The sequence below is a fragment of the Theropithecus gelada genome, chromosome 13, assembly GCF_003255815.1.
Source record: "Theropithecus gelada isolate Dixy chromosome 13, Tgel_1.0, whole genome shotgun sequence".
Classification (NCBI taxonomy): Eukaryota; Metazoa; Chordata; class Mammalia; order Primates; family Cercopithecidae; genus Theropithecus; species Theropithecus gelada.
Window position 1 is genome coordinate 3,759,328 of NC_037681.1, and position 72,089 is coordinate 3,831,416.

The 72,089-nt window shown below is 41.6% G+C and overlaps 1 pseudogene and 1 gene segment (V, D, J or C); both read left to right on the forward strand.

Annotated features, from left to right (window-relative positions):
* Window positions 1-8,852: 8,852 nt before the first annotated feature.
* LOC112605316 lies at window positions 8,853-9,593 on the forward strand (annotated as a pseudogene).
* A 37,231-nt stretch (window positions 9,594-46,824) lies between these two features.
* LOC112636948 lies at window positions 46,825-55,909 on the forward strand. The segment is given in 2 exon segments: window positions 46,825-46,900; window positions 55,601-55,909. Coding segments are annotated over 2 exon segments (318 nt in total).
* Window positions 55,910-72,089: the final 16,180 nt, after the last annotated feature.

The window sequence follows — 72,089 nt, forward strand, 5'->3', positions numbered from 1 at the left end:
AAGATGGCGGTGCAAGAGATACCAGCACTCCACAAAAAGCAAAAATTTGACAGCTATCCAGCTATCCAAGTAGATAAATAGTCCTGTAAGGGCTAAGAGTCCAATTAAAAACGTGCAGCAATACGATGGAGTGAAAAGCTGAGAAGAACCACACAGAGAGAGGATCTCTGGAAGATGGCATACCTGAGAGTGCTGAAAATAAATGCAAAAACCTTTCAGAAGCAATGAAACACATTAGTCTATAGATTAAAAAATCAATAGTACTTATTCAGGATAATCATGATGATACTCATATCATACTATTCTATTCATAATTATAGTAAAAATGCTAAACCAAAGACAAAGACAAAGAGAAAATCTCAAATACATCCAGAAAAAAGTGGTTCACTACAGAAGGACAATAATAAAGTCTTTATCTAACTTTTCCTCAAGACCAATAGAGGCTACAAGACAGTAGAATTACATATTTACATGCTAAAACAAAAGCACTCAACCAAGGATTCAATATCCAGCAGTAGTATGCTTAAAAAATAAAGGCAAAGTAAAAACTCTTCTTGATTAAAGTAAAGATAAATTATTATTTGCAGACATGCTCTACAAAAAATTCAAGAGGAGATTCTTCAGAATCACAGGAAATGACAACAGGCAGTAACTTAGATCCACAGGAAGAAATGAAGGCCTCAAAAACAGCAAAGAAACAAGAAAGAAGCTAGAAACAACCAAACAAAGTGTTTATTTCAATTTACATGAAGCTCTAGTCCAGGGAAAACCAAATTATTGTGATAGATGTCAGAATGCCAGTTACCTTGGTTGGGACAGAGGAGCCACTGATGACTGGGCAGGTTTATGAGAGAAGAATCTGGAGAAGCTGAAATATTCTACCATTGTAGAGGACTACGTGCTCGCAAACGAGACGTTCCCGATAAGTCCTGCTCTTGCAAACGAAGCAGGGCATTCCCGATATGTCTTGCTCTTGCAAATGAAGCAGGGCGTTCCTTCCCTGTAAACAGGGAGGACAAAGGAGCCAGCTGCAAACAGCAGACCCTGGGGGCTTGTTTATGTGTAAACATCTTGAAAATCCAGAAAGTCAGGGAAAGGTCAGAAAAACAACAATGTGTCTTGTGACTTGGCAACATCCCACAAACGACTGTATAAAATAAAGCAGAGCGTGCCATTCGAGGTGGCCGCCATGTTTGTCTTGTCTTGTGTTGTCTGTGTGTTCATTCCTTTGTTTAGGAAACACGCGGACCCCAACATCTAGAGCAGCGAGCAGGGTCCATGGCTACACGAGAGCAAGGAACCAGAGCGGGAACACCCCGGGAAGGTAAATAAAGAAAGGGGGACCCACGGGAAAATTATGGGGAATTCCACCTCTCTGGCCTCTGAATATTTGCCTTTACTCCAGGGACTGTTGATGTCTATAGGAGTAGAAATTAGTTAAGGAACATAAGACTTTGAAGCGATTGTTTGCCCATATTGAACAACATTGTTATTGGTTTCAATATCAAACCAAAGTGCAGTTAAATCTAAAGGAATGGTTACAAGTGGTTAAAGTCCTGTGTCGAGCTCATCAGCGAGGTCAAATGATGCCTCTGACTTTGTGTACTTTGTGTAGTTCCATTACTCAGGCATTAGAATTACTTGAAACTGACTCAGAGCATGGTGATACTGCCACAGGAGGTGAGGCATCTGAAGCTTTAGAGAGGAATGATCCTAGAGAGGAACATATTTATGCCCCAGTTGTTGAGGACAAGGAATTGGAAAAAGAGCTAATGCCTCCTTCATCTGAAGGAAATTCTGATTTGCAGCGTATTTTAGAGATGTTACAACAGTTGTTAAAATTGCAAGGTACCGCTGCTACTGTTTCTCCTATCTCTCCGCCATGAGCCTTCCCTGTTACCTTCCCTTCTGCTCCTTTGGAAAAGGATTTCCCTTTGCCTCCACCTCCAACCTCTTTGCCTATGTCAGGTCAGGTTTTCTCTGTGGCTCTTCCTCCTGTAGGAGAAAAGAAGGAATCAAAGGAAAAGGATGATTTTGAGGAATTAGATTTATTCCCAATAACACGGGCTGCTTTCGGCCCCAATGCTCAGTTCCCAAACGGTGGCCAGAATGTGACTTTTACAGCCCTACAATTTAAATTTTTGAAAGAAATGAAAACTGCAATTTCTAATTATGGGCTTCAGTCACCATTTGTTCTTGGCCTTCTTGATTCCTTCTCTTCAGAACATATGATGATTCCTATTGACTGGGAAACATTGGGACAGGCTGTCCTTAATCGTTCGCAGTGGCTTCAATTAAAAAGTTGGTGGTGGGAGGAAGCAAGAGTACAGGCTAGAAAAAATGCTACCCAAAATCCCCCAGGACCTACTGAGGAGCAGCTTATGGGTTCAGGACAATACGCCACTCTTAATGCTCAGGCAGGCCTAGATGATATTGCTCTCACTCAGATTAAAGCCTTGTTTATAAAAGTGTGGACTAAGGTTGAAATAGCGGGTAAAACTTCTTTATCTTTTGTAAAGATCCTACAAGGAGCCACTGAGCCGTATCCAGATTTAGTAGCCCATCTTCAAGATGCTGTATTAAAGACTGTAGGTTCAGGCCCTGCTGCTAAAATTCTTTTGGATACTCTGGCTTTTGAGAGTGCTAATCCTGAGTGCCAAAAATTGCTGTGTCGTCTAAAAGCTAGTGGAGCTGATTTAGCTGAATACATTCGGGCTTGTGCAAGTGTTGGAGGAGCTATTTACAATGCTCGATTGTTTGCTGGGGCACTTTCTAAGGCTTTAAAAGGCAATTCTAAACAAGGTATATGCTATCAGTGTGGGAAACCCGGTCATTTTAAAAAGGAATGGCAAAAAAATTAGACTCTTCTGCTCTAAAAGAAAAAAGGTTACCATCTGATATGTATAAACGATGTGGCAAGGGTTGACATTGGACCAATGAATGCCATTCAAAAACTGATAAAAGTGAGAATGTATTGCCACCCCTCTCAGGAAACGAGAGCCAGGGCCCGCAGGCTTGGGGCCCCAACAACTAAAATGCAGGCCTACCGCAGTACCCAGTGAGCAGTGGCTTACAACATCAAGGAATGACCTCGAGTCCTCCTTAAAGACATCTTACCCTACCCCAGTTTCTCAGCTTTATGCTGCCACTAAGCAGAGTGCCACTGCTGACCTAGCTATTGTCCAACCTTATACTTTATCTCCTAATGGAGGAATATATAAGTTGGCTACCGGAGTGTGTGGTCCTTTGCCAAAGGGACACGTAGGACTTTTACTAGGTCGAAGCAGCAGTGCTATGTGGGGGTTAATGGTGGTCCCAGGAATTATTGATCCTGATTTTACTGATGAAATCCTTATTATGGTACAAGTCTCACAATTTATGTGCCTAGAGGCAGGGGAACGTATTGCAAAATTGCTTCTATTGCCTTTTTTTCCTTTCTTATCTAGAGATGTGTCTCGTCAAGGAGGTTTTGGTAGCACTGGGAAAACTGTTTTCTGGGAAACTTTAGTTTCTGATCAAAAACCTTTATGTTCATTGCAAATTAATGGGATACCTTTTGAGGGATTAGTCGACACAGGAGCGGATGTATCTATTATATGTTTGGCTCAATGTCCTGATCATTGGAAAAAGAAACAAGTATTGGTTACTCTGTCCAGCCTAGGTACTGCTTCTATAGTCTACCAAAGTGTCAAGCCCCTGAGCTGTGTAGGACCTGAAGGACAACAAGGAAAAGTGTTCTTTTATATTGTTCCCATTAATATTAACCTTTGGGGCTGTAACCTTTTACAACAATTTGTTTGCCTTTTTAAGCATTCCTTATATTTCTTCAGCTGCCAAAAATATGATGTTCAAAATGGGCTACAATCCTTTAAACTCTTAGCCACTGTCCACAAGCCTCAAGCTTTACAATTAAAGTGGAAAACTACAACTCCTGTTTGGGTGGAACAGTGGCCATTATCTAAAGAAAAACTTAAGGCTTTAAAGAATTTAGTTAAGGAATAATTGGCCAAGGGGCATATTGAACCAAGTACTTCTGCATGGAATTCCCCTGTGTTTGTCTCGTCAAAAAAAAAAAAAAAGGAAAATGGCACTTATTAACTGATCTTAGAACTGTAAATACTTGTATTCAACCTATGGGGACTTTATCCCCTGTAGCAAAAGAAAAATTGTCATTTGTAGAAAATAAAATTAGTGAAGCTCACCTTGATTATATTGCACCCAATCTTTCACTTTTGTTGTGTCTTTTTCATACTCCCCATCCGTCAACGGCCGTTTTACACCAAGACAATAATATTCTGGAGTGGCTGTTTCTGGCTAATAAAGCCATTTAAAAAATTCACCCATATATTGATAAATTGGCTAAATTAATTATTAAAGGATGACATCGAGCTCGTCAGTTGCTTGGTGCTGACCCTATAAAAATTATTACCTGATTATCTAATCAATACATTGAATCTCTATTGGAAAATCATAAGGGTTGACAAGTGGCTTGCGCTGAGTATACTGGTTCTTTTTCTCAAAATAAATTATCTGCTTTTCTGCAACAATATTCTTTACTGCCATATAATACTATCTCTTACATCAGTTAAAGGTCCCACCTTTTTTACTGATGCTTCAATCTATGGAAAGGCTGGATACCGGACTTCAGACAATTCAAAAATTTCTCACTATCCATTTGAATCAGTACAAGGAGAACTTTTTGCCATTCTTATGGTTCTACAAGACTGGCCTATATGTAACTAAATATATTTCTCAGACTTCTTTACCATTATTTCCTCAAACTCCTTTACAAAAATTATTTTCTTTATTATTTGTAACTCTTACTTCCTGCACTGTCCCCCTTTTTTATCACTCATATTCGTTCTCATTCAGCTTTGGCAGAACCTTTATCTTTTGGCAATAGTCAGATTGATTCTTTACTTATTGGCAGTGTCCAACGGGCTCAGGATGAGCACCAACTACATCATACTAATAGTTTAGGATTACAACGGCGATTTTCTATAACACGCTGACAAGCCCAAGCTATTGTCAGAGCCTGCCCACTTTGTGCTCCTATTATTGCACCTTTTTTAAGTCCAGGTATTAATCCTCAAGGCATTCAACAAAATCACATTTGGCAAATGGATGTAACTATGTTCCTTCCTTTGGTCATTTAAAATATGTTCATCATACTATTGATATGTGGTCACATTTCCAGTGGGCTATGCCATTACCCTCTGAAAAGGCTGACTCTGTTATTACTCATTTACTTACTTGCTTTGCAGTTGTGGGAGTCCCTGCTGAATTAAAAACTGATAATGCCCCTGCTTATTGCTCTCACAAATTGGCTGCCTTCCTCTCTTTATACCATATTCATCATTCCACTGGTATTCCATTTAACAGTCAAGGTCAAGCAATTATTGAAATAGCCAATGCTACCTTAAAATTACAACTTTTAAAACTAAAAGGGGGAGATGGGCGAGATTCCCCAAAACATCAAATTCTGAAAGCCCTTTTTACTTTAAATTTTCTCAACCATTGGTGCCCGTTACAGCAGTCTGAAGCGGTGAAACATTTTCAACAGCCTTTAGAAAAGCCACAAAACAGTAATCTGTGGGTGTATTATCCTTCATTACAAGGGAAATATTTAAAAGGAAAAGTTTTACAATGGGGCCAAGGCTATGCTCTTGTCCGTACAGGTGCCGGAGACGAGTGGTTTCCATCTCGATGGTTGAAACAGTGCCATGGCAAAGAGGAGCAGATCCAAAGAGTTCCTGAAGGAATTCCAGGAGCTAAATCTGAGTGCTCAGAGAATATTCACCTTTGGAATTCAATGTGCGGAGCCCCCGACATGGGGACAATGGAAAAAGTTAAGAAGCTGAAGGGGTTGTTCAACACGCTGGACAGCCCAAAACCCCACTGACTTTATTCCTGGCTATGCTGGCTGTAGTAAATTGTCAGGTAACAGCTGGAGAATTTACATACTGGGCTTATATTCCTTTTCCACCCTTATATCAAGGTGTGGCCTGGGGAGACAGAGAAGTCCCAGTATTTACTAATGATACTGCTTGGATGCCATCGCCTTTTTTAAACCAGGATCCTGAATTACACACTGGCACAGTAAATAGTTCCTATCAATTTGGGGTTGAAGGGTTACCTATATGTCTTGGGGGTAGTCCACATTGTCTGCATCTTTCTCATGAGGCTTGGGCTGCTCGCTATAACCATAGTCATATCTCTGCCTTTACTATGATTATTGTGGCTCAAAGTTTTAAGTATAATCATACTGCAGTACTTGATGAAACTCTGCCAAGTACATTATCTTTATGCCCTATCCCTGATGTGTCCAGAGGTGTTTCCCAACTAGAGTGGATTAGATGTAGAAGTAGTGGGCCACAATTGTTGTTAGAAGTAAAAGGGAAGAGTCGTAAATACCTTGTTACAGATTGGAGTGTACATGGAGATTTTCAGACTAAATTCAGCCATGTCAACCTGCATTTGCATAAAGGTAATCACAGCATTTCTGCAGATGGCAATGAAACTATTATTTTGCATGATGGTGGTCTATCACCTCCTATGCCACATTTGGCTAATACCTCACAAATACAAGGCCATATTTGGAAGTTGCTAACTGCTGGTAAACCAATGTTCACTTTCACGGGAAACATGTCCTTAAATCTTACTAATATTGCGAACCCTTTCCATATATCTTTGCATCAAAATAGTTCTAGATATGTTATTGCATGTATAAGAAAGCCTTACTTGTTGTTGACAGGAATTTTTAAATGGGATAATAATATAGGGGTAGTTAACTGTACAAACAATTGTACATTCTTAAGTTGTATAAATACTACTTGGTGGAATAAAAATTGGAAAGAGTCTCATTCTGATGTATATATACTAAGAGCCAGAAAAGAAACCTGGCTACCTGTAAACTTAATACGTACTTGGAGTGAATCTACTGGGGTTACTCAAATTTACAAGGTTATGCAAGATCTTGTCCACTGCAGTCGGAGGATGGTTGGAATCGTTGTGACCGCGGTGATGGGACTTGTAGCAATTGCTTCCACCGCCGCTGTTGCTGGATTAGCTCTACACCAGAGTATACAAAATGCAGAATTTGTGCAACAATGGCATGAACAATCACATTTGTTGTGGCAGCAGCAATGAGACATAGATGCTCATTTGACTGAACGAATGGATAATCTGGAGCAAGTGGTTTCTTGGTTGGGAGATCAGCTAACAGTGTTGAATACCCGAGCTTTGTTGAAATGTGATTGGAACACTACCCAATTTTGTATTACTCCTGTTCCTTTTAACAGCACTGTACATAATTGGACTGAGATAAAGAGACTTTTAATTGGTCATAATAATCTTTCCCTAGAAATACAAGAATTAACACAGAACATTTCTGAAACATTTCACAATCAGTTACTGTTGCTGACTGGTGCAGATTTGATGACTGGTATTGCATGAAGTTTGATGCCTTTGAACCCTACAAGCCCTGTAAAAACTTTGCTGACCTCTGTTTCTAGTAATGTATTGATTGTTGTTCTTGCCTTTGTCATTTTCACAGTCTGCTGGAGACGGTGCCAAAGGGCAAACACTGAATCCCAGTGAGCCCAACATGTAATGATGGTTTTAAAAGAAATTCCAACTTGTAAATAAGGAAAGGGGAAATGTAGAGGACTACGTGCTCGCAAACAAGACGTTCCCGATAAGTCCCGCTCTTGCAAACGAAGCAGGGTGTTCCCAATAAGTCCTGCTCTTGCAAACGAAGCAGGGCGTTCCTTCCCTGTAAACAGGGAGGACAAAGGAGCCAGCTGCAAACAGCAGACCCTGGGGGCTTGTTTATGTGTAAACATCTTGAAAATCCAGAAAGTCAGGGAAAGGTCAGAAAAACAACAATGTGTCTTGTGACTTGGCAACATTCCACAAAAGACTGTATAAAATAAAACAGAGCGTGCCATTTGAGGCAGCCGCCATGTTTGTCTTGTCTTGTGTTGTCTTGTGTGTTCATTCCTTTGTTTAGGAAACACACAGACCCCAACAACAAAGTTATTTATTCTTTCTTTAGCATTATCCTAGGATATTCTTCTCTTAAGACAGTCCTCTGGTTAACCTGGTATAAGTGAGATGATTATGATGGAGTATATCCCAGACTGAACAATTGGTCAGTAGGAATTTTTTATTCACTGCCTGAGGCATAAAATTCCTGCCCTCTTTCCTCTTACTCAAGCTAAATGTAGAGAGTCACATCATTCTCCCTGTGAGGCCGTTGGACAGAGTACTCTTATGGGGCTCATTCACCAGGTGCCAGGGGAGGCAGATTTTAACACTTGCATCAAACATTCTTGAGCAGTTACCCTGGAAACAGCAGATACCAGATAACTCCTGAACTGGCTCAAGACTGCTTTTTATTTGCAGGCTTTCTGTCCAGGAGTGCTTGTGGGGATGAAGCTGTTTCCTTATCTAGATCAGCTGAGTAGGAGCCATGCAGGATGGCACTCACCTCCCAGAGATGCGTCCTAGACATACATTTCCACATTGTCAGGGTCCTTGTGCTTTCTTAGAGTCATGTGCTACACGTGTATCCCTGCCCAAGACCCCAACTTTCCCTGTCAGATTTATCTTTCCTTGACTACAGGCAAAGTTGACTTTATTTATATTTGTTTTTCTCCAAGGGACATTTTGTATCGCATTGCTCATAAAAGAAACATACTCCCCCACCATTGGCTCTTTCCACACCACTGGACCCACCAGGTTATTTGCATTTTGTCCCCTAGGGAAGACCTTCCCTTATGAGTCTGAGATAAAAGCTCAGCTCTAACCTTACCTTTGCCTATCAGGACTCCTCATTTCACCTCCTCACAATGAGGCTCCCTGTTCAGCTCCTTGGGCTGCTGGTGCTCTGGGTCCCTGGTAAAGACAGAAGGAGATGAGGGAGGAGAATGGGGTGGGAGGGTGAGCTCTGGGGGTCCTGCAGCTTGCTATGTTTATACCAACCATGAGTTAGAGGCATATGGTCTATACTCCAGGGAAGGGAGTTTATTATTTGCCCTGTGAGTAATTAGGAACCACCTAAAAGGAACAATGACCAGTGCTCTGAGTAAGATCTTGAAAACGTATAGAGATCCCTTGTGCCTAGTAAATAATGGGTTCATTTTAGAAAGTCCATTTTTGATGACACAAGTCAAAATTAAAAAAAATAAAAGATTAAATCAATATCATAACGGAAATCATGAAAATTGTACATAATTCTTGCACTTTTCTCTCATCATTTCAGGATCCAGTGGGGATACTGTGATGACCCAGACTCTTCTCTCCCTGTCCATCACCCCTGGAGAGCCGGCCTCCATGTCCTGCGGTCTAGTCGCAGCCTCCTGCATAGTAATGAAAACACTGATTTGTATTGATTCTTGCAGAAGCCAGGCCAGCCTCCATGGCTTCTGATCTATTTGGTTTCCAACAGGGCCTCTGGAGTCCCAGACAGGTTCAGTGGCAGTGGGTCAGGCACTGATTTCATGCTGAAAATCAGCCAGGAGGCAGAGGATTTTGGTGTTTATTACTGCGTGCATCATCTACAAATTCCTCCCACAGTGCTACAGCCCTAAACAGAAACCTCCCTGTTGGAGCGACCCAGCTGCTCACATGCACTACTTGCCCTGGAGCAGCTCAGCAGTTTCTCCGAGTCTGCAGAATTCTCAGTAGGATGTCAGAGATCTCAAGGACAGAGTTTGCTACTGAGGAATCTGGTTGCTGAGCGCCTACACTGCAACTCAGGTCCCACATGTTAAGGCCCCATCAGCTGACACAGCCTGGGAACTGAATCAGCCTTAGGAGAAATCAGGTGGCCATGTGCTGTGGGAGTGACAGGCTATGATGAAGGGAGAGTGAGGAAAAGTTTATTTTCAGCCTCCCTGTCTTGCATACATTTGTCAAGTACATTTAGTAGAGAGAACAAGACCATGGTAGCAGATAGTGGCCACACAAAGTGGAATTCATGTTGGAAATGACCTGTTTGAAGTTTATTTTATGTAAGATAACGCTTGGCCATATTGGGACATTGGTATTACCTCACTTTCCCAGCTTGCCGTTTCCTTTACGACTCTCACTAAACTACCCTCGCCAGTGTAGATGTAAGCTATCTTCAGGGGGTACGGCTAAGACTGATTAGTAAAAAATGTTTGATTTTTGATTATTCATAGACTTTGGCAGATAACCATGGCAGATGTAAGATCCTAATGCGAAAAGGCTTTGTTTTTTCTCAATTATGAGAAAAGAGAAGAAAGGGAAGTACCTGCCATTCCAAAGGTGAACTTTCAAAATCAACAGCAGAAACTGAGAGATGGAGAATATAAACTGCATATTACATACGGCAAGAGAAAGGCAGGATTATATGAGATATTTTAATCTCTCAAGTTCTGAAATTTTAAAAGTATTCAACCAAAGCACTATTTTAGACATGGCAAATTTGGTATGATGTTGTCATAAGAAAATGTTTCAAAGAATATTTAAAAAAGCATGATTTTCACATCACATTTTGGTTACCTATAAATTAATCTGAAACCTGTATATTCATTGTAAATGCATAGAAAAGTTGTGCTTTCAGTAGATTTCATTTAAAATAATGCTCTACGTTTACATTAACTAATAGTGAGTCATGTCAGTTACATGTCATAAGAAGATGTGATACACAACAAATAATGATTGAAGCAACTCAGCAAGATCTTGCTTCAGGCTCAGAGTTTAAAGTGTATTTGAAATGATTGTTTATTCCAAGGTAATGGATTCTATGGCAAGTGCAATTAGAATTTCAAAATGTCATTTCTGTTGGGCTTAAAATACGGATGGCAAGATGTATGCAGAAATAAATAAGACTGAATCCCTCAAATAAAGACGAATACATGCATTGGGAGCTTAACTACTACTACAGAATGCAGGAAGAGAAGACAAGTGTGAGTAGCAAGACCAGGAAGGAGTTCAGCAAGTTCATTAAAGTTTATTAAAAAGTCTTTAGAACAAGTGCGATGTTTAATGTGATCCTAGGCTGCTACCTTGCACCCCTTTCCTGTGATTCTTCTTTTAGGGTGGGCTGCCCGCTTTCCCAGCACCCTCCTTACCTGTGGGGATTGAGCATGCGCAGTGTGTTCAGGAAGCTGTAGGCATGCCCATCTGAGGCTTTCCTCCCTTTTCTGGTGAAGTGTCCTGGAAGGTCATACTCCACCATTTTGTCTCTTAATCTGCATGCCCAGGCTCACTCACCCAATATCTGAGATTTTACTGGAAGCCCTTTTTGCTTCTCCTTGGCCTGCATTTAATTAACACCTTAATGTTAACAGTTGTGGATCCACAAGAGCTTGTCTCTCTCTGGCTAAGGCTGCCACATTATCAGTTTTAGAGAGGCAGTGTGACAATCGTTGAACCTTCACCTGATGATCGCCTGACATTCCTGGCAATTACAGTCCTAGAACACAGGGGGTGGGGAGCCCCCTCCTGCCCCACTCATGCCTATCTAATTACCTGTAACAATATCTTACATAGGCTTTAATTCTGTGATATTCAGTGGTGCATAAAAGGAAAACTGGGGGCAGGGCGTGGTGACTCATGCCTGTAATCCCAGCACTTTGGGAGGCCAAGGCAGGTGGATCACCTGAGGTCAGGAGTTTGAGACCAGTGTGGCCAATATGGTGAAACCTCGTCTCTACTAAAAATACAAAAATTAGCCACATGTGGTGATGGGCACCTGTAGTCTCAACTACTCAGGATGCTGAGGCAGGAGAATTGCTGGAACCCAAGAGGTGGAGGTTGCAGTGAGCCAAGATCGCACCATTGCACCCAAGCTGGGGCGACAACAGTGAGACTCAGTCTGAAGAAAGAAAGAAAGAAAGAAAGAAAGAAAGAAAGAAAGAAAGAAAGAAAGAAAGAAAGAAAGAAAGAAAGAAAGAAAGGAAGGAAGGAAGGAAGGAAGGAAGGAAGGAAGGAAGGAAGGAAGGAAGGAAGGAAGGAAGGAAGGAAGGAGAACTGGGGTAGAGCTCACGGGAGGTGTGCCCCAAAGTCATATGGTCATCATGTACAGGGGCTGGGGTTTGAACCCAGGTGTGTCTGACCTTAGTATGTTCCTTTTATGTGGCCTCTGTAGTCCCATAGATGAGTTCGTGGCCTATAAGTGTGAGGAAACCATAAAGACGGTGAAATTCACAGCTCCCTATTGCTTATGTCTCATGCCATGCTGACCCTAATCTTAAATTAGCCCCTTCTGCAGTTTTTCTCCAAAACACAATTCTCTCAAAGGCTTTGCAAACTGTAAATGACTTTATTTTAGATGTGGGAGCAGGGACACGTCTTCCTTTCCTCTGATCACCTCCCCATCTCCTCTTTCCCTTCCAATCTCTCTGACTCAATCTTTTCCTCTCAGATTATGTCCTGCAAGTCTAACTTCCCTCCTAATATGAAAACAAGCAAATCAACAATCCTTCTCTCATGTGCTGTGCTGTGAGAAGTGACCCCTTGGCTCTCAGATACTCAGGCTGTACAAGAGACAATCTAGAGATTTGACCCAAGAGATGTTCTGCCTTAGAAGAATTCTGGTGCTACCTGTCATGCGCGTCTGTGTGAAGAGACCACCAAACAGGCTTTGTGTGAGCAATAAAGCTTTTTAATCACCTGGGTGCAGGCGGGCTGAGTCCGAAAAGAGAGTCAGCGAAGGGAGATAAGGGTGGGGCTGTTTTATAGGATTTGGGTAGGTAAAGGAAAATTACAGTCAAAGAGGGGTTGTTCTCTGGTGGGCAGGAGTGGGGGTCACAAGGTGCTCAGTGGGGGAGATTTTTGAGCCAGGATGAGCCAGGAAAAGGACTTTCACAAGGTAATGTCATCACTTAAGGCAAGGACTGGCCATTTTCACTTCTTTTGTGGTGGAATGTCATCAGTTAAGGCGAGGCAGGGCATTTTCACTTCTTTTGTGATTCTTCAGTTACTTCAGGCCATCTGGGCGGACTTGCAAGTCACAGGGGATGTGATGGCTTGGCTTGGGCGCAGAGGCCTGACACTGCCTCCCCTGACAATAATAAGTCCTTTGTCTCTCATCAAAATTTACACCAAATGATTGCAAAAGGTGGAAATATTTGGGAGAACAGAGGACAACCATGCATTCAGGAGATAAAATACATCTCTTTCTGTTATATTAGCTTCCTGTTGCTGCTGGAACAAATTACCATGACCTTGCTGGCTGCAACACAACCCCACTTTATTATCTTATATTTCTGAGGTCAGAAATTTCATCAAGCTGAAACCAAGGAGACAGTAGGGCTATATTCCTTCTGGAGGCTCCAGGGGAGAGAAACTGATACCAGACTTTTTATCTTCAAGATGCCTCCCCATTTCTGGCTCTGTGGCCCTTTCCTCCATCACTCCAGCCTTCCTCTCCATTGTCCCAGTTCCTCTCTGACTGTGAACCTCCTCCCTCAGTATTATAAGACCTCTTGTGATTTTACTGGTCTCCCAGATAATCTAGGATACTCTCTTGACCTCAAAATCCTTCGCTTAATTACACCCGCCAAGTTCCTTTTGACATCTAAGGTAACATTCATAGGTTCCAGATATTAGTAATACAGGAGTTGTTGAGAAATTAATTCTAGGCAGCTAGGAAGGGTAGAAGAGTTTTCAGAGGAATTTTCCTTTAATAAAAAGTAGCCCCAAATCATTTCTTTTCTAACAGAAAGAAGCCTGAAAAGTTAAGCTGCAGGCCAGGTACATTCAATATGGTGACTCCTGCTCCCTTTTCCTTGTCACCATGTGTGTGAGTGTCATGGCAACCACCACATAGAAGCAACATTTGCATAATAAAAGATTAGGGTGGTAGGGGCAGTCTTTTTGCAGGCTATGGAAATGGCACACCTGGTCAAACCAATCCCCTGGGCCCTAAGCAAGTCAATCACGGTCTCCTCAAGCCTCTGTACAAAATTGATTGCATTCCACCCCAAACCCAGAAACCCTCTCTTGGACAATCTGCTTTCTCAGCATGAGGAAGCTTTCTCTCTCTCTCTTCTTTTTTGTCTATTAAACTTTCCACTCCTAAACCCATTCCTCATGTGTGTCCATTTCTTGAATTCTTTCTCGGCCCAAGACAAAGAAACACAGGTATATCCCCAGACAATGGAGCCATTTCCTTAGGTCACAAATGTCCTTAGGAGTGGGGGGTGGTTTATTTATCCCCAAGACAACTTTTATAATCCCTAAAACTGTCCATTCCTAAAATAGAATGAAAACTCACAAGGTACTTTATTAGACAAGAAATCTTGAAAACGTTTGAGACTTGGGCTTTAAAAGTGGAGGATAGTTATTAGGCTGCCTCTAATGTGGACTTCATGGTACCTAGCTATTGCTAGAGGCTCCTTTTATTTTGTGAGTCAGAAGAAAGGGATTACTGTATAAATCAAATCTAGGATAGAATGTTAATAGGGAATTAAGTGTTTCTCGAATTTTTTTATGCATTGAAAAGAGAAAATGGATAAGAATTCAGAGCAGAGATACCCCTCACCCAAGAAATGGTATTTTTTCCACTGTCTTAAGTGTCTTAAGTTGGGTCCACCAGTGAGTGGGGTTTCTGTGCAGGCAGCATATTTATGCTGGGAGGGAAGGAGGAAAGTGAGGCAGGAACTAGAAGATGGACGGTAAGTCACCTCAAAAAGACACCTAACTCTCAGGATGACTGAAGCTCCATCCCATGTGGAAATATGGGGAAAATGCCTCTGGGCTATTCCACCTGCAGCAGAGGGAAGTGGAGTATGTATCTACTTCCTTCTGTTACCACTAATTGAAGGGTGTCTGTCTTTTTCTATTTTGCATGGCTGTAACAGAATACCTGAGACTTGGTAATTGATAAATAACAGAAAATTATCCTCTCACACTTATGGAGGATGGAGAGTCTAAGATTGAGGAAGGTCAGGGTCTAGTTTCTGTGCTTTCAAGATGGCATCTTGAACACTGAGTCTTCCTGAGGGAAGGAAGGTCATGTCCTGGCATGACAGAAGAGCAGAAGAGAGAGAGAGAACTCACTTATACAAGTGAGACAAAGCAGGGATGCCCTATTAGTGACTTGTGGGTCCTCCTCATGTATGGGAGTGAAAAAAATCTTGAATCACTCCAAGGGAAATTCTAGGCACCTAGCTAACCTTGAGAAGTAAATATGGAACTTGATAAGCAAGAAGTCTTTGACTATTTGTTTGACTAAAACAAATAGTCAAAGACCCTAGAATCTCAGTATGTTTTGGTCCCCTATAGAAACTAAAGAGAATATATTAACATATGATTTTGAGTTGATTTTTAGAAATCACAACTCCAAATGAATCTGCCAGCACATAGACCTCACATAGGGGGAATGGAAGACCACAGTTCTTTATTCTAAATTTCTTCTTGAGGGGCCAGGAGAAGGTCATACCTATGGGCCAGAGCTAACACTCTTTTCTCATGACCTCCCAATTTTTTTTTTATTTTTTAAAATTTTTATTTTTTTTTAATACTTTAAGTTCTAGGGTACACATGCATAACATGCAGGTTTGTTACATATGTATACATGTGCTGTGTTGGTTTGCTGCACCCATTAACTCATCATTTACATTGGGTATTTCTCCTAATGCTATCCCTCCCTGCTCCCTGCACTTGACGACAGGCCCCGGTGTGTGATGTTCCCCACCCTGTGTCCAGGTGTTCTCATTGTTCAATTCCCACCTATAAGTGAGAACATGCGGTGTTTGGTTTTCTGTCCTTGCAATAGTTTGCTCAGAATGATGGTTTCCAGCTTCATCCATGTCCTTGCAAAGGACATGAACTCGTTTTTTATGGCTCCATAGTATTCCATGGTGTATATGTGCCACATTTTCTTAATCCAGTCTGTCACTGATGGACATTTGGGTTGATTCCAAGTCTTTGCTATTGTGAATAGTGCCACAATAAACATACATGTCCATGTGTTTTTATAGGAGCATGATTTATAATCCTTTGGGTATATACCCAGTAATGGGATCTCTGGTTCAAATGGTATTTCTAGTTCTAGAACCTTGAGGAATTGCCACACTGTCTTCTACAATGGTTGAACTAGTTTACAATCCCACCAACAGTGTAAAAGTGTTCCTATTTCTCCACATCCTCTGCAGCACCTGTTGATTCCTGACTTTTTAATGATCGCCATTCTAACTGGTGTGAGATGATATCTCATTGTGGTTTTGATTTGCATTTCTCTGATGGTGAGTGATGATGAGCATTTTTTCATGTGTCTGTTGGCTGCATAAATGTCTTCTTTGAAAAGTATCTGTTCATATCCTTTGCCCACTTTTTGATGGGGTTGTTTGATTTTTTCTTGTAAATTTGTTTAAGTTCCTTGTAGATTATGGATATTAGCCCTTTGTCAGATGGGTACATTGCAAACATTTTCTCCCATTCTGTAGGTTGCCTGTTCACTCTAATGGTAGTTTCTTCTGCTGTGCAGAAGGTCTTTAGTTTAATTAGATCCCATTTGTCTATTTTGGCTTTGGTTGCTGTTGCTTTTGGTGTTTTGGTCATGAAGTCCTTGCCCATGCCTATGTCCTGAATGCCATTGCCTAGGTTTTCTTCTAGGGTTTTATGGCTTTAGGTCTAACATTTAAGTCTTTAATCCATCTTGAATTAATTTTTGTATAAGATGTAAGGAAGGGATTCAGTTTCAACTTTCTACATATGGCCAGCCAGTTTTCCCAGCACCATTTATTAAATAGGGAATACTTTCCCCATTTCTTGTTTTTGTCAGGTTTGTGAAAGATCAGATGGTTGTAGATGTGTAGTGTTACTTCTGAGGCCTCTGTTCTGTTCCATTGGTCTATATCTCTGTTTTGGTACCAGTACCATGCTGTTTTGGTTACTGTAGCCTTGCAGTATAGCTTGAAGTGCTGACTCTAGTTTTTTAAAAACAAAGCTTCTCTTCCTTAACCAATTGCAAATCAGAAAGCCTTTGAATCTACTCATGACCTGTAAGACATCCTGCTGCTTCATAGTAACTCTTTTAGGCCAAAACCAATGTGTAATGTCTATGTGTTGGTTTATGATTTTGCCTGTAATTTCTGCTTTTCTGAAATTGCCCCTGCCTTAAAAAACCCTTACCTGCATGCCATCAGTGAGGTCAGGATTTAAGTGTTAGCTGTCTGGTCCTCTTTGCTTAAAGTTCTGCAAATAAATGCCTTCCTTTCTACTGCTACAAACTCAGTGTGAATTTCTGGTCTTACTATGCCAGGGAAGTAGCTGAGTTTGATAACATGAGCCCAATTTACAGAGGGCATTAATCCATTCATAAGGAAGGGTTGTCACGAATTAAACACTTTCCATTAGGCCCTACCTCTCAGTTCTGTTGTATTATGGATTAAGTTAACACCAGACGGGTTTGGGGAGACACAGTGAAACCATAGCATTGTCCTAAAAGATGCTCATTCCAAGCCCTGTGCTCTGCTATACATGTGGGCAGAGCTGCCTTCCCCAGCTTCAGGGTGAGCAGTGAGGGTCAGAGACGGCCATTGAAAGTCAGCTGAAATACATGAAGGAGAAAGGCCTAGGGTGCAGACAGGGACTACTACATCCATCCAGGAAAAAGAAAACGAAACAAAACACATGTACTTTCAATCTAGAGCTGCATCCCTCTAAAACATTGTTTCCCAGCAGGTTGGTTGTAAGTGAAGGAATCTGGGAAATAACGTCTCAAGATATGCTGCATTGGTATGATGATTACTTTAAACTGAAGGCACTTAGAAAACAGCAAATATACAAAGGGGATTTTCCTAAATCTTCTTTATCTGCCTAAAGGCAAATTCTCCTGAAGGAAGCCAATTGTAATGAAAACAGAGTTGGCTTGATCTTATAATGCTTTTAAAGTTTAGTAAAAATGCCATGCCCTTGTGCAACAGAAAATGAGTCACTTTTCTCTTCAAAGTCCCGAGATTAAGGAAGTTACAGTGCTTTAGAGTGCACTCCAGAGGGGTGCAAGTTGAAGATAATCAAGAAGTGAGAATAAAAGTGTTCTTTCAGTCTCCTTTCTTTCTGTATGACCCAGGATGGAGGAGAAGACAGGGAGTGTCCTTTGGCTGTTTTCCCTCCCTGGTTTCTGAGTCCTGGAACCATGTTAAATGTGCTGCCCATAGTTGAAGACATGGTCCCCCCCCAAATGATGAAACTGGATGAACTAAGCGATGGGACCAACCATGCTTACCCACGCAACCTTAGCTTATCCACCTTGTGTGATTTCCCTTTGACTTCCCGAACCTGTGTGATTGGCCTGGCTCCCTGAAAAACGAATCTCTAGAGAGACTGTGTTGCCTTTGGGCAAGGGTCCTTTAATGTGCTAGACTGCCTGCTATTATGGCCCATGCTAAAGCACTTACCCTTCAAAAAGATGGTTCCAGGTAACTTCTGAACTTAAAATCCCCTTACTAATTAAGAACTATCTTAATCGGAGACAGAATAGGCAACTTAAAAGACCGTAGGAACCGAGCGGTCATTTTTCTACTGATGGGACAATATCGGGACTAAAATCTGGCTGCAGAAGACATTTTACTTCTATGTTGAAAGCAGAGCTCTCCCGTCCACAGAAGCAGCAGTAGAAAAGCACAAAATGAGTAAGTTGTGAACCTGCAATGCACTGCAGAGAACCAGCAATGAGTCTCATAAAGAGAATTTCTATTTCCACTAGGGGGCGCTCTTAGTTGAGCACATGAAATGCCATGTACTCACCAGCGTTAGTAGCGAGTAACCTCACTGTGGGAAAAAGGGGAGAAGAACTCTGTTCCTAGAAGACTGCAATGGCATTTTCCTGACCTATAAGTCTAGTCTAAAGCATTTCCTGTTGCCTAACAGGATTACTTCCCTAGGCTGTAAAAATTCCTGTATATTTGACACACACAGAGAGAATAAGAGGCCACAGATAGAGAAAGAAGGAAAGAAAGTTTTTTGACAGGATAGCTGGAAGAACAGCCCTGAGATTGAAGGACAGATTTGAGGCTGAGATTTGCTCCATACTCACTGCTCCAATGAATGAATTCCCTGCCCATGCACCAAAATGATATGGCTCTGATGACTGGAGGGGCCCAGGTCCTTTGTTTTGTGCCGGTTTAGATAAAATGGCAGAGATGCACATCAAGTGCTTTTAAGGAGCTGACAGTTTATTAGGCAAGAAAGAAGGAAGAAAAAACAGCTCCCCCATACAGAGACAGAGGGAGGGGGAATTTGAATAAAGAGAAACCCCGTGTATGGTGGGAAAGTGGTTGCTTATATTGGGATGCTGGAGGAGGCAGTTTCTGGTTTGCATAGGGCCCAGGGGATTGGTTTGACCAGGTTTATTATTTATATAGCCTGCGAAAAACCTGGCCCTTCCACCTTGGCTCTTTAATATGCAAATGCATGTCACCATGATATTCTGAACAGTTCAATGGTGGATCTGGGACAGATTTCACTCTCCCCATGAACAACATTCAGCCTGACGAGGTTGCAACTTATTACTGTCAACAGGAGAATAGTTCCCCTTGCCCAGTGTTACAAGTCATAACCTAAACCCCCCAGGGAAGCAGATGTGTGAAGCTGGGCTGCCCTAGATGCTCCTCCTGGTGCCTCCATCTGCAGAGAGCATTTCTCAGACTGAAGCCATACTTGGAAGGTCACTGGAAAGTTTTGGTAGAAGGGCCATAAAGCCTCTTGTATACCTTAACTATCTTTCCTTCTTCTCATCCCTAGCAGCACAGACATGGCAACACCTCTCCTGATTTTATTAAGAACAGATATTATTACACCTGAGTCTGAGTTATGGTGTGAGTTGGAATTAATAGCACAAAGGAGAAGCCACTCTTGGAATTCCAAGTAGAATTTTTTTCAAAATACAGGAAATGAGAGTCTAAACTACAGCTTTTCAAGGCTTGGGATCATGGTAGTTAAATGTGCAAATACTGGAACGGGGGGATTCTTTGGATTTCCCCAAGAATCTAGAGTTTATCCACCACAGAAGAATTAATCACCAATCATGTGGTCCTCAGACCTACCTGGGAAGCTCAGGATTGGGGATGCTGATGCTCCTAGCTGCCTAGAGGACTTCATTAGGTGATTCTCCAATCCTCACCTCTGTCCATGTATCTTGCTGAGGTGCTGATAGACAGTATTGAATCCTCCTTTTCTGACTTCCAAATCTCAGTGAGGGATCTTCACTGGTCAACTCTACTGAAAACGAAAGAGGTAAAAGGAGTTCTGGAAGATGTACTTCTAGGATGGTAGTAATGATGGGGAAGTAACAGCTGACATTTCGGTGCAGTCATTACATTACAGCTCTCAGGGGTTTGTCAGGTGATGGCCCCAGAATACATTGGGATGTGCTTCCAAATACTATCAGCAAATTTGAGATAATAGCAAGGACATTTTATTAAGTCATATATTAAATAAAAAATTAGAAAAATAGGAATTGCATTAAATGTATATAGCAATCATTTCAAATAAACTTTGTGGACTACATATATGTGTGTGTCATACACACATATGTCATATACATATATGTTTGTGTGTCATACACACAGAAGTGTAACATTCTTTGTCCTTAATATAAAAACCTTGCTACTCAAAATTTTTCCGGAAACCAGCAGCATCACTAAGACCATGTCATAAATGCAAAATAGCTGACCCACCTTTCATCAACTCAGTGGGAATCTGCATTTTAACAAGATTACAGATCTATAGAGGTTTAAGAAGCTATGTTTTAGGGAATGTTTACTTCAGCTAAGGAGTATTTGTTTTTATTCAATGTGGCAATTTAAGAAAATTAGTTTAAAGTTACATGTTATTAATAAAAACACATCCAATTTTATTTTCAACACCATTTGATTTGATTTAATTTAATTTAAATTAACTTCAGTTTGCTTTTTTAATGCTGAAGGTTGAAAAACAATCTCATTAATTATTTGTTGATGACATGATCAAATACCTTGAAAATTAAATGGAGAAAAGGTCTTAGAAACTTGAAGAATTACTAAGGTTAAAGAATAAATCCACGTTTTGGGTATTTGTATTGGAGCTGTTGGGACTTAAATTTGCTTCTGTAGCTTGACCTCAGGACGTTGGTCATTGTCCTGGATAATCACTGCTCCTTCAGTCTTAACCCCAGAACAAAGAAAATCCATACATTAGAGATAAACTCAGTGACCTACAGCAGAACCACCCAGCTGAGCCCTGCCTAGATCAGCTGAATTATTGTTATTATGAACATCTGTAAACATGAAAATAAATACAAGTATTGTAAGCCACCACATTTTGAGTGATTTGTTGCAAACCATTACTGTTGAAAACCTAATTACATTATTGAATATCCACACATATAGATATATAAATTTTGTGAAAATTGACTGGATAAATATGAATACTTAGAAAACCATTCATAACGAAATAGAAAACCTAAAAGAAATTTTATACATATATATATATATATATTTTTTTTTTTTTTTTTTTTTTTTTTTTTTTTGAGACGGAGTCTCACTCTGTCGCCCAGGCTGTAGTGCAGTGGCCGGATCTCAGCTCACTGCAAGCTCCGCCTCCTGGGTTCACGCCATTCTCCTGCCTCCACCTCCCGAGTAGCTGGGACTACAGGTGCCCGCCACCTTGCCCAGCTAGCTTTTTGTAGTTTTTAGTAGAGACGGGGTTTCACCGTGTTAGCCAGGATGGTCTCGATCTCCTGACCTTGTGATCCGCCCGTCTCAGCCTCCCAAAGTGCTGGGATTACAGGCTTGAGCCACCACACCCAGCAAGAAATCATATTTGAATAAATAGAATACAACTTAGCTCATTTATGGAAACATCTAACAGGAACAGTTAGTAGAGTTTACCCATATGATATGTTTTGACTCTGTGTCCCCACCCAAATCTCATCTCAAATTGCAATTCCCACATGTTGAGAAAGGGACCTGGTGGGAGGTGGTTGGGTCATGGACTGGTTTCCCCCATGTTGTTCTCATGATAGTGAGGGAGTTCTCACAAGATCTGGTTGTTTGATAAGTATCTGGAATTTCCCCTGTGCACTCTTTCTCTCCTGCTACCATGTAAGACGTGTCTTGCTTCTCCTTCACCTTCAGCCATGATTTTAAGTTTCTTGAGGCCCTTCCAGCTATTCAGAACTGAGTCAATTAAATATCTTTTGTGTATGAATTACCTAGTCTCAGGTAGTATCTTTGTAGCAGTGTGAAAACAGACTAATATATCATATGTAGCAATACTCAACAGAGGAATCAGAATGAGACTTTATATATATGATACAGGCTTATTGAAAAATAATTAAGTTCACATTTTATAAATAAAACATGTTTATACATATATGTGTTTATATGTGATCTATATGCATACATATTTAGATATTGCTTGCATAAACTTATCCATACAAATAGTCATGTTTTAACAAAGTTATATGACCATATTTATGTGTATATACACACATACACATACAACACATACACATGTACAAAATTATCAGGGTGCCAAGGAAATGTAGTTTAGTCTTTCCAGGCCCTACCTTACAGAAAGAACCCAGAAGATTAGAGAATATAAATGAAACAAATTCTAAAACGTCAAGACTCATGTGTACATTTTGTTAAATAATTTTGTTTTTATGTTCGTCATTTTCTTTAAAGTTTTATAAGGTGCTCTTTTTTGGTCACCTTTGTAATTTAGATTTTAGGTTAAATTTGTGACCCATGAGGGACGGTGGCTGCTGGACTGAAGGTATTTGGATTTCACCATTGTTTAGGTAGAGGTGATTGCACTGTTATTTGTAAAGGAAATGTTTGCAATATGTTAGGTGGTAACACATTGCTCTCGATGTGTTGAAAAAGAAGTTCAAATGTGGGAAAGTGAGCACTGTTGATGGAAAGTCACAAAGGCAGATTGGGATAGAACAAGCCCTGTTACCCGTAAGAAGAGATGAATCTGAAAGAGACTAAAATAAGGGATGAGCCGCAGGACAAGGATTCAGATTTCTGGTAGCTGCTGGCAGGACTGTTGTCCTTCTAGGGGCAGCAGTGAGGGGAGCAGCTCTTTTCTCCCCAGGAGGCAGCCTGAATATGGAGCCACAGGCAGCAAGGACCTCCACAGCCTGCATCAGCAGTGCCATTCTTGGAATTTTTCTAGAGGCTTTGCCTGGAGTTATGGCTTCCCAACAATTTGTAAGCAATTTAATATCCCTTTTTGCTTAGTGGACTTGACATTTGTAACCAATAACAATGAGCAGTTCACACTAAGTGCAAGATCACAGCTTCCTCTTTTCTTGCTAAATATAATGCTTTCCAGGCGGGCCTGCCAGAGGAAGCCAAAATAAACAATCTCTGTATCATCAAGAGTACAGGACCAATAAGCTCAGGGGAGCCACCAAGTTCTCATCCAGTTGCACCATCTCATGGCACAAAAAGAGAGGACTGAGGAATCTTTCTGTAATCCTTCAGCTGTTCTTTCTGCAGCCTTGGGTAGGTTCTCCACGTGCATACACTCATCAGTGCTCTGGAATACCGAGGGAGGCCTTCTGGGGGTAGCCTGGGCTCTGTCTGTGGAGCTCCCTTCTCTATTTCTCTGTCTCCACCTTTCTGGACCACCAGCTCTTCTTCCTCTATTCAGGGATGCTCCCAGGGTTCTGCTAGGGATTATTCCTGAACAATTTTCTGGAAACTTCCTCAGGGTGTAAGATGGATCAATTTAAATCACACCTCCTCTGCTTTCCAATTCGCTGGGACAATTATCTTTGATTTCTAATGTCCAATGACTTGAAAAAAACTGCTTCATGTAGTTTGTGCTGTGTTTTAGTTAATCCAGAGAGGAGTGTCAATCTGGTCTATGCTAATCTGTTTTGGATCCAAACTGAATTTCTGGAGGTGACGTGTGGATTTAGAACTTTGCACTCCTTGGGGTTCTGTATCAGAATCTCGCAGTGCAGGAATAGCAGGTCCTAATCTGGGGTCGCAGTTGGGCCCTCACTGCCATTTCCTCATCTCCTGCCCTGTCTCACACCACACCCAGCCTTCTGCACACAAATACAGAAACTTCACCATCTTCACACCATCCTCATATCACCCTCTAAGCAGCAACCCCTTGGCCTCACATTACACCTGGGAAGTGAACACCTTTTGTGTAGCCACTCTCAAGAGAATGAGCCCATGGAGGAGGACAGTGTAGTCTCTGGGAATTAGGCTTGGAGTATTAAATTTGAAAGTTCAAGGTCCCAGGAACCTAAAGAGTCATGTGGCAGAAGAAAATTGACTCTAAATTAGCACAGTTTCTCTGTGGGAAAGACTGGAGGAAATCCAGGTGCGGGGGAAAGACTGGAGGAAATCCAGGTGAGGGACTTTCACTTCTGGGGCCCAGAGCAAGAGGCCCCTCTTGTTGGGTGTGACTGTGGCTCTGGTTGATGCATTATTGCTGTGACACTTTGATACTCCCATTAAAATACAAGATTGGAGGCCTCCAACCATGATGCTGTCAGTGTCCACAGGGCCCCTTTATGATTCAGCAGGTTGTTGAGGACTCCCTGGCCTTGATGTGCTCGCAGCAGGGCTGGTTTTGTCTCCACCCTCATCCTTCCTTCCTTCATGTCTTCCCTGAAACTCAGAGCAATTCCCCAGGTGATGTGATCTTGTCTTCATCCTACTTTGGAGAAAATTGATCCCCAGGAATTCTGGACTGTTTCAGCAATCTAGATTTATTCAAACTTATGTTACAGTTCATGGGCCATCTTGTTTTGTTAAAGAAAGAAAAGTATTTTTTTTTCTTGGAATCAGTTTTGACATCCCTATTCAGAACTTTCATGCTGATGTGCTGACAGAAATAAGGCCACATGTCTCAAGGAGGTAGATTATGGAGTCCTCCAAACCAAGAATAAAATGCCCATTTAGTTGATGAGTACTAAAGAGGCTGTTGGCTTCATATAATGATTTGCCTGTGAGCTACACACCTTTGAGAATGCACAGTGGTATGCATTAACAGTGGATTCCTTGGTCTTAAAATGATAAGAAGGATGGCTCAATGCCGTTATAAAACGCTTTATAATTCCTCGGGCATTCTCTTAGGAACTGCCATTGCTATTTTCTTTTTTAAAAATTGTAACAATTTCACTCTTACAGAAAAGTTTTAAGTATAGTGCAGTGTACCACTTTTTTTCCACTGGACCGTTTGAGATTGACTTGATGACCTCATAGTCCCAACCTCTAAGACATTCTCTATATAACCTAATACAAGTGTGGATTCTGGGAATCAGCATTAATACATCACTCCATCTAGCCCTCAGGTACATTTCGAGTTTTGTCAATTGTCCCAGTAATGTCTTTTGCGACAAAATAATCCAGTCTCGATTCATGTGTTGCCTTAACTGGCCCACGCCCCTTTAGTGTCCTTCAGTCTGGAACAGGTGCTCAGTTTTTACTTGGACCTTATGACTTTATTACTTTTGAAGATTAAACACCAATTACTGTGTAAACTGGTTCTCAACTTGCATGTGATTGAGTTTCTGGGGGATTAACTCTGCTAGTGTTCCTGTGACAGGAATACCCAGAAGTGATGTTGTGCTCTCACTGCAACCTATCTGGGGGGTGCGTGATTTCCATCTGCCTGGCCCATGACTGAGGAGGTTCAGTTTGACTCCTGCTGAAAGGGGTGTCTGCCAGGCTTCTCCCCTGGACCTTCGATCTTTTTCACTTTGAAAGTAAAAAGAATTTGTGGAGAAGTTCTTTGATACTTGATACTTCATGAATATCCTCATCCTAATCAAAATTTGGACTCGTGGATTCAGTTTCTTCAATGGGTTAGACTGAGCTACCTTCATTATTTTCTTGGTCAACACTCCCTGAATTTGTCAGTGGGAGCCCCATTCACTCTTACGCCTACTACCGATGGGTGGCTAAGCCATGGTGGTGTCACCTATGCACAAAAGTCCTGCTGACTGTCTTGGGGTCTGATGCTCTAGGGCATCTGCTTGCAACCAGCCAGCCAGGATCCTATTCCAGAGAGATGCAACAAACGTGGGTGATCTAGATTTAAAATGCACATATTTTCTGAGTAGATGTGATGGTCATTGGCTTTCCCTTCGCTGTACTTCTACTGACTGCCAATGGCCATATCTGCCCCTGCTGCTCTCACTGAAGCTGGAGAAGACAGCTCTACCTGCACACATGACAGGCCTCAGGGCCCAGAATGAGCATCCCCTGGGACAGCTCTCAATGAGTGAAAAGAGGGGAGGTGTATACATACCCCATCTCCCTCACCTCTCAAGTGAAATAACCCAGAGGCATTTTCCCCATGTTTCCATATGGGTTGAGGTCTAGTTGTGCTCAGCAGTAGCTGCTTGCTGATGTATGTCTCACCATCCATCTTCTCTTCCCTCCCTCCTTTCCCCCTTCCTTTCCTGGGTTTCCTGCAGCTTGTAAACATGCTGTCAGCATGGAAATCCTTATTGCTAGAAATCCAATCTAAGTCTATAGACAAATCCTCATTTGTAGCAGTATGTCTCATCTAAATTCTTGCCACTTCTCCTTTTTTGATGCGTAGAAAAATTCAGAAAATTCAGGAAACAGTTAATTTTTCTTTACCTGTCTGTCTTAGATTGGACTCAGGCAGCAAGTTATTTCTTCTGGGTCACAAAATCAGGGGCACCTCTAACAAATAGGTCCACACTATTATGAGGTCCACATTAAAGTGGCAGCAGCAGAAGAATCCTCCAGCCCAGGGAACCCCCAGACCAGAGGGCCCTGACTCAGATCCCTCCAGCTCTCTCACTTTATAAAGCTGCTGGCTGCTCCTTCTTCTCCTCTTCTCCCAGCCATTTGACTTTGGATTCTTCTTTAGGGGAGGACAGGTGGAGGATGATATGGTTTAACTACGTGTCCCCACCCAAATCTCATCTTGAATTGTACTCCCATAATTCCCATGTGTTGTGGGAGCGATAATTTGAATCATGGGGGCAGCTTCCCCCACACTGTTCTGGTGGCAGTGAGTAAGTCTCACGAGATCTGATGGTTTTGTCAGGGGTTTCTGCTTTTGCATCTTCCTCATTCTCTCTTGCCTCCACCATGTAAGAAGTGCCTTTCACCTCCTGCCATGATTCTGAGGTCTCCCCACCCATGTGGAACTATAAGTCCAATTAAACCTCTTTTTCTTCCCAGTCTCAGGTATGTCTTTTTCAGCAGCTTGAAAATAAACTAATACAGGAGATGATAAGGGGGGTTGGTAGGCTAAATAATCCTGCTCTCTCCACTTAAAAGAGGTCCGTGTCATAATTTCTGGAACCCATGAATCTGCCTTATATGGCAAAAGGAACTAGGCAGATGTGATTATGGATCTTTCTATGGGAAAATCATCTTGGTTTATCTTGTGGGTCCCAGATAATCACAGGTGTCCTTATAAGAGAAAGGCAGGAGGATCAGATTTGGGGAGATGTGACTGTGGAAAGAGAGGCTGAGTGATGTGAGGAAAAGGCCATGGCCAAGGAGAGACAGCAGTGTCTGAAAGCTGGAGAAGGCACAAAAACAAGTTCTTCAAGGGAAGGTTGACTTTAGCCCAGTGAGACCTGTGTGGGATTTCTCCCTCCCAGAATTGTAAGAGAGGAAACAAATGCTGTTTGAAACCAACAAGGACATGGAGATTTGTTACAGCAGCTACAGGAAACACATACACAGGGAGAGAATGGGATTTGCCTCTCTAAGGGGATGTTTTTCTCTGATCTCCCAACCCTTTCCAACTTGTCAGCCTTTGGTGTCAATTTTGACAAAAGATGGAGCACAGTTTACTATGAGGAGAGCTAGCACAGAATTCCCCTTAGGGAGAAAATCTCCTGGGTAAACCCCTTGATTAACTTTTGTACATTCTGAGTATCTCAGAGACTAGGGGTCAAATCCCACTGTGACTGAGAGAAGGGTGGGTTTGCCTAACATGAGAATAAATTAGATTTGCAGGACACAATCTGAGATTGAAGGACAAAGTCAGAGATGGAAACAAATAGAAGAAAGGAGGAAGGGCTCAGGCCAAGGCAAGATGTGCTCCTGCCCCCAATTCTGAAATAAAGCCATTTAGAGTTTGTAAAGGCTTGGAGAAAGTTGCATTTTGTAGAAGAAACTGCAGAAGGTGCTTAGTTTAATGTTAGGGTTGCATAATATGAGGCAGATGCAACATGGAACTGTGAATTTCATAGCATCTTGGATTTGTCTCTTCTACCATTTTATAGGTTATGGGATCATCTGTGGCTGGACATGTCCATGTGGAAGGAACCGACTTAATGTCAGACACACGTAGACTCAAATCCCAGTCCCAGCACTCGCTGACCATGTGACTTTGTGCAAATCACCCATGCCCTCGGATGAACAATCTCCTCATCTCTGAAGTGGTGCCCTATAGATATCAAGGGCAGTCCTGAGGGTTTAACCAGATGATGTGCCGTGAAATTTATCTTTAGATTTTTAGAGAAGAGTACTCAGTTCTGGGTTTTGTGCACCTCTGAATCTACTAGAATGAAGAAGTTTTAAAAGATATGACTAGTCAGATGTCATTTTCAACACAAAGGCATCATTATTAATTCTACAATAGGTGCCCCACTGTGGGCTATGGGTTTCACGTGCATTTATTTCCACCATAAAGTCTTTTACCTATCTATTTATGTGTAGCACTAGAAAGTTGAACAAGAAAATAGCAAATGACTATTGGACCTTTAGTCTAGATTTTCCCTGAGCACTTTTTGTGCTATTTTTCAGGGGCTGCTATAATAAATTGCCAAAATTTGGTGTCTTAAAACAACAGATATGCATTCTCTTATAGTTCTGAGGGCAGAAGCCTAGAATCAATCTCACAAGGCCAAGATCATGGTGTTGGCAGCCAGGCTCCTCCAGGGGCTCCAGGGGAGAGTCTGCTCTTGCTCTTCCAAGGCAAGTGACTGCAGCTTGCCTTGCCTGTGGCCACGTTACTCCAGTCTCTGCCCCTGTGGTCACTTTGCCTCCTCTTCTCTCTGTGTTAAATCTCTCTCTGCCTCTCTTATGAGGATAGACACTTGTGATTGCATTTAGGGCCAACCTGGTTAATCGCTCCATCTCAATATGCTTAATTTACACCTGCAAAGGCCCTTTTTCCAAATAAGAAAGACATTCACAATTTCCAAGCAAGAGGACCTGGCCTTTTGGGAACCATACTCAGTGTATTAAACTATTAAAGTGTCCACTCTTTGCACACACCATACTGCCTCTCTCACCTCACCCCACTTCTTTTCCTTTTTCTCATGATCGCAGATCATGAATTCACTTCCATAAGTGCATCCAATGCCACCTATGTCCAGGTTCAGAGTTTGGAGAGGCACCCACAGGAGGGCCTTGCTCAGAGTTGGCATAGAGACCTCCTTTGTTCCCCAGCATCATGCCCAAGGAAGGACACAGCCAAAGGCAGCCCTCAGCCATCTGGAGAAGCTGTCTCTATAGACAACAATCAATCATGGGCTGTGACTCAGGAACTCTGATGATCTTCAAAAGCCTGCCTCCTTGGCCCTTATGGAAGGTTTGGGTGTCTACTGACTCAGATAGGATCCACCTTTGCTTCCCACTTGCCTCTTTCCATGCCCTAAGGAAATATGTTTGGTGTAGACTGAGTGAGGTGACAAAATTGTCCAAAGTATAGAAATGACTCTCATTTTGTTTGTATTTTTCTGAGCTAAGTTTATGAGGTATTTTGAGATGTTTGCAAAGTGTATGAGAATCAGATCTTGACCCAGTAGTTGGAAGAAATTCCTAGTTTAGGAGTATAATGTTTTATCCTCTTAGTTTAGGAGTATAATTTTTTCTACAATTTGGGACACAAAAATCAAATGTTGGCCCACCTTCCCCTCCCCTGGCCTCAGCTACTGCTGACAGCTGTTAGGAAGATCCACTTTCCGCCCACTTCTTTCATCTGTCTCCTAACCGATTCCTGTGATGGAGAAGGCCAGAGGGTCCCAGAGGCTCCTTATGAACACAGGAGAGCTGGGGGACTCCTGGGATCTCCGACTACCTGGTCTGAGCTCAGAACAGCTGTTTCCTTGGCAACCACTTAGAGCTTAAAGCAGAACAAGCCCATCTCCAAAGGAACAGAATGTCCAGTGACCTCTCTACAGATATCTGGTTGGCTCTGGGGTGACCTCTGCTCCAGCCTCTAGAGAGGAGCCCTGTGAACGGGGCAGCATCACTGGCCCTGCTCAGTCCAGCCTCAGCCTCTGTGGGACCTGAGGCATCCCCACCACCTCCACCGCCCCTTAGCAGCCACAGGTGGAGTGAGCCTGACTGCCCTGCGAGGCTCTTGGAGAGGGGCACTGGTTCAGGTCACCAGGCAGGCAAATTGGCTCAAAGGAAACCTGTGTCTATTTAACCCTGGGGGCATGGGCCCTGCTTCTAGAGCAGCTCTGACAGGAACTATCTGCTCAACCACACTTCCCTTGCTCTTAGGTCCAGAAGCAGCAGGTCCTCTGGACACTCCAAGATGTGCTTCCTGGCCCTGCTCCTCTGCCTCCTGGTGACGTGCTTTCAGGATGAGTGCATTTCCCCCTGCAGACCATGAGCAGGGACTTTAGCCTTGCACCCAGCAATGATGGGCTAAAACATGCTTTGGAAATTACAGTGTGACATAAGGAGGTGATTTGCCTTTGCTCTCTATTAGGAAAATGAGGCATAGAGTCCAGGGCTTACCACGAGGCAGAGGGTCCCACAGCCCTAAATTTGTCCTGTCTCCCTTAGGACCACAGAGACTCTGTCCCTCCTCCCACTCCATGTCTACCTCTCTTGAGAGGCTCACTGAGGTCCTGGTCAGGTTGTGAAGAATGAACCTGCCCATTGGTCCCTCAGGGTGGGGTTGCACCATGCTGTATGCCCTTTCATAGTTACCCTGGTCCTGATGACACCTCTGCAGCCATTTCTATCTGGACACTTGTACACAGGAAAGGTGGGAAGGCCTGGGGTACTAATATCTGTCATGCTTAAGCGTGGCATCGGCCTTTTAAGAAAAAGGGCAAGTTTCTTCCAATGCTTTGGGAGCAGCAATGCATTACACTGCCTGAACAGGTTGTCCTTGCGGGATGGAGGGGGTAGATCCTCCTGACTCAGTCTCCAGAGACCCTGACAGCATCTGGAGATGAGTTTGTCAGCAGCATATGGAATTGACTTTTTCTCCATTGCTTGTAGAAGCAGCACAGATATAGGCAGCTCCATGGTCTGGTACCAACAGAGACTCCAGGAGGCTCCCAGGCTGCCCAGCTTTGGGGACTCTCCCTGGGCTGCTGGAATCCCTCCCAGATTCCATAGAAGTGGCTCTGGCTTTTACTTCTCCCTTGCCATCCAGATTGAAAGCTGAAGATGTCGGGATGTTTTACTGCCAGCAGCACTTCAGTCAGCCTCTCACCCTTTCTGGATGGAAGACTCTGCCCTGGTGCAAAGACACCTGCTTCATGAAGGAGCCATAACCTGAGAGTGTAAAGGGTCCACAGTGTACATGTCCATGTTCTCAGAGTCTGTGATTTCTTTTTTTTTTTTTTTTTTTTTTTGAGACGGAGTCTCGCTCTGTAGCCCAGGCTGGAGTGCAGTGGCCGGATCTCAGCTCACTGCAAGCTCCGCCTCCCGGGTTCACGCCATTCTCCGGCCTCAGCCTCCCGAGTAGCTGGGACTACAGGCGCCCGCCACCTCGCCCGGCTATTTTTTGTATTTCTTAGTAGAGACGGGGTTTCACTGTGTTCGCCAGGATGGTCTCGATCTCCTGACCTCGTGATCCGCCCATCTCGGCCTCCCAAAGTGCTGGGATTACAGGCTTGAGCCACCGCGCCCGGCCAGAGTCTGTGATTTCTGACCTGTTGATGCAGGGGCAAACTGAAGAGTTATTTCCTCACATTATACCAGATCTACAGAGGAGAAGAGGCAAAGGGGGAGTGACGCCAAATTATTTTTCTAGACAGGTGTTTCACCTGGCTTAATTTATTATTTCTCCATTTTCTTGCAGTGTATCAGAGTACCACAAAACTTACAAGAGTGAAACAACAATTTACTATTTGTTATGACCTGCCGCCTGTCCTGGACTCTCTCATGCAGCTGCAGTCAGCTGGGTCAGTGGGGTGGGCAGTTCCTGTTGGCCTCACCCACCTGCCTGTCAGTCAGTGCTGGCTGTAGCTCCTCTTAGGGACATGAGAGGCCACTGGGAGCACGCCAGCTCAGCTTCAGGCCTTCAAATATGAAGTGTCTGCAGACATTTTTGTATTAATAATAAAAGTGCTTCTTGTTAGAAACATGCACTGGCAATTCTGAACAATATCAGACAAATATCAGATAAAATATTTCTTCCTACTGACCATTTCCACTGCTCATCATCCCCCAATGCCTCTTTATGTCACTAACCACTTTACCCACTTTCAGCAGTTGCTGCTGGTGGTTACCTGGCACCTGGGTCTCCACTCCGTGACCTCTCCTAATAGGTTAGATGAGTTTACACTCCAAGAGGGAGGTGAAAGCTGCAAGGCCTGGGCTCTCGGGCACAGACTTCTTTTTACCACATTCTACTGGCCAAAGCAAGGCCAGAGCCCAGCCTAGATCCAAAACATGGGGAAATAGGTCCTCCATGGGAGAACCATGTGGCCAAGTTTTTCTAATCTCCTATAAATGTCTTGAATTATCAATTTCACATCAACAAAGATAAGTATGGATGCAATATAAACGAATGGTTTTTGTGTGTCATGAATTGAGCTAAGTCTTTATATGAGAAGTGTATTTTATTCTCATCCTCCAGCTGAAGATACTGATGTAACAAGAGGTCATAAAATGTGTCCAAGGTCATCAGATTGTAAGCCAGGATTCTAATCAGAAAATCTGATTCACAGATGTCAGTGAGATGCATGACAAGCTAGGGATTCTGCAGGGCTAGCTGGATGGGACACTCTGTGAGAGGCCCCAGGACTGCTGCTAGAGAGTGGAGTAGTCCCCATGCAATTCTCTGCGCACATGATTTCATCTCTTAACATCGTTTAATAAGTTCATTGATTGATATGAAGATAAGGAGTGTGATAAAGATGTCATTTTTCATAGCTAAGAATCACAAGAAAACGTGTTATTTTATGTTATTGCTAAGATAGTGACAAAGAAACAAGAGAATAACATGAAGACAAAAGAGAAAAAAATAGATTGAGGCCTTTGGATAGCAGGTTGAGACTCCTAGAAGTGGAACAGGTGGGGCATCTCCTTTCAGAAGATGCGAACAAGGAGGAAAAGGAAATGTGAACTAGAGCAAAATCTTGGTTACTCACAAGAAGCCTAAGAGGAAATGAGAAGCTTTTCTTCCTGAGTGCCAGAAGGTGGAGAAAAAAATTCTCAATGAAAACAAACAAAAAAACCACAAGAGAACTTAGAGGTATTTCATGCTCAACACATTCCACAGAACACCTTGTAACTAACACAGGTGGAGTTGATAATCTTAGACTTGATATATATCCCTAATCTCACCCACCTGCAGTCTACTCTCAATTCAGTAGCTACAGTGGTCTTTTAAATAGACGAATCACGCTTCTCCTGGGTCAAAATCTTGCACAAGTTTTCACATCACACAGAGTAACAGCCCAAGTCCTTCTGATGCCTACCAGGCCCCATCTGCCCTGAATCATCCCTGTTACTTCTCCAATACCTTTTATGGCTCTGCCCTCTGACTCACTAGGATTCTGCTTCCCTGGTCTCCCGGTTCTGCCCCAAACAAGCCTCATACAGTCCCATCCTTGAAGCTTTAGTCTCACTGGTCCCTCAGCGGTGATGCTTTTTCTCCAGATCCCTATTGGGCTCACTCACTCACAAAGTCGGCCTAAAGGTTCCCTTCTTAATGATCCTCCTAAATGTTTTAATAGGACACCCTACTCCGTGCTTTCATTGGAAACACATTTCACATTCTGACTTATGATCTATTTTACTTCTTTATGATTTTACACTTGATAGGTTGACTCTCTCTAGTAGAACTTAAGCTTTATAGGGTCAGGGGCCATTGTTTATTTGTATTGCTGTATCCCAGTGTAATAGGAGTGCCTGGTAAACAGTAGGTGCTCAGTCGAGGGCCACTCTTCCCAGGAGTCTGCATGTCTAGAAGTCTGGAAGGATTGTAAAGAGTGGATTAAACTGCTTGTGATATGGACAACGTTCCCTCTTCCTTCTTTTATTCATTTTTCGTATTCATTCTTCAGGAAATAAGGCAAATCACAATTCTCAGAGTTTAACGCATGGACTTTGTCTCAAGTGATATTTTAGGTGGTATTTTCCAAAAGCATATAATAATAATATAGTATCATTGTATGCAATTGATCACATTCTCTCTCTACATATAATATGATATATAATAATATATACTACATTAGTTATAACTATACTAAATTTATTGACTCTCTATTTAAAAGACAAAACTTATCAGATTATTTTAGGAGTCAGATAATTAATATTTCATTCTTCTTAGCCCAGAAGCAAAACTGAATACACTATCTAGGTATTAGATAAGAGAGAAAACAAATTTCTGCAATTTTTATTAATGATTTCAAATAGAATGCAACCCAAAGAGCTTCTCAACCTGTTCAGGGGAACATCCCTCACTACCACATGTTCACAATTCTGAGGAACACAGGAAACCCCAGATTAGATTCTTGCGTAGATCAGGAGTGTAAACAGAGATTTCCATTTAAACAGAAAAGAGCCTGAGTCTCGGTGAGCGGATACATTATGCAGCGTGGTGTGGCACAGAGAATGGAAGATGCCCCAAGGAATTCTTCCTGGCCTGCTGCACAGCGCCATCGACTGTCTGCAGGGAGTGGAATCACACACTGAAGAGTGAGCCTGGAGTCTGCTTCTCTGTGCAGCTCTGGTCATCCTTGTACCCACAGTGCTGGGCCTAATTGAGTGTTGTCCTTTACTAGATCTTCCAAAGAATGGTGCGGCTGAGTGAAGCTAAGATGTTTCATAGGAAAGATAACCAAGCTGAAAAGGAAAAGTGTCTTTGGACAATGAATTTCTGGTTAACAACTTTTCAGCCAGGTTCAATCATGCACCAAGGGAGATGACTGGGGATACTGGGAGAAGAAAGAGAAAAGAAACCACAGGCTTCTATTATTTTTTTCCAACAGGTTTGTAATACACACCATCTGTCTGACTCTGGGTGATTGATGAGGCAAGAGGGCAGGGATTATGCCTATAATCCCAGCATTTTGGGAGGCAGAGGCAGGTGGATCACCTGAGGTCAGGAGTTCGAGAGCAGCCTGGAACAACACGGTGAAGCCCCGTCTCTACTAAAAATACAAAAATTAGCAGAGCGTGGTGGCACGTGCTTGTAATCCCAGCTACCTGGGATTCTGAGAAAGGAGAATCGCTGGAACGCGTGAGATGGAGGCTGCAGTGAGCCGAGATCCTGCCACTGCACTTCTGCCTGGGCAACAGAGCTAAACTTGGTCAAAAAAAAAAAAAAAAAAAACCTGTGTCCACAGGGGAGAAGTTTTGCCCTCATGCTGAGCCAACAGCCTTTTCTGACCTGACCTCCTGGGCACGGGCTGCTCAGTGCAGAGAAGAGGAGGCAGGTGGAAGCCCAGCCCCTGCCCCAGCCTCTTTGCACGTTCCTCCCAGCTGCCCTGCTGTCCAGAGCCCATGTCAATGCCTGGGTCAGACCTCAGGGGAGGAATTGCTCAGTTCAGACACAGAGGGAACCATGGAAGCCCCAACTCAGCCATGCCTCCTATTACTCTGGCTCCCAGGTGAGGGGAAGAGGAAATGGCTCTGCACTGAAACTCGATCCACCTTGTTGGTTCCTCTGATCTGGCACCTCTTGCTGAGCAAGAATAATAATTATCATTCAATGTAGATCAGTGATTCTGGTTGTACTAGAAAGAGAGTGACTTGATGCAGTTTATGTGGGTGACTTTCATGTTGTATTCCAATCTCAGGTACTTCCAGAGAGGTTATGTTGATGCAGTGTCCCGCCTCCATGTCTTTGTCTTCAGGAAAAAGAGCCTGAGTCATCTATGGGTCTAGTCAGAGCACTGGCAGTTCCTTAGCCTGATGTCAGCAGAAATCTGGTCAGGCTCCCGTGTTCCTCATCTGTGGTGCATCCACCAGGGTCACTAGCATCCAGTGTGGTTTAGTGACTGTGTGCCTGGGATGGACTTTACTCTCACCATCAGCAGCCTGGAGCCTGAAGACTTGACACTTTATCACTTTATCAGCATAGTGGTGTGTGTCCCACAGTGTTCGTTAGCATGAAACAAAACCTTTCAAAACACAATAGGTATTTTCTTTTTCTTTTGATCAAGCCAGCTGCTTCTTTTATGGACAGCTGCTTTGGTGACCCCTGGATTTTTAACATGATTACCTCTATTTGAAAATTTGGAAGTTGCAAGGAGTAAATTGCCACAAACGTTTTATTGTGATTCTTGATTTTTTCCTCAGACTTAGTTGTACAGCCAGGTTTTAGAACAATTTCATTGCCAACAACATTTGATCAGACTCATAGGTGTGGATGCTTAAAAATATATTTCTCATGCCTCATGCAACAAGGAAACATCTCATTCTCCCCTTATAAATGAGATGCGCACCCTTATCAAAGTGCACAAGAAAGTCTGGTAGATTATTTTTTACATTTCTTCCATGTGAGGATGCAGAGAAGGGAGAATCTACAAGGAATAGGCCCTCACCAGACAGCAAATATTCCAGTGCCTTGATCTTGAACTTCCATCTCCAGAACTATGAGAAATAAAATTCTACTGTTTTTAAATTACCCAGTCTGAGTATTTTGTTATAGCAGCAAGAATGCACTAAGACAGGAAGACAGAAATTGCTACTGCGAAGTGGGGTGCTGCGGTCACAACTCCTAAACTCCTAAAATGTGGAAGTGGCTATGGGTAGAGGCTGGAAGAATTTAGAGGTGTGTACTGGCAAAGCCTGTATTGCTACCAACAGACCACAAAGGGTGACTCTGGTGAGGGCTTAGAGGAAGAGCAGAGCTGTAGAGAAAGCCTCAGTCTCCTTAGAGACTGTCTAATTGTTGCGAAGACAATGTTGGCAGCAATATGGACAATAAAGGGCATTATTTTGGGGAATAGAGGTGAATGAGTAACATGATATTGGAAACTCGGGGAAAGACACTTCTTATCATCAAGTGGTAAAGAACTTGGCAGAATTGTGTTTGTGTCCCAGTGTTTTGTAGAAGGCAGAACCTGAGAGTGATGAAGTGGGATGTTTGGCAGAAGAAATCTCTAAGCAAAGGGTTGAGGGTGCAGCATGGCTTCTCTTGACTGCTTACAATAAAAGGTGACAAGAGAGATATGAATTAAAGAAAATCAAAAGGAAACCAGAACCTAAAGACTGGAGAATTTCTCAGTCTGGCCAGATCATGAAGAATGAAAAAGCTTTTTTGAGGGAGTACACCAAGGATGTGGTCAAGTGAACATTCGATACAGAGAATAGTAGACTTATAAGGATGGCAGATTCTATTCATCAAGACAATGAAGTATGTCCCTGAAGGCATTTAGGAGATTTACCAGGCTGCCATTCCCATCACAGGCCTAGCATGCCAGGGTCTTGAGAGTGGAATGGAAAGGAGGGCACAGGGCACCAGGATTATAAGAAGGGAGATGGGTAATTGTGGCTAGCCAATGTTCTGTTTCATGGTATGGTTGGTGGTCACCCATGTGTGTTCACTCTGAAAATTCATCAAGTTGGACACTTATGACTTGTAAATGTACATACTGTGAATATGTTATGTTTTTTATATGTGGAGTTTACTCTACAAAAAATATTAAATAAATTAATCTATAAAGCATAATGTCCTTTCAACTAATCAACTTCAAATGAATTTTTCAAAGAATCTAATCAAATTATATTTCATAATATAGATTCATTTTCACATATCATGTATAAGTTCATCTCAACAAATATAAGAGGTTCTACAATTTACAAGTTTCACAAAGTCTTAATGATCTCAGGGACACATGAATCACCACCCTGTCTTTTTAGTCCTGCGAAAAATTGAAATTCCAATCTACTGAAAATGAATTGTACTTAACAGTGATTCTTAGTGCCTCTAAATTTATGAAACAAATTAGGTAATATTTACAGAGCAAGAACAATTTGCTTCAAAGTATTTTCTAACCCCAAGACTGCACTGAAGCCTCTGCCAACTTTACTCATTGAAAGTTGAAACTAAAACATAGTATTTTTCCTACTTGCTATATCATTCATAGAAATGAGATCAGTAAAATTCAAGTAGACAGGTGATGAGAGTTGTTCACCGTCATTCATTCTGAGGAAGAGCGTCACAGAGAATTCTGGTGACCCCATTTAAGGAAAAAGCTGTCAGTCACTAGTTCTAAAGTTGGATCATATCAAAATTTGCAAACCTTATCTCAGAACAATGGGTCCCATGCACATCCAATAAATAGATCTTTTGCGTACAGTCTTCATGTTTCTTGCCCAACTTCTGTTTGCTCTTAGAATCTTATGGTTAAAATGACCATCTTTATGGTGATATAATTGATACACCATGTATTTGTTCAATTTAAATTGAACAATTTAATTGTTTTAGTATATTCACAGAGTTATGCAATAATCACATTGTGAAAGGAAAATAAACCACGGGGCCCCAAAATCACTAAACTAAAGGGAAAAGTCATGCTGGGAAATTCTTAGGGTCAACCTGCCTCCCATTCTATTCAAATCATCCCTCTGCTCACTGAGATTAATTCATACCTTATTGCCTCTTTGGAAAGGCTAATCAGAAATTCAAAAGAATCCAACTGTTTGCCTTACCTACCTGTGACCCAGAAGGCTTTTCCCTGCTTGAGTTGTCTCACCTTTCTGGACATAACCAATACACATCTTACATATATTGATTGATGTCTCATGTCTCCCTATAATGTATAAAACCAAGCTGTGCTTTGACTACCTTGGGCACCTGTCCTTAGTACCAGAGGTTGTGTCACAGGCTCATGTCCTTAACCTTGGAAAAAACTTTCTAAATTAACTGAGACTTGTCTCAGATATTCAGGGTTTATAACATGAATCACTTATAGAACGTTTCCATCAGTCTTAAGAAACCCTGGGCCTATGAGCAGTCACTTGGATTTTGCCCATCTCAGGCAAACAAGGGTCTACTTTCTATGTTTTTTAGATTTGCCTATTGTGGACATTTCGCATAAACACATTCACACTATAGGCAGTCTTTTGTGACTGGCTTAGTTCACTTACCAAAATGTATGCCGAGTATTGCTATGTTATAATGTCTGTGAGTACTTAATTTCTTTTCATGACCTAATAATATTCTATTGCATATACATACCATATTTTCTTTTTCCATGTATCAGTTAATGGGTATTTGTTTTTTCTAGTTTTTATCTCTTGGAGTATTGCTGCTATGGGCATTCATACACTTTTTTGTGTAGACATATGTTTTCATTTGGGGGTGTATAATCCTATAAGTGGAATGGCTGGATTATATGGCAATTGCATGTTTTACCATTTGAGAAACTGCCAGACCGTTTCCCAAAGTGGCTGTAACATTAGGCTGTGTAGTAAGAAGAAAGAATCTCTTAGTGAATGAGTATTGAGAACAGCTGAAATATTTGAGGATGTAAAAAATAAATCTGAGGTAGCTCAGGGATATTCATTACTCTTTTAATTTTTCCCACTCTTCATAAATGAGGGTCTCCAGTTTCTGCCTTGTGGATGCCGACTCACTCCCAAAGTTATTGAGAGGAAGGTACAGGCTGAGAACCACACGGGGAAGTTGGGTTACAGAAGGAGGGATTGGCTCAAGACTCAAGCTAGGAAAAACAAATCAAAATTAAAATGGGGAGCTATATAAGGAAAAATAAGAACTTCCTGTGGGAGGAACAAGAAATTGAGAAGGAATGCCTTGTCTTCATGCTGTGTGCCTATCTTTAGCTTTCTGGGCTCCTAAACTTCTGGACAAGAACCCCTAATTGGAAGTGACTGGGACGCTAATGTCTACTCCTTTTACTAGTTAACTGTTTTATTGGTTGTCGAAACTCCTCACATAAAGTAGAAGAACCTCAAGAAGGCAGATTTTTTTAATGCCTGGTTGAATCAATCCCATGAATCTCATACAATAGGACAAAGTATATTTTATTAATAAATGACCACTGTGAGTGAGTTCTAACCAAAACAGAGGGAAAATATAGGAAGGATCAAAATGCAAAGAAAATACGTTTTGCATACGCATCTACAGTCTCAAAGAAAACACAGGAAGTTGTGTTCAGGTCTGTGTCTCTGTTTCAGGAAACTCATCCTTCTGCTGAGAGGAGCACGTTGCAGTCTCCTCAGCCTCCATGGTGTTGATGGTGACAGTGAAATCAGTTCCAGATCCAGGGAGATGGAACCAGGCTGGGACCCCAAGACCACGGTGGAAGCCCTTAACATCCTTACCATGTCTTGTGAGATATTTATTTATTGCCCTTCACAAATTGAGTTTAAAATATTTGCATTTTATTTTCTATCTACTGTTCTGCTGTCAGGCAATATTTTTTAAGATGGTGGGATAGGGAGCAATTAGTCCCTTCTGAACATCTGGTCAGTGGTTAGTCTGATGAGAGATTTTGTTAAGAGAACATTAGTGCTTCAGTTGTCCTGATTTAACATGGATTCCCTTCCCTTGGGGAGTGAATACACGTGTTACTCTGGCCTTCACAACAGTGTAGAATCCAGATGTGTTGGTATTAATGCCACTGTGTTGCTTTTTATGATTTTGTTTTTACACTTTGTTTTTTTGTTTTACTCATATTTTTAATATAGTTTATTTTATTTGTCTTAAATTTTCCTTTAAGGATAAACATGAAGAAAATGATATACGCATACTTTAATTTTATTAAGCCTACATGAATCTACAATTTTGTACTTCTAAAGTCAAGAAAAAATTGATCATTAATTTTCACTATATACTTAATTAGCATAACAGCAAAACTGCTCCTTTTATTGCCTTCACCCTGACTCTGCTTATGTTTTTGCATAAGGAATATTATCATTTTTATTTAGATTTTTTAGATTATAATTACATGGTATCATATTACATACATTATATTTCAAGAATTATTCCTATACAGTGACTTGCATTTATAAGTGAATTTTCAACTGATTTAGATTTTTGGTTTAATCATTTCTACCAATCAAGCAAGATTTCTTCCAGCAAGATTGTTTTGTTTTGTTTTGTTTTTTTTCTTACATTTCCTGGTTTGTTATAAAGCATAAAACTCAGGAAGTGCCTGACTGAAGAGATGCATATGGCAAGATGAGGGGGTAGGTTGAGACAGGGTGAGATGGTGCAAAGCTTCCATGTCCCCTCCAGGCAACCACCTGCCAGCACTTCAATGTGTTTACCAAACCCAGAAGTTTTACTAACAGGCTTTTATTTTTATTTTTTTATTTATTATTTTTATTTTTTATTTTTGAGATTGAGTCTCACTCTGTCGCCCAGGCTGGAGCACAGTGGTACCATCTCGGCTCACTGCAACCTTGACCTCCTGGGTTCAACGATTCTCCTGCCTCAGCCTCCTAAGCAGCTGGGACTACAGGCACCCACCACCAAGGCTGGCTAATTTTTGTATTTTTAGTAAAGACAGGATTTCACCGTGTTGGCCAGGCTGGTCTCAAACTTCTGGCCTCCAGTGATGCACCTGCCTCGGCCTCCCAAAGTGCTGGGATTACAGGCGTGAGCCACTGTTCCCAGCCACCAACAGCCTTTTAAATTGCAAGGCACAGCTTCCTTTACCTGAGCATGCTGCTTAAACTCTTGATGAATCAAAATAAATCTTTCAAGATTTTCTATTTTTTTTACATGTTCATGAACTTTATGTTGATGTGTATTTTCAGAATTGCACATTTCCTTCATATTTGATCATTTCCTTAGTTCACAAGCATGGGCATAATCACTTTTTGTGGTTATGTAGCTATCACTACGTTGTTCTCTAGGAACTGCGCTTGCAAACTACATTGCTGAAGCAAGCTTGATTTTTATCTCTGAAAAAAAAAAAAACCTCCCTCAGATTTTGGATTTTTATTGGATCTTGATTTTTTAACATGGAAAAATCACCTGTGTGTTTGCTTCCAAATTTTGCCTAGATTTCTGAGTCTGTTTAATTTGCACTCATGAATATATAACAGAGGCATACATATTTTAAATTATGTTTCTCTTTATCACCCCTGTTCTAATGACTAGTATACAGGGAAATATTTCATTATTGGGCTTGACTTTCAATTCTGTTTTTCTGTCTGTTTCACTCTTTATTTTCTTTATTTAACGTCATATACCTCTACTTTGTGAACTGAGACTGTTCTTCCAAGTTTTATATTACTTATTTGCTCATTTGCAGGGACAGTTCTGGTTGCTATGGTCCTGCCCCTTAGTTGCTTTTTTAAACAAGTACATTTAGAGTTTTATTTTCTCATAGATCAGCAGTGTTGATAGATCCATGCTACCTTTTCACTTGTTATATCTGAGTGAAATGAGTATGAATGAGTATGTTCGTTCCATTTTCATCCGGGTCCTGGTATTTTTTCTTCATTCTATTGATTATGTAAAATATTTTGTAGAAATTTTCTTCAAAAATTGCAGGATATTTTATTTTGTTTTTTTCCTCTAATTAAAAATCAAGCAATTACATTTGTTTATTTCAATTAATAATACTCAGCCATGATAATCTGTTAATTACAATGTTTTGATCATGATGCAGTTTCATCTACGACTCTTTGTTGTTTATTTATTCAAAACTCAGTCATTCATTTGGTGATTAATGGTAATGTTCCATTACGTGAATGTAAAGCTCCTGTGACTCTAACTCACAAAATGCAAGCTGGGGCAATAACTTATATATCATTTGAGGTTATCCACAATCACACATTCCTATCTCCCAATGTAGTTTATTTCTTTTATACGTATGTATCAAATAACATTTTGCAATTTATTTCTTTAAAGCTACAAAAATATATTAATGCAAACTGATTTATTAGTCTTTTCTTTCATGCTTAGTGTTTTGCATATTCTCTTTAAGAAATCTTTCCTACATGCATATTCATGACATATCTTTTTATACTATTTTCTAAAAGCTTTATTATTTTGCCTTTCACATTTCAATTTCTGACTAATTTAGAGTTGATATTTGTATCAATGTAGAAGTAAAAGGAAGAGGTTAAGATTCATTTTAATGTAATATGGATATACAATTGATCCAATATAATTCAGTTTTTTTTTTTTTTTTTCTACTACATCACTGCTATGGCCTGAATGTCTGTGTCATCTCCAAAGTTCCTGTTAAAACTGAATCCCAAGGCAACAATATTAGAAAGTAGACCCTTTGGGAGGTGATTAGGTCATGAGGGCTCAGCACTCCTGAATGAGATTCATGCTTAGTAAGGTGGCTTTACACAGACTTGCCACTTTTGCCTTTCCGCCTCCAACATGTGACGACACAGCCACGAGGTACAATCTTGGAAGCAGGAGCAGTCCTCACCAGACACCAAGTTTGCCAGCGTCTTGACCTTGGAATTCACAGCCTTTATAACTGTGGAAAAATAAATTTATATTGTTTGTTAATTATCCAATCTAAAGGATTTTTTTGTACAAATGGTTTGAGACAATTGCTGTAGCACTTCTATTGTAAATTGAGTGATTATATATATGCAGACATGGTTTCAGATTCTCTGACTCATTGCACAGGGTTAACTGTCTCAGCCTTCACCAATACTATACTGTTTTCATTCCTGTTACTTAACATAAGCTTTGATATTGGAAAGTGTTAATATTCCGATCTTGTTCTTATTGTGTAAGATTACCATCATTGTTTTTTTGCCTCTTTGAATGTCCATCTGCATTAGAAACAGCTTCTAAATGTCAACAAAATTCACAAGGATTTTGATTGTCACAGTATTCAATTCATTTGGAGAGAGTTGTTATATTCACAATGTTAAGTTTTCTAATACAAGAACATGGTAAAACCTTTCGCTTATTGAGTCTCCTTGATTCTCTGTCAGTAACCTTTTGTACATTTGCACATACTCTTTATAACTTTTTATTTTACCATAATATCAAACAGTGACGAGTGGGAAAAACACTGCAAGAAATATAAACTTGACCCAGATTCTACTATCAATAGTTGACTTTCTACTTCCATATTCCTTCTCTAAGTTGGTATCCTAGGTACTATTAATGCACACAAAATGAACTACCCCCGAACTTAATAACGCATGAAAACTGCAATCATCTGCCTATCATCTCTATGGTTCTGGATGTTGCCTGGGCTCCCAAGGCTCCTGCCAGGCTTTCCTAAGGATACAGTCAGTGAGTGGTTAGGGTAGGCGTCACCTCAAAGGTGGATGACATTAGACATAAGGTTCTCAGCTGGGGTTGCCAATTCATGTGGATGCTTGGTTTACTTGAAACTTCCAGAGGAGGAGCAGGCAGAAGTTATGCAGTGTTGATGACCTCTTATAGACTCAGAAGACAAACAGCATTGCTTCTGCACAGTCGCATGCCTACCAAAATTCAACAGAAGGAAGCATAAGACAGTAGGTTCAATGGAGAAGAGTTAAGATCACACTGTTAGAAAAAAATGTAGGATAGGAGATCTTGTCACAGCCATGTTGGAGAATGCAACAGGCATCAGTCCACCCTGTGACCAAAGCAATTCACATTCCTCCCACATGCTAAACACTCTAATTCTCACCTCAGCTTGCCCAAGTATTATTCCATGATACTGTTACTGCATCATCAAAACGATGTCCTAGGGGAGTGATACCAGCGAGATGACTGATATCAGGCCTTTGCCTGCCTACCCAAAAAAAAAAAAAAAAACACAAAAACAAAGGCAAGACCAACAATTGTACAGCTATCCAAGGCAAATAGCCCTTGGAGTGTTCAAGTGCCCAATTAAGAGTGTTCAGGAACACAATTAGAAAAAACGCCCAGAATAACCATACAGAAAGCGTTGCTGGAAGATGGCATGCCTGAGAGTCCTGAGACCTCTAAGATGAAAGAAGCAGGAGGCAATTGTTATCAGCCAGAAGGCAGAGCCACTGCAGTCCCCATGGTCTGCTCTGTAAAGGACCCTGCAGCCTTTGCAGCTGATGACCTAAGTAAACCCCCAGGCAGCCCCGACCCTACAACATTCCCAGAGGAGGCCCATCAGGGTTCATTGTTGAGGATTATAGCAGCCTGCGCCACAGAGGACACTGATGCTTTTGGCATTAAGGTAACCTGCAGCTATAATCACATCACCCCAGAGAGGACGATGCTGTGAAACTCTCCTCCCACACCCTCTCAAGAAGCATCCCCTGCTGTGCCGCCTAGGATGGGGCTTCAATGCCCTAAACCCAGGCTCCAGGGCCTCATCCAGTGCTGGCAACTCAGACACTGAGCCACCTCCATGTGGACCAGCCCAGGCCCAGGCCCAGGGTTGCTGTCACTCCAAATGCACTGTCACTCCAAGTGCACCAGCACTCCAGAGCCTGGTCCTGTGGCCACTGTGGAAATTGCCTAAGATATAAAACAAATAGAAAACATCCAGCCACACAGTGGAGTGAAACACAGAAAAACCACACAGAAAGGATCACTGGGAGATGGCATACCTGAGAGTGCTGAGAAATAATGGCAAATACATCAAGAGTAATAAAAGACATTGGTCTGTAGGATCAAGAAAAAAAAAAACACACAGAAAAAGTAATGAAACTTATTCAGGTTAAATGCCATGCGTTACCCTAAATAGTAGTGTAACCGTTCAGGATAAACTACAACTGTACATATTATAGTTAAAACGATGAATGAGACAAAGAGAAAAATCTCAATTGTATCAAGAAAAAACTGGCTCATTATACCAGAAACACAATAATGAAATAACTGGCTAAGTGTTCAGAGACTGATAGAGGCTAGAAGACAGTGGGATTACATATTTAAATGCTAGGTGGGGGGTACTCAACAAATGGTTCAATATCCTGTTAAAACACGCTTCAAAAATAAAGGTAAAGTAAAAACATTTCTTTATTAGAAAATGAAGAGAAATGATTACTTGCAGAGATGTGTCTATAAGACATTCAAGAGGAAATTCTTCAAAATCACAGGAAATTATAGCAGATAGTAGCTTGAATGCATAGGGAGAAAAGAATACTTCAAAAATAATAAAGAAACAAGAAAGAAGCAAGAAGCAGTCAAACAAAAGTGTTTACTTCAATTTATATGAGATTGTAGCACAGGGAAAATCAAATTATTATAATGAATATCTGAATACCAGTTACCTTGATTGGGATGGGGGAGCAATTGTTGCCTGGGAAGGTGCACAATGGGTGAGTCTGGAGAATTTGAAATATTCTAGAGATTCATCCAGATGGAGAACATACCTAAAACTTAGTTGCATATTTAACATTTCCATCCTTTGTGAGTGTTTTATATCAATTAAAAAATTTAAGAAGCCAATCCTTTACTCTTAATTCAATGTGAATAAAAAAATAAGAATCATCATATATTTACAGAATCTTAACCTTGCTAAGGAGAAGTGAGAAATGCACCTGGGAAATTCTAAGAAACAAGAAATCTAAGAGAGAAGACAAAGGGAAAAGGGAATTTATCTTACTCATGCGGCATAGATTTTATCTCTATTGGTCTCTCTAAACAGAGACAATATTTAAGTCATTTTGCCCTCAAGAGAGGCTCCCACCATCCCTTTGGCTCTTTCCACCCCACTGCACCCACAGGAGATTTGCATATTATCCCCCGGGAGGACCTTCCCTTGTGAGTCTGAGATAAAAGCTCAGCTCTTACCTTGCCTTGACTGATCAGGACTCCTCAGGTCACCTTCTCACAATGAGGCTCCCTGCTCAGCTCCTGGGACTGCTAATGCTTTGGGTCCCTGGTAAGGACAGCAGGCAGATGAGGGAGGAGAATGGGGTGGGAGGGTGAGCTCTGGGGGCCCCACTGCCTCCCATGTGTGTTCCATCCACATGTTAGATGTGTAGGTCTTGTTCTCCAGCATGAAACGTATGATGTACTGATTTCTGAGAGTGAGGAAGACTTTAGAAGAAGGAAGGATATATGCCCTGAAGAAACTCAAGTCTTAGAAAGAGGGAGATGGTATAGGAGACCTCTTTGTGCGTGCTGAGTTCTTTTTGAAGTTGGATATTCTTGAAATTGCAAAGAAATTATACAGGCTGGAATAATCTAAAATTATGAACGTGATACATAATATTTTTATGTAACTTTGCCCTTTTCTGTCACCATTCCAGGAACTAGTGGGGACATTCTGTTGACCCAGACTCCACTGTCCCTGCCCGTCACACCTGGAGAGCCGGCCTCCATCTCCTGCAGGTCTAGTCAGAGCCTCCTGCATAGTAATGGAAACACCTATTTACATTGGTACCTGCAGAAGCCGGGCCAGTCTCCACAGCTGTTGATCTATCAGGTTTCCAATCGGGCCTCTGGAGTCCCAGAGAGGTTCAGTGGCAGTGGGTCAGGCACTGATTTCACACTGAAAATCAGCCTGGTGGAGGCTGAGGATGTTGGGGTTTATTACTGCATGCAGACTACACAATGGCCCCCCCACAGTGCTACATCCTGGAACAGAAACCTCTCTGCTGGGGTTGCCCAGCTGCCCACATGTGCTGCTTATCTGGGGAGCAGCTGAGCAGGGTCTCTGCGTCCACAAAAGGGGAGGCTGTTGGAGAACTCAGGTTTGCTGTTGAGGACTCTGGGCTATGAATCCTCAGCTGCACCTCAAGCACTACCAGTTTATTTACTTCTTTATGTTTTCAAGACAGGGTCTCACTCTGTTACCCAGCATGAAGTGCAGCGGTGTGATCATGGCTCACTGCAACCTTGAAATCCCAAGCTCAAGTGATTCTCCCACCTCAGCCTACAGAGTAGCTGGAAACACAGGGTGCATGCCACCAAGCCCGATTAATTTTTGTAAATTTTTTTTTGTAGACATGAGGTTTCACCATGTTGCCCAGGTTGCTCTTGAAATCCTGGGCTCAAGTCATCCACCCAAGTCGGCCTCCCAAAGTGCTGGGATTAGAGGCATGAGCCATCACACCAGATTCCAGCTCTTGTTGATGTTCCTGTCACCTGACACAGCCTTGACTGTCATAAGTAGCAGGAGTATGAGGAGGTTCTAGGGCCCTGTGAGTTCAGGACGAAAAGGAAAGGAGGATGGAAGCTCATCTTCATCCTCCCTCCTTGCTTAGAGTTGTTTATTAAATTATTCAGCAAAACAGCCAGACAATTGATCATTTCTGGCAAAACACATTGAATACATCTTAGAGTTTAACAGTTTGATATAGATAGATATAGATATAGACATAGATATAGATAGATTTTTTTTGAGACAGAGTCTCTGTCGCCCAGGCTGGAGGGCAGTGGAGCAATGATCGCAGCTCACTGCAACCTCTGCCTCCCAGTTTCAAGTGATTCTCCTGCCTCATCTTTCAAGTAGCTGGGATTACAGGCTCTCACCAACACGCCCAGCTCATTTTTATATTATTAGTAGAGACAGGGTTTCACCATGTTGGCCAGGCTGGTCTCAAACTCCTGACCTCAAGTGATCCACTGGGCTTAGCCTACCAAAGTGCTGGCATTACGGGCATGAGCCAGCGCACCTAGCCATATTTTAAAGAAAATATTTGGTTATATTTAAAATTGGCATTTTCCTAATATTTTTTGTAACTTCCGCTTATTCTACTTAGCACTCATTGCCCACTCCCTAAGACAGTAGAGACAGCATTCTCCACTAGTTCTCCTCAGAGGGAGTTGACTGCGAACAATCGGTAACATCTTGGTAGTGAGTGTGCAATAAATTTTGTAATTTCATAGCAGATACAAGATATTAATACTGAAACTTTTTCTTTTTATTACAATTGCCTCTCACTGACAGAAAAAGGGAGTTCTTGAAATTCCAAAAGTTGGTTTTTAGAAATAAAAAGCAAATCTTGGAAGATGTAGTATACTAAACATGTAGTATTTTCCATGGCTCACTGGGAAAATAAAGGATGTCGTAAACTTTTTTATTCCGCAAAGTTCAGAATTCAAGATTGGACAGACTGCAGGAAGGGGGGCATGAGGGGATACAGGAGAGGTCAGCTATTGTTCAGTTAAACTGCCTTGGTTTATGGTGGGTGGGGATGTGGATGGTGGTGGGCATGGCAGTTGATGTGGACCCACAAAGGGGCCAAATATGTTTCTTGTGAAGAACCACGGAGTTAAAGGCACTGCTGCCTGACTTCCCGGGTGGAGCCTGTGCCACCGGGAGTCCCAAAGGAAAGTAATGTCGTGAGTAGGGCTTTAATTCTGTAATCACCAAAGGTTTAGTGAAGTTCCTGTGCAAGGAGACCTGAGGTCATGTCACTCAGTCCGAGTCAAATCACAACAGCCAAGCAGAGCTTCTGAAACTCATTCTGCCCCTAGAGGAGGTTTAGCAGAGACCACTGGTTGGGTCTGGAGATGTCACAAGCACTGACATGCTGAGCGGAAGGCCAGGCAGGGTCTACACCAGCAGGGGGTGCAGTGGGGATCCAAAACCATGTCCGTGATTCAGACATGTATTCAGAGTGTTCTGTGCAAGTCTGAGGATTTGGAAGAGCACGCTGAGTCTGTGGGAGTTTTATGTTCTTCTAGCCCATCTCCTCCAGCTGCCTGATGACTCAGAACTCAGCAAATGCTCCATGGAGGATTCAGGCCATGTAAAGAGGTTGCCCTGTGCAACCCTGAGGGTCAACCCAATTCATTTTTCCCAGGAGACCTCCTCTGTCTGTGCCAAGACAGAGCTTGTGTCCACATGCAAACTTGGCAGATTTGGCAGGAGGACAAAATGTCAGAAGAGCATCAGTTCAGCTAGAAGGGATCCTATTCACTTTGTAATTGTAGGTCACTTAGTTCTCATTTCTTCCACCGTTCTCTGGTGTTATTAATATAAAATTTTGTATTATTTTCTTTCCAGGTTCTTGCAGTGGTTCTCTTAGCCTTTCAACCCCACGTCGTTGTCCCAGAACAGGAAGATTCCTTTTGAAACTCACTAGTCATTTAGAAATAACAATTTGGGTTCTAAATTACCATAAAAAACAATAAAAGGTATTGAAATAAGTGAATGTATAATTTTTACACGATGTGGTCATTACCTGAAAATAAACCTGACTCCCATATTCTAATAGTGGTGGGACGGAAAAAGTATGCCTTGTATGGTTTCACTCAAAATAATTCCTCAAAAATATTTGTGAAGATATTTAAACCAAGCTTTCCTCTGGAATCTTACCTAGAATTTAATTTATTTGTATTCTTGGGCAATTAAATATGAATTTCTGTCATATTACCCAAGATTACACAGCACAGCAAGCTAGCATTTCAATTGTTCTTGGTTTTTTTGCTTGTTTGTTTTGCTTTGTTTTTGCTTTTGTTTTTTTTTTCTGAAATGTGACTGTCCTTGTGATAGTGTTTGGAGCTGACAGCATTATTCAGGAGCTGTTCAATTAAATATTAAGCACATCACTAACAAATAAAGAAACATGAGATTATTTCCCTTTGTGATGATCAACTGTGGGGCAGACTCACATCCCTGAGCTGTGCGCATCTTTACATGAAACCATGAGAATGTCAGTTTCAGGTACAGGTTACCCTGAGACATAAAACTGTAGATGTAGGTGCTTGGTCTTCTCACATAGACAATTTCCTTCTCAACTGCAGACTCATGGCTGTGACTGCACCACATCCAGACTGGGGGAGACTCAGGTCTCACTCAGAGTTGGCAAGCACCTGGAAGCCCTGATAGGACCTGATCCCACATGATCAGGGAGACTGTGTGAGAAGAGTTTTCCTAATCACCACTCAGAAAAACATCATGCAATGTTATTTCTTATTTGTCTGTATCGTTAATCTAGGGAAATTCTTCCCTATGAGAGCCTGCTGGTTAATCTTGTACATGTGAGAAGATCATGATGGGATACATCCCAGATTGAAAGGTTGGTCACCAGGAATTTTATATTCACTGCCTGAGGCATAACATTCTTGCGCCCTTTCCTCTTACTTACACTGGGCTCTTGACTCTAAATGTAAAGACCCACATCATTCTCCCTGTGAGGCCGTTGGACAGAGCACTCTCATGGGGCTCACTCATCAGGTGCCAGAGAAGGGGAGATTCTAACCCTTGCATTGAACAATGTTGACCAGTTACCCAGGAAACAGCAGACACCAGGCAACACTTGAACTGGCTCAAGAGCACTTTTCATTTGCAGGCCCTCTGCCCATCAGTGCTTGTGGGAACGGGGCTGTTTTCTTCTCTAGATTGACTGGGAGGGAGCCATGCAGGATAACGTTTACCTCCCAGAGATGCATCCTAGAAACACATTTCCACATTGTCAGGGTGTTTGTGCTTTCTCAGTGTGGCATGCACTGCACAATGTGTCCCTGCCTAAGGTCCCAACTTTCACAGTCAGAGCCTTCTTCCCTTGACCACAGGCAAACTTGACTTGAACTATGTTTGTTTTGCTCCAACGAACATTTTATGTCACATTGTTCACTGAAGAGACAACCGCCCACTACACCACTGACCCTTTTCACACTGCTGCACCCACCAGGTGATTTGCATGTTGTCCCCTAGGGAAGACCTTTCCTTGTGAGTCTGAGATAAAAGCTCAGCTCTAGCCTTGCCTTGACTGATCAGGACTCCTCAGGTCATCTTCTCACAATGAGGCTTCCTGCTCAGCTCCTGGGACTGCTAATGCTCTGGGTCCCTGGTAAGGAGAGGATTAAAATGAGTTGGGAAAACAGGGTGGGAGAGTGAGTTCTGGGGGCACCACAGCTTCCTATATTTATTTCAACCATGTGTTAGAGGCACATGGTCTTTGCTCCAGGAATGAAAATTCATAAATTCATATTTTTGTCTCAGGAATAAGCATGAATCATCTCCCAAGAACAATGATCAGGGCTCTGATTAATACCTTGAAACTGAAGAGTTCCCTGTTGGCTAGTAAATAATAGGTTCATTTTCAAAAGCCTACTTTTTATGATATAAATCAAAACTTGTTAAAAATACGTAACTATAAAATCAGTTTCTTAGGGAAATAATGAAAGTTGCTTATAATGTGTCTATATAACTTTGCACATCTCTGTTATTATTTCAGGATCCAGTGGGGATATTGTGATGACCCAGACTCCACTCTCCCTGCCCGTCACCCTTGGAGAGCCGACATCCATCTCCTGCAGGTCTAGTCAGAGCCTTGCATACAGTGATGGAAAAACCTATTTGCATTGGTACCTGCAGAAGCCGGGCCAGTCTCTACAGCTCCTGATGTATTTGGTTTCCAAACGGGCCTCTGGAGTCCCAGACAGGTTCAGTGGCAGTGGGTCAGGCACTGATTTCACACTGAAAATCAGCAGGGTGGAGGCTGAGGATGTTGGGGTTTATTACTGCATGCAAACTCTACGGTCTCCTTCCACAGTGGTACAGACCCGAACAGAAACCTCCCTACTGGGGTGTCCCAGCTGCTCACATGCACTGCTTGTCTGGGGAGCAGCTCGGCAGGGTCTCTGAGACTGCAGAAGAGGAGGCTGTTGGAGAATACAGGGTAGAGTTTGCTGCTGAGGACTCTGGCCCATGAGAGCCACAGCTGTGTTTTAGTCCCGTATGTTAAGGCCCCATCAGCTGCCACAGGTGGCCACGTGCTCTGGGAGCAACCAGCTCTGATGAAGGGAGAGTGAATGAAAGCCCATCCTCACCCTACCTGTCTGGCCCACGTTTGTCCAGTCCATTTATTTGGCAGAACAATCAGATCATGGATGCAGGTTAGTGGTAACACAGTGAAGTACATACATATTAGAAACGACTGGTTTGGGGATAGCTTTATACATGATAATACTTGGTCATATTGGGAAATTGCTATCATCCGACTTTCCAAATGTTCTCTCTCCTTTACCACTCCCAGGAAACTGCCTTCTCTAGTATTATGGTGGAGAAAGCATTCTGCACCAGCTGTCTTCACGGGAGTATGACTAAGAATAATTAGTTATAATGTTTGATTTTTTTTACTACTTACAGATTTTTAAAACCCAAGTCAGATATAAATCCTAATACTAAAATAGCTTGATTTGCCTCAATTACGTTTTGCTGACTGAAAATGGAATTCTTGCAATTCCAATAGTGGGCTTTGAAAATAAACAACATAATTCAGATGGAAAACATAAAGTTTACATAATGTACCACAGAAAAAATGCAAAATTGTATGAGATTTTTATTTCCTTCTCAAATTCTTAGAATTTCACAAGTATTTTACTGACAGTATTTTAGAGAGGAAATATTTAGTGCTATGTTGTCATAAGAAAATGATTCAAAGAATGAATAAATGCATTATTTTTATATGACACTTTTTCCATGAAAATAAACCTGAATCCTGTATTTTAGTTGTAAATGCATAGAAAAATTATGCTCTTAATAAATTCCATTGACAATAGTGCTCTAAATTTACATTTTTTGTTTGTTTGTTTGTTTGTTTGAGACGGAATCTCACTCTGTCACCAGGTTGGCGTGCAGTGGCACGATCTCGGCTCACTGCTGCCTCCGCCTCCTGGGTTCAGGTGATTGTCCTGTCTCAGCCTTTTGAGTAACTGGGACTACAGGTGCGTGCCACCACACCCAGTTAATTTTTATATTTTTAGTAGAGATGGAGTTTCTCCATGTTGGCCAGGATGGTCTCGATCTCCTGACCTCGTGATCCACCCGCCTCGGCCTCCCCAAGTGCTGGGATTACAGACGTGAGTCACTGTGCCCAGTCTATGCTTTCTTAATATAAGGACTACAGTCTGATAAATATCTATATTCATTTTTCCATGCGACTTTTAAACCTAACAGAAACGCTTTCTGTTAAAAAAGTAATAGCGCTTTCTCCACCATAATACTACGGATGGCAGTTTCGTGTCAGTTGGTAAAGGAGAGAGAAAGTTTTGAAAATGGGAAGACAGCAATTTCCCATTATGACCAAGTGTTTTCTTGTAGAAAATTATTCCCAAGCCCGTCATTTCTAACATGTGTTTCACTTGTGTAACCACTAATCTGCATCCATGATCTGATTGCTCTGCCAAATAAATTTACATGAATTCAAGTAATGAGTGATGTCCATTACATGTAATAATACGGTGTAGAGACACAAAAGACTGATTGAATCAATAGAACAAGATCCTGATGCAGGCTATGGGTTTAAATTATACATGAGATGATTTATGTCAAGATAAAGGATTCCATAGCAAGTGCAATTAAAATTCCAATGAGTCATTTCTGTTAGGTTTAAAAGTTGCATGGCAAAATGTATTTCTTGTTTATTCTCATCATAAGCCTATGAAATTCTTCTCTTCCAAGAGCGCCCTCTGGTTAACCTGGTATAGGTGAGATGATTAGGATGGGATATATTCCAGGTTCAACAATTGCTCATCAGGAATCCTATATTCACCACCCGAGGCATAAAATTCCTGCCCCGTTTCCTCTTACTCAAGCTGGGCTCTCGGCTCTAAATGTAGAGACTCACATCCTTCTCCCTGTGAGGCCATTGGACAGAGTGCTCTAATGAGGCTCACTCACCCGGTGCCAGCAGAGGGAAGATCCCAGCACTTGCATTGAACATTCTTGAACAATTATCCTGGAAACAGCAGATACCAGACCACTGTTGAAGTGGCTCAAGATCACTTTTTATTTGTAGGCTGTCCGCGTGTCAGTGCTTGTGGAGATGGGGCTGTTTCTTTCTCTAGATTGATTGACTGGGAGGGAGCCATGCAGAATGGCACTCACCTTCCAGAGATGCATCCTAGACACACATTTCTACATCATCAGGGTCCTTCTGCTTTCTCAGCATGGCATGCACTACACAGTGTTTCCCGGCCCAAGGTCCCAACTTCCACCGCGAGATCCTTATTCACATCAGTATAGGCAAATATGACTTCATCTTTCTTTGTCTCCCTTCAAAGGACAATTGATGTCACATTGTTCACAGGATAAACATACCCCTCCCCCACTGGCTGTTTCCACACCTCTGCACCCACCAGAGGACTTGCATATTGTCCCCTAGGAAGGACCTTCTCTTGTCAGTCTGAGATCAAATCTCAACTACAACCTTGCCTTCACTAATCAGGACTCCTGTATTCAATTTCTCAAAATGAGGCTCTCTGCTCAGCTCCCGGGGCTACGGATGCTCTGGGTGCCTGGTAAGCACAAAAGGAGATGAGTGTGGAGCATGGGGTGGAACGATGAGCTCTGGGACTCCACAGTGTTCCATGTTTATTCTAACCAAGTGTTAGAGGCATATGGCTTATGTTTCAGGGAAGGGAATTTATAATTTGTGAATAATTAGAAACCTGTAAATAATTAGAAACCATCTGAAAGGAACAATGACCAGTACTCTGAATAACATTTTGAAAAATAAAGGAGTCTCTTGTACCTAGTAAATAATGGGCTCATTGTTAAAAGTTTATTTTTTATGATGTATATCAAAATTATTTTAAAAAATAAATCAATATTATAAGAACAATTACAAAAGTTGCTCATAATGTTTGGACACAACTTTGTACTTTTCTCTCATTGATTCAGGATCCAGTGGGGACATTGTGATGACCCAGACTCCACTCTCCCTGCCCGTCACCCCTGGAGAGCCAGCCTCCATCTCCTGCAGGTCTAGTCAGAGCCTCCTGCATAGTAATGGATACACCTATTTGCATTGGTACCTGCAGAAGCCAGGCCAGTCTCCACAGCTCCTGATCTATTTGGGTTCCAACTGGGCTTCCGGGGTCCCTGACAGGTTCAGTGGCAGTGGGTCCGGCACTGATTTCACACTGAAAATCACTCAGGGTGGAGGCTGAGGATATTGGCTTTTATTACTGCATGCAACATCTACAAATTCCTTCCACAGTGCTACATCCTCAAACAGAAACCTCCCTTCTGGGGTTGCCCAGCTGCGCATATGCACTGCTTCTCTGAGGAACAGCTCAGTTTGGTCTCTCACTCTGCAGAAGAGGAGGCTGTTGGAAAGCTCAGGAGCAGGATTTGCTGCTGAGGACTCCGGTCCATGAATTCTCAGTTGGGCCTCAGTCTCACATGTTAAGGCCCCATCGGTTGCCACAATCTGGGAATGGCATCAGCAGTAGGAGAATTCAGGTAGCCACAAGCCCTGCGAGCAAGCAGCTATGATGAAGAAAGAGTAAATAAAATCTTATTCTCACTCTCCCTGTCTTGCCCACATTTGAAACATACATTAGGTTGGGCCAGGCGCGGTGACTCATGCCTATAATCCCAGCGCTTTGGGAGGCCGAGGCGGGCGGAGTCCGAGACCAGCCTGGCCAACATGGTGAAACCCTGTCTCTACTAAAAATACAAAAATTAGCCAGGCATGGTGGTGCATGCCTGTAATCCTAGCTACTAGGGTGGCTGAGGCAGGACAATCACTTGAATCCAGGAGGTGCAGGTTGCAGTGGGTCAACATTGCACCGCTGCTCACCAGCCTGGTTGACAGAGCAAGATTGTCTCTAAAAAATCAACAACAAAATATTTGGTTGACAGAGCAACCAGTCCATGGATGCAGATTAGTGACAACACGAGGGGAATACATGTTGGAAATTATGAGTTTAAGGTGCATTTTATACAAGATAATACTTGGTCATATTGAGATATTGTTTCTGTCCTACTTTCCCAACTTCATATCTCCTTTATCAATGATACACTAAACTGCCATCGCCAGTGTCATGCTGGAGAAAGCACTCTACACAAGCTGTTCTCAGAGGAGTATAGCTAAGAATATTTAGTAAAAATGTTTGATTTTTGATTATTAATAGACTGTAAATTCATGGCAGATATACAATCCTAATGCCAAAATACCTTAAGTTTTCTCAATTACCTTCTTTCCAGTGAAAGAAAATTCTTGCAATTCCAAAAGTAAGCTTAGAACACAACATGTTCAAAGATGTAGAACATAGACTTTATTAACTGCAATAATACAAGACATTTTTCTTCTTCACCCCAGTTTTAAGAATTTCAAAAGTATTTAACCTAAGTATCATTTTAGAGATGACATTTAGTATTATATTCTCATAAAAATACATTTCAAATAATACAAAAATATCTTATCCTCATATTACTTCATCATTACCGGAAAATAATTATGAATCCGTTCTTTTGGTTCTAAAAGCACAAAAATCTTATGCTTTCAATTGATCCCACTGAAAATAGTGTTCTAAAGTTCCATCAAAATCAATGATGAATCATATCAGTTACAAGACATAATGCAGAGTGATAGACACAAAAGAATGATTGAAGCAACAGAATAAGAATAAGAAGCTCCTGCTTCAGGCTTAGGGTTTAAAGTGTATTTGAGATGATTTTCAACTCCAAGATAATGAATTTGATGGCAAGTGCAATTAAAATTTCAAAGTGACATTTCTTTATAATTAAAAGGTATATAGATAAACTTATATAGAAATCAAGCAAACTGGAACCATCAAATTAAAAAACATGACACTTAACACGCGATTTTAAAGTACTCCTAAAAGCAACATGAAGCTTAAAGATATGAAATATTACAGAATGCAGTGGGAGACAACAAAGTGTGAGTAGTTAGAGCAGGAGGTGAGCAGCCATCGTCATTGCTAGCCCTCATGTGATTGACAGCACCTAGTCACTATAGAATCTACTTTGGTGTGAGACAGGGGATAAGTTATAAAACCACTCAGTGTGGTTGGACACACCTAAAAAATAAACAAGCTCAAAATCTACATGATGGTGATATCCCAAGGGGCTATACTCTTAAATAAAAATGGTGAAAAATAAAATATTCCAAAAACTGAAGGTGGATACCAAGCAGAACCAGAAGACAATCAAATCAGCAATTACAGAGAAGCCTTAAAATAAGGTGGACTAAATATGACAAGGTTTCTCTGTCTATGCCATGGCAGGTCAGAAACAGGGGGTTCGCCTTGGTGGTGTGGGCGGCTCTGCTCCATGAGGTCACTCAGACGGGCAGGAGGCACAACCACCGTGAGAGCACAGCCTTCTTCCTTCCTCACAGTCATTGCCCCCATGCCCATTCCTCAGCAGCATGAGTGGAACAGAATGGAGAGAAAGCTGTTTTTTTCTAAAGATCAAAGAAAATTTAAACTTTCCATCAGGGATAAATGTTCTTTTGGATAAAGCACACATTTGTGAAATTTTTCACTCTGTGAATCTCACGATAAACTCAAGGTTTTGTTTGTTTCAATTTGAAAATGTATTTACACATTATTTGGAAATAACTTGGAATATCCAATCACATTTTGGCAGCCTATTTGAAATTGTCATTTGCTGTTGATATTTACTGCTCAAAAGTCATCTGTAAAAGAGACTTTCATCTGTGACTAACATGCCTCCTCTGAAAGGAATCTGTCTTTTTTTTCTCTCTTCAGACTCTTTCTAAGCTCTTTAATTAGCCTTTGGTTTTTTTAATATTCAATTTATTCAGCTTGATATATTATTTATGTGAACTAATGAATTAGTTTTCACTATTACAAAGTTAAAAACCGTATATGTTGCTATGTCAAACACCTGCCCGTAGATGGCAAACAAATTTCACAATTAAAAAAAGAGAGTTCCATGAACTAAGAAATACTGGGAATGTAAGGGTGATGGTGTCTCACTGTCAATAGGGAGCTCAAAGGCTGGAACAGGGTCTCATGTGTGACCTGGAGCACCTGGGAGGAGCTGCCAGGGTGCCGAGTTGTGAGGAAAATCTGCTCTGTGCTCCGTGCTCTGAGGCTGGAGGCTAGGCCCTGACCCACAGTGTAGCTGCAGAAGATGATCAAGTTTGGGTGAATGGCTGTGTTGTGCAGAATGGAGTGCTCTAGAGAAGAGAAGATAACATTCCCCACTTATCCTGGCCAGCTGGACAGCACCATCGTCTGTCTGCAGGGAGTGGAATCACATGCTGAAGAGTCTGAGCCTGGAGTCTGCTTATCTTTGCAGCTGTGATCATTCATGCACCCACAGGGCTTGGCCTAACAAAGTGATGTCCTTTACTAGTTCTTCCAAAGAATTCAATATGTTCAGGGCTCATAGAAAAGATGGATAAGCTGCAAAGGAAACGTGTGTATGGAAGATGAATTTCTGATCAACGACTTCAGCCAGGTACAATCATGCAGCAAGGAAGACGACTGGGCATTTTGGGGGAAAAAAGAGAAAAAGAAACCACAGACTTTTATTTTTTCTTTCAAGAGGTTTGTACTAAACACCACCTGTCTCAGTCTAGGTGATTGGTGAGGTAGGAGGACAGGGATAAAATTGTGTGTCCAGAGGGGAGAAGGTCTACTCCCATGCTGAGCCAATAGCCTTTCTGACCTGATCACCTGGGCAGGGGCTTCTCAGTGCAAAGAAGAGGAGGCAGGTGGTCTCTGCAGCTGGAAGTCCGGCCCCTTCCCATACTTCTTTGCATGTTCCTCCCAGCCACGCTGCTGTCTAGAGCCCATATCAATGCCTGGGTCAGACCTCAGGGGAAGAGCTGCTCAGTTAGGACCCAGAAAGACTTATGGAAGCCCCAGCTCAGCTTCTCTGCCTCTTATTACTCTAGTTCCCAGGTGAGTGGAAGAGGAGATGGCTCTACACTGAAACTCTCTCAACCTTGTTGTTTCCTCTGGCCTGGCATCCCTGCTGAGCAAGAACAGTAATTATAATTCAATGTAGATCAGTGACTGTGGCTATACTATGAGGATGGTGCGCTTGATGCAGTTTGTATGGGAAAGTTTAAAACTTTCCTGTTTTATTCCAATCTCAGGTACCTCCAGAGATGTTATGCTGATGCGGTCTCCTGACTCCTTGTCTTTGTCTTCAGGGTAAAGAGACCCTCTCGTCTGTGGGTGCCGTCAGAACATTGGAAGCTCCTTAGCCTTGTATCAGTGGAAACCTGAGGAAGCTCCCTGGCTTCTCATCTATGGTGCACCCAGCAGGGCCACTGGCATCCCAGAGGGGTTCAGTGGTCATGGGTCGGAGACAGACTTTACTGTCACCATCAGCTGCCTGGAGCATGAAGATTTTGCACTTCTTTGTCTTTTTTGATCTTTGTTGGTTTAAAGCCTGTTTTGTCAGAAACTGCAACCTTTCCTTTTTTCTGTTCTCCATTCCTTGGTAGATTTTTCTCCACCTCTTTATTTTGTGCATATGTGTGTCATTGCATGTGAGATGAGTCTCTTGAAATCACCATACCAATGAGTCTTAGTTTTTTTTCCAGCTTTCCGCTCCATGTCTTTTAATCAGAGCATTTAGCCTACTTGCATCTAAGGTTAGTGTGAATATGTGTGTATTTGATCCTGTCATTATGATGTTAGCTGGTTATTTCACAGACTTGTTTATGTGGTTGCTTTGTTGTGTCGCTTGCCTGAGTACTTCTGTGTGTTTTTGTAGTGGCTGGTAATGGTCTTTCCTTTCCAAACCTAGTGCTTCCTTCAGGAGATTTTGTAAGGCAGGTTTGGTAGTGACGTATTCCCTCAGCACTTGCTTGTTTTAAAACGATGTTATTTCTCCACACTTATGAAGTTTAGTTTAGACGGATATAAAATTCTGGGTTGGAGTTTCTTTTCTTTGAGAATGTTGAATATTAACCCACAATCTCTTCCAGTTTGTAGGATTTCTGCTGAGAGATCCACTGTTGGTCTGATGGGTTTTCTGTGTAGGTGAGCGGGCCTTTCTTTCCAGTTTCCTTTAACATTTTTTCTTTTATTCTCACCTTGGAGAACCTGACGATTATGTGTCTTGGGAATGATCTTCTTGTGGAGTATCTGACTGGTTTTCTCCAAATTTCCTGAATTTGAGTGTTGGCCTCTCTAGATAGGTTGGGGAGGTTCTCATAGATGATATCCTGAAATATGTTTTCGAAGTTTGCTTCATTTGCCCCATCTCTTTCAGGTATACCAATAAGTCGTAAAATGGGTCTCTTTACATAATCCAATATCTCTTAGAGGTTTTGTTCATTCCTTTTCATTATATTTTCTCTCCTCCTGTCTCCCCACCTTATCTCAGAAAGTCAGTGTTCAAAGTCTGAGATTCTTTTCCTCACTTGGTCTATTGTGGTATTAATACTTGTGATTGCATTATGAAATTCCTCTAATGTGTTTTTCAGATCTATCATGCTGGTTATGTTCTTCTCTGCACTGGCTATATTGTCTGTCAGCTCCTGAAATGATTTTTTATTACTTTTAGCTTTCCTGAATGGGATTACAACATACTCCTGTAGCTCAGTCACCTTTATTTCCATCCCTACTTCTATCATTTCAGCCAGCTCATGTTCAGCCCAGTTCTGAACTCTTGGTGGAGAGGTGAGGCAGTCATTTGGAGGAAAGAAACCATTCTGACTTTTTGAGTTTTCTGGGGAGAACTAGTTGATCAACTTTTTTTGTGCTTAGTGATTTGTGGACCTTCTTTACGATATATTTTTTTACATGTATAGTCATGAAATACCTTTTCATACTGTTTTTGAAAAGCTTTATATTTTTGACTTGTACATTTCAGGTTATGATTCATTTAGAACTAATATTTGTATCAATGTACAGGGAAAATATACAGGTTAAGATTCATTTTAATGTAATATGGATATCTAATTGATCCAATATAATTGTGTATTATACTTGTTTCTACTAAATGACTGCTATCGTCTGATCATTTTTGTCCCCTCCAAAGTTCCTGCTGAAAGTAAATTTTTATGGTAACAGTATTAAAAGTTGGACTCTTTGGGTGTTTAGGTCATGAGGGCTCTGCACTCAGGAATAAGACTAATGTCTAATAAAAGCGGCTTCACATAGAGTTACCCCTTTGGCCCTCCCATCTTCACCATGTCATGATGCAGCTCACAAGGTGCCATCTTGGGAGCAGGAGCAGCTCTCACCAAACACCGAGATTGCCAGTGCCTTGATACCGGACTTCTCAGTGTCCATAACTGTGAGAAAATAAATTTGTGTTGTTAATTAATTACCTGGTCTATATTTTTCCTTTTTTCAGTACAAGTGCCTTCAGACAATTGTCGTAGGACTTCTATTGTAAATTGAGTGACTATATATATGCAGAATTGGTTTCAGATTCACTAATTCATTGAACTTGTTTATTTGTCTCACCCTTCACTAGAACAATAATTTTTAAATTTTTAAATTAATTAGTTATGTTTTGGGACAAGGACTTGCTTTGTTCCCCAAGCTGGAGTACAGTGGTGCGATCCCAGCTCACTGGAACCTCTGCCTCCCAGGCTCAAGCGATCCTCTTACCTCACCCTCTCAAGTAGCTGAGACCACAGGCATGCACGACCATGCCCAGGTAATTTTTTTATGCTTTTTGTAGCAGTGGGTTTTCACCATAGTTCCCAGGCTGATCTCAAACTCCTGAGCTCAAGCTATCCACCCACTTCAGCCTCCCAAACTGCAGCAACTACAGGCACGAATCATAGTACCCCGCCACAAAATGGTTATTTAATATAGGTTTTCATATCGAGAAGTGTTCATCTTTCCATCTTGTTTTCCTTATGTAAGATTACCGTAGCTGTTTTTTGCCTCTTTTTTGCTTGTCTGTCTGAGTTAGAAAAATTGTTTCAATTTTAACAAAAATCCCCAGTGTTTTTGATTGTGACTGTATTGAATTAATTTGGGGAGATTTATGTTTACAAAATTAAGTTTTCTGATACATATACATGGAATAATTTTCCATTTATTGGAAAGTTATTGATTCTCTTTCCATAACCTTTTGTACATTTGCATATATTCTTCATACCTTTTTATTTTACCATAATGTTAAATGGAGACAAGTTGCGAAAATACTGTAAGAAATATAAGAAGGACCCACATTCATTTGTCAATCAATCGTTGGCTTTCTACTTCCATATTCCTTCTATAAGTTGATATTCTGGGTAATATTGATGCAAACATCAAAAACTACTCCCAAACTTGACACATGTAAACTGCAATCATCTGTCTATCATCTCTGTGGTTCTGGGTGTTGCCTGGGCTCGCCAAGCTTCCTGCCAGGCTTTCCTAAGAATGCAGTCAGAGGGTGGGTGGGGAAGGTGTCATCACAAAGGTGGTTGATGCTAGATATAGAGTTCTCAGCTGGGGCCCTTTGCCTATTCATACGTGGACTTGGTTCACTCAACCCTTTCCTAAGGAGTAGACAGAAGTTATGTAGCCTAAATGGCCTCTTATAGCCTCAGAAGGCAAATAGTGTTACCTTACCACTGTCCAATACCACCAAGAGTCAGCAGAAATGAAGTGTAAGGCAGTAGGTTTAATGGGAGGACCATCAAAATCACGCTGTTAGAAGGAACTGTACGATGGGAGCTCTTTTCACAGGCGTCTTAGAGAATACAACAGGCATCAGTCCACCCTGTGACCAAAGCAATTCATTCCTCCCACCTGCTAAATACTCTAATTCTCAGCTCCACATGCTCAAGTATGATTCCATGATAGTGCTAGGGTACCCTCAAAATGTTGTCCTGGGGGAGTGATATTAGCAAGATGACAGAGTAGGAGATACCAGCCTTCACATGCCCACCCAAAAAACCACAAACACAAAGAAATAAAAGGAAAACCAACAATTAGACAACTCTCCAAGAAGAAAAATAGCCCTTGGAGAGCTCAAGAGTCCAATTAAAGAAGTGCAGGAACACAGTGGGCAAAAAAGCCCGGAATAATCGTACAGAAAGGATCACTGGGAGATGGCACACCTGAGAGTTTTGAGAAATCTAGGAGAAAAGAAGCAGGAGGCAATTGCTACCAGCCAGGAGGCAGGGCCACTGCAGTCCCCATGGCCTGCTCTGTGGAAGACCCTGCAGTCTTTGCAGCTGAGGATCTCAGAATCTCCCAAGGCAGCTCCACTCTACAGCTTTCCTAATGGAAGTCCGTTAGTGTTCACTGATGAGGATCACAGCAGCCTGCTCCACAGAGGACACGGGTGATTGTGGCACTAAAAAATACCTGCAGCCATGGGCATGTACATCACCCCAGAGAGGAAGATCCTGTGATACCCTCTCTCTACATCCTCCCAAGAAGCAGCCACTGTTGTGCTGCCTGGGATGGGGCTGCCTCCCAGCCCCAACGCTGCATCATCCCAGATCCAGGCTCCAGGACCTCATCCTGTGTTGGCAACTCAGACCCTGAGCCACTTCCATGTGGACCTGTCCAGGCCCAGAGCTGCTGGGACTACAAGAGCACCCACACTCCAGATCCTGGCTTGAGGCTGCTCTAGAAACTGCCTAAGACATAACATCAAAAGAGAATGTACAGTAACACAGTAGAGTGAAATGCAGACAATAACCACACAGCATCTCTGGGAGGTGGCACACCTGAGATACCTGAGAAATATTGGCAAATGTGTCAAGAGTAATGAAACACATTAGTCTATAATATCAAAAAAATTGAAACTTATCCAGGATAAACATCAATAAATGCATTACTATACAGATTATAGTTAAAATGCTGAATCACATACAAAGAGAAAATCTCAAATGTATCAAAAAAAAAAAAAAACCTGAAACAGCAATAAAACCCTTGTTTAACTGTTCATGGGACCAATAGAGGCAAGAAGACAGTGAGATTATATATTTAAATGCTGGGTGGAGGGGACTCAATCAAGGATTCATTATCCAGTAAAAATATGCTTCAAAAATAAAGGTAAAGTAAAAACACTTCTTGATGAACAAAATGAAGAGAAATGATTCCTTGCAGATATGCTCTATAAGATATTCAAGAGGAAATTTTTCAGAATCACAGGAGATGAGAGCAGATAGTAAGTTGAATGCGCAGAAATAAATGAAGATTTCATAAATAGTAAAGAAAAGAGCGAGAAGCCAGGAAAAAAACAAAACAAAAAATAGTGTGTTTCTTTCAATTTATATGAAATTCTAGTCCAAGGGAAACCAAGCTATTGTGATGAATATCTGAATTCCAGTTACCCTGATTGGGATGGGGGAGAGCAGCTGTTGCCTGGGAAGGTGCACAAGGAACGAATCTGGATAATTTGAAATATTCTAGAGATTCATCAGGATGGAGAACATACATAAAACTTTGATGCCTATTTAACATTTCAGCCTTTTACTTGGTATGTGTATTACCTCAAGAAAAAAAAATTGAAAAAGCTAATTCTAGACTCAAACCAATACGAACAAAGAAAGAAGAATTATCAATTATTTATGGAATCTCAACCTTTCTAAGGAGAAGTGAAAAATGCCCCTGGGAAGTGCTAAGAAACAGGAAATCTAAGAGAGAAGACAAAAGGGAACAGGGAATTTATCTTACTCATGCAGCATAGATTTTATCTCTGTTGTTTTCCCTCCAAACAGAGAAGACATTTAAGGAACTTTTCTCACAAGAGAGGCCCCTTCACCCTTCCCTTGGCTCTTTCCACTTTACTGCACCCACAAGGGATTTTGCCTATTGTCCCCTAGGGAGGACCTTCCCTTGTGAGTCTGAGATAAAAGACTCTTGAAAAAACCTTGCCTTGACTGATCAGGACTCCTCAGTTCACCTTCTCACAATGAGGCTTCCTGCTCAGCTCCTGGGGCTGCTAATGCTCTGGCTCCCTGGTAAGGACAGAAGCAAAATGAGATGGCAAAATGGGGTGGGAGGGTGAGATCTGGGTGCTCCACAGCTTCCCACATTTATTTCAACCATGTGTTAGAGGCACACGGCCTATGCCCCAGGAAAGAGAATTCATATTTTTGCCTTATGAATAATCAGGATTCACCTCCCAGGAACAATGACCAATGCTCTCGTTAAGATCTTGAAAATAAAGCGTTTCCTACTGGCTGGTAAATAATGGTTCATTTTAGAAAGTCTACTTTTCACGATATAAATCAAAACTTGAAAAAAATATGTAACTGTAAATCAATATCATAAGGGAAATCATGAAAGTTGCTCACGGTGTGTCTATACAACCTTACACTTCTTTCATATTATTTCAGGGTCCAGTGGGGATATTGTGATGACACAAACTCCACTCTCCCTGCTCGTCACCCCTGGAGAGCCAGCCTCTGTCTCCTCCTGCAGGTGTAGTCAGAGCCTTCCATACAGGGGTGAAAAAACCTACTTGTATTGGTCCCTGCAGAAGCCAGGCCAGTCTCCACAGCTCCTGATCTATTTTGTTTCAAACTAGGCCTCTCGAGTCCCAGACAGGTTCCGTGGCAGTGGGTCAGACACTGATTTCACACTGAAAATCAGCCGAGTGGAGGCTGAGGATGTTGGGATATATTACCACATGCAAAATATAGAGCTTCCTCCCACAATGGCACAGTCCCATAGAGAAACCTGCCTTCTGGGGTGTCCCAGTTGCTCACGTGCACTGCTTGTCTGGGGAGCAGGTCAGTAGGGTCTCTGGGTCTGCAGAAGAGGTGGTTCTTGGAGAATTCAGGGCAGAGTTTGCTGCTGAGGACTCTGGCCCATGAGAGGCTCAGCTGCTCCTCAGTCCCACATGTTAAGGCCCTGTCAGCTATCACAGGTGGCCACGTGCTCTGGGGAGCAACCAGCTCTAATGAAAGGAGAGTGAATGAAAGCCTATCCTCACCCTTCCTGTCTGGCCCACGTTAGTTGAGTCCATTTATTTGGCAGAATAGTCAGATCATGGATGCAGGTTAGTGGTAACTCAGGTGAAATACATGTTAGAAGTGACTGGTTTGGGGATAGTTTTATACATGGTAACACTTGTTCATGTTGGGAAATTTCCCACTTTCCAAACTTTCTCTCTCCTTTACGACTCACATGAAACTGTTCTCTCTAGTATTATGGTGGAGAAAGCATTGTACACCAGTTGTCCTCAGGGGAGTGTGGCTAAGAAAAATTAGATAAAATATTTTGTTTTTCTACTTATAGATTTTTAAAAATCATGTCAAATATAAGATCCTAATACCAAAAGAGCTTGATATGCCTCAATTACCTTTTGCTGACTGAAAATGGAGTTCTTGCAATTCCAATAGTGGACTTTGAAAATAAACAAAATAATTCAGATGGAAAACATAAAGTTTACATAAGGTATCACAGGAAAAATGTAGAATTATATGAGATTTTTATTCTCTTCTCAAATTCTTAGAATTTTAAAAGTTTTTTGCCGACATAGTATTTTAGAGAAGAAATATTTAGTACTATGTTGTCATAAGAAAATGATTTAAAAAATTAAAAAATGCATTTTTACATGACACTATTTTTTTCCTGAAAATAAATCTGAATCCTCTCTTTTAGTTGTAAATGCATAGAAAACATATGCTCCTAATAGATTCCATTGACAATAGTACACTAAATTCATATGCTTTTTTTATTTGAGAGCTAAGGTCAGATAAATATCTCTATATATTTTGCCATGCAACTTTTAAACCTAACAGAAATGCTTTCTGTTAAAAATGCAATAGTGCTTTCTCCACCATAATACTAGAGAGGGCAGTTTTGTGGGAGTGGTAAACGAGAGAGAAAGTTTGGAAAGTGGGAAGATAGCAATTTCCCAATATGACCAAGTGTTACCATGTAGAAAACTATCCCCAAACCGGTTGTTTCTAACATGAATTTCACTTGTGTTACCACTAATCTGCATCTATAATCTGATTTTTCTACCAAATAAATTTATATGAATCCGAGTAATGAGTGACGTCTGTCACATGTGGTAACACGGTGTAGAGACACAAAAGGCTGATTGAATCAATAGAACAAGATCCTGATGCAGGCTAAGGGCTTAAATTATACTTAAGATGATTTATGTCAAGATAACGGATTCTGTAGTAAGTGCAATTAAAATTCCAATGTGTCATTTCTGTTAGGTTTAAAAGTTGCATGGCAAAATGTATATACATATTTATTAGATCGTAGCCCTCAAATTAAGAAACATAAGACACTTAATATGTTATTCAAAAATTCTAATTAATGCATCATTGAGCCTAAATGTTGTTACAGAATGCAGTAAAAGAAAATAAAATGTAAGTAGCAAGAACAGGAGCTAAGCAATACCATTGTCACCTTTACCCCTCCTGTGATTGACAGCACCTAGTCACCTTGAGTTTCTGCTTTTCCACGAGACAGAAGATAAAATCAAACCCCATTCAAGGTGGTTAGATATATTTTTAGGAAAAGCAAACAAATGTGCAGCCTACATGATGCTGATATCCTAAAGGCCTATACTCTCAAGTCAAAATGGTGAAAAAATACAGGATTCCAAAAACTGAAAGGGGAGAGATACAAGGAGAATGAGAGCATAATCAAATTTATTACAAAGAAACTTCATAATATGGTGGACTAAATGTGACAAGGTTTCTGTGTCTGTGCCATGTCAGTGCAGAGGCAGGCAGGTGCCATTGGTGGTGTCGATGGCTCTGCTCCATGAGGTCACTCAGGTGGGCAGGAGGCACGACCACCCTCAGAACACAGCCTTCCTCCTTCCTCACAGTCACTGCCTGCCCAGCCATCCTCAGCAGCATGAGGTGGAACACAGTGGAGAGAAAGCTGTTTTCTTCTAAAGATAAAAAAAAAAAAAACAGAAACAAAAAAAAAAAAACCATGAAACTTTCCATCAGGGACAAATGTATTTTTGACTCAATCACAGATTTGAGAAATTTCCCAGTGAGTGGATCTGCTGATAAACCCACCTTTGTTGTTTGTTTTAATCTGCAAATGTATTTACATGATTCTTGAAAATAATTTTGACTATAAACTTATATATGTGGTAGCTTATTTGAAGTTGTCATTTACTATTTCGTAATTGCTGCTAAAAAGTCATTTGTTTAAAAATCTGTGACTCTAACTGTTCTTGTTTGAAGGAATATGTCTTCTTAAGACATTCTGTTTTCTTTTAAGCTCATCATTTGTCCCTCCTCTTTTCTGAATAAATGTATCTTTTAATTTATTATTCATGATTAATTAATCAATAATTAATTTTCATAATCACAGAATCAAATATCCTGTAAGTTGCTATGTCAAAGACCTGCCTGAAGATGGCAAACACACTCCACAATAAACAAAAGACAACGCCATGGTCTCAGGGACACTGGGAAAGTAGGAGTGCTGGTGTCCTATTATCAACAGGGAGCCCTAGAGTTAGAGTCAAATTTTCCCCGTGACCGTGGCACCTGGGAGGAACCACCCGTGTGCTGAGTTGTGGGAACCTGCCCCGTGCTCTGAGACCGGAAGCACAGCCTTGGCTGTGTCCCACCTACTATGGACTCAATTGTGTCCTCAGATTCACGTTGAAACCCTAATTTTAATGTGACTGTAGAAATTAGGACCTCTAAAGATGTAATTGAGGTCATAATGGGGAGTCTCAGATCCAGCAGGATTGATGTTTTTATAAGATCCGTAGAGCTCTCCATTTTCCTCTCTCTCTCTCTCTAACAGCCTTCTGTTCTATGGAAAGACTGTGTGAAGACATGGTGAGAAGGTGGCATCTGCAAACGAGGAAGAACGTCTTTACCAGAAAACAAACCCTGCTGGACATCGATCTGCAATATTCCAGGCGCCAGAAATGTGGAAATTAAATGCTGTGGTTTATGCCATCCAGTCCAGTGATTTTGGTGTGGCAGCGCAAGCTGACTCATCCGCCTTCCCCACTCTCTGAGCAGGAGCAGCCTCAGGAGGCCCTCGTGGACATGGGCACCCAGCTTTGCTCCTCTTCCTCCTGCTTTTCCAACTCTCTCATGAGGAAGGAGAACTCAGGCTTCATCTTCAGTTTCTGTGCATTAAACATGAATGTTTCCTTGAAGATGACATTTTTAGCCCATTTTGCTTTCTCATCAGAATGTAATTGAACATGTAAATTAAGGGCATTAATGAAATGGGCAGATTATCCTGTATTGACCAAGTGGGCCCTGGCCCAGGTGGGTCAATAAAAAGTCTTTGTTAAATGTCTGCCTATCTCTATCTTATAAGGATATCACGATTGTCCTTATAAGATAGAGATAGGCAGACATTTTAACAAAGCCTGCAGAAGAGAAGTCGAATTGAAGACAGAGACAGAGATTGAAGTGATGACACAGAATGCTCAGGAAGGAAACAGAATCATTGCTTCACTTTGTGCAGTTTGTTGGTAGGTGAGGTGGGCTCTGCAAAAACACTAACAAGAACAGAGGCAAGGCTCACCACTTAATCCCACAGCTGTGGGTATAGTTTTATAGGATTTCCAAACATTTTTTCCAAGAAAAAGTAAAGAACAATAACTCAAACATTAGAGGTTCAGCTTAGAGAGGTCTAGAACAGGGCCTGAAGGTGCAACATACAAACAACCCTGTTTCTTCCAGTGCTGGAGAGATGGATTCTCAGAAGCAGAAGATACACATTCACGGAGCCTTCATTCCCTGAGCTCTCTGTGTTCCAGAGTATTTATCTGTGAATCGATGCTCCATTGAGTGACAATTTACAGGTGGTGAGATCATACAGATAGCTTCAACCACAGGTGCCTTGCAGCCAGGAATCCAGTCACAGGACCTGCAACTTCACCAAGGGATGCTCAGTGAGTGGCTTGATCTTGATTCTCAACCAAAGAGAAACTCTCCCCTTCAATCAAAAAGAACCTTCATGGCGCCCCAGGTGGGGAACAGGTCTCTGTGTTTCTCAGCCTCATCCGTGGTAGTGTTGGTTTGGACAATTTGGACTAATACAGTCTGTAGAACAGAGTCTACAGAATTGGAAACAGTGCTATATATAAATGAGCTAAAGACGATCTATGTGTCCATCCTGTCCCCTATGTTGTGTATTTCAAAACTGTGTTCACTTCTTAATGGCCTCTTTCAAGCTCAAATTTTATGATGCAATTGTTTTAAAAACAGCCCAAAGATGAATATTTTTAGCGTTTTCAGAAAATACTTACTTTTCATGTCCAAAAAATTTCAACTACATCTGCTAGCAATAAGATAAACCCCAGTTATGAAAACTTTAAACCAGAAACTCCCCACTGTGCTGCTTTGTGGCGTCCCCCAGACACACAGCCCCTTGTCCAATGTCCCATCGTTTTGAGAAGCAACCCTGGCACCTTATTCTCTGCACAGATTCCTGCTGGGAGGAACTTGTCTCTGCAAACCTGTGAAAGTCTCACCCAATAAAGTCATGTGTGCGACTGTTCCCTCTCCCCGCCCCGTGGCCATCTCTTTTCCTTGCTCAGGCCGCAAGTCTTTCCAATCCCCTACAAATGAGATCACAGTGTCCACCCCAAACACTGACTCCAGGGTCATGAACACAAACAATTCCACTTCTAAGACTCTCTTCACAAGTCTTATGAATAATGCAGTTGCTCCCAATTCTGTGGACCCCAAACTAATCGCATCAGAAACAGGAGACACATCCATAATAAACCCCACCTGCATAAGTCCTCCCTCATTCAGGTGACCGTGGTTCATGTTAGAGACACACAGAGGCAGAGGCCTGCTGCACACCTAGATCTGAATGGAGGTGGCTGTGACACCTTCTGATCCGTGTCCACTGTGGAGTGACCAGCTTTGTCTGCTGTTGTCAAAGCCTTGGCATAATGTGTCAGCAGATAAGAGAGGGAGGTTTCTAATCAGAATTAGAAATATTATTCTTTAAGTCTAGAGGTAATATAGAGTAATTTCAAAGTCCTTTTCTGATTGAAAATATTTTTACAAGATTTCACAATTTATAACTATATAAGGCAACAGATTATGAGATTCTTTAAAATCACACTTGTAGACTTCTTAACAATTTATTATTAAGTTTCATAGGAAATAGGAAGGATATCTTAAATTCAAGCATCTCAAAGAATACTTTGCAAAAACAACATTTTCAAGAATTGACTTTTAGTAAAAGAAAACATGACAAATTTTTTTTTCCTGTTAGTCACTTCCCTGCCATTCAAGTTTTTATATTACATAATGGATAGAACTGATTCTTTATTTAACACCCTTTCTGAATAATTATTTAAAACTTGGAATATGATGCACCATCTAGTTAGGCTGATTGTGTTTTGTGTTTCCTTTTTCTTTTCCTTCAGCCTCTGATGTTTCTTTTTTCAATATTGTGATTAACTAGGAGTCTGACTTTTGAAGACTAAGGAGATTCAAATTGGTTAATAACATAAGAAAAGAAAAAGTCAGATATGCAAAACTTAC